Raw genomic sequence first — 72089 nt, 5'->3', positions numbered from 1 at the left:
GAAGAGGGAGAAAGAATACAGAACCCACTTATCAGAAACAGCTCGAACCACAAAAGGAATAGGTAAGAACGCAAAGAGTCGCGGAGGAGGCAGAGTCAGGAGAAGTAGCCGCTAGTACGAAAGGCGAGAACGCCGAAAGGTAATCCAACACAAGTGGAAACTAGAAACGGCAGATAGCCAGAAAGCAAAGAATAACGGGCACGAGAGGGGAAGCGGTCAAAGAGAAGACCAAGTTCACGAGAGAAGAGGAATCAGACTAAGAGGGCTAGAAGGCAGCTAAACGAGGTTAGCCGGAGAGTGCACATATCAGGAAAAGCAGATACAACGCACCGGGTGGTGGGCGGAGCTTGGTTATATACACATGACAGCCATGATGGGTGAGGACTAGACCGTGCAATGGTGATGCTACCTCACGTTACCCTTCCAGTAATGCCAAAGTTTCCATGGTCGAGTCCTGACAGGTGGTTGGAGAAAACAATGAGGAGTATCAGGAGGTAGTTGGAGACAGTAAGGGGGGTTGAGAATATCAAGAGGGTGATTGAGAAGTTAAGGTGCTGGGAGAATATCAGAAGGTAGTATGAGAAAGTCAGGCAGAGGTCGGCAAACATAAGGATGTGGTTGGAGGAAGAAAGGAGGAAGATTAAAGTTGCCAGGTGTTGAGGAACGAGAGAATCCAGAAAGACAGACAGATCAGGATGCCATGTGTGAGCCCAGTTGGCCAAAGGCAGCTAATAAAGATGGAAGGAGTAACAAGCGTGTGGCATGGCAACAACTAGTGAGATCAGTGGAGGAGTACACAGGCCTTGATGTGGGGGAGGCCTCAGGATCCCAGGTGGGGACATTGACTGCTCCCCATCCGGAGACCTTAGGGAGGAGAATATAACAGAAGGGATGTTGCTCCAGTTAGAACTTCTGAAGAAGCTGCCACTGCACCACTGGTTTGTCGAGGAAATTGAGAGATGCCACCAAAAGGCTCCTCAAGGGTGAACTGACACAGGGTTTGGAAACCCTTTAAAACCTGAAACAGGAAGTTGGGAATAATAAGAGAGGTGCAGGAAACCTTGATGGCTGGAACTGAGAATGGAAGGAGGGTTTAGGGATCCCAACAACACGCAACTAACCCAGACTGAGTCGAGAGGTAAGCCTTTACTAAGCCTGACCTACATAGACATTATTTGTGTGTTATGCCTTTCCCCTTTTCTTTTTTCTTTTCCTAGTGGTGACAAAGTTATTTTATACTAGTTCTTCAGTCTAACCTATATGACAAGGTCAAAGTAATTTTGCTGGCCTAACTGCCCCCTCCGAATCGAGAACAAGACACCATGGTGTTTAAAGTAGGAAAGAGGAGGCTAAGTAAGTGCTTTGCGAACAAAGAAAATGTCGTCCTGCATAAGATTAAAAGTATGTACCAGAACTCAAGTCACATACACATCTGCAGAGGATTATGTGGACGACTTCATGAGTTCACTGTTAAATTTAATTTCAAGATCAAACGGACACTATGATCTATGACATGTTGGTTGTACACATGAACAATTCCAAAATCCAGGAAAAGTACAAACATGCCAAAGACCTATTCTTAGACGACAAACCCATCATTGCCCGGGTAGTTAAAGAAACTAAAGCACGAGAGAAAGAAACTATGAGTGGAGCGTATGCTAATCAAATCAGTGCCATGTTCCACACGAAAATAGTCGAAGACAGACAATAGATGAACCGAGTGTTCTGATCAAAAGGTCCAAGTGAAAGGAATAATAACAGAAAAGCTTCTGTGGTGGCTGAAAACTACCAGCAGTCATGCATGTCCTACAAGAAACAGTAAGTTCACAGAGTGGGGCCACCTGGGTCACCTTGACAAAGCGTGCTGGCAACTACGCTGGAAGTGTGGTTGATGGAAGGAGCAACAGTTAATTAATAAGCAGGTGCAGCCTTGTTGCTAATAATAATTTTAATAATAATATTCTATTAGTCTATAGTGCTTCATACCAGACTTTCCTACCTTCTAAACACTGTAATACAGATATGTCAACTACCCCACTTTCAATGGTACTTTATTAATCGACCTCAGAAGGAAGTGCAGGCTACCCTCATATCACAGACCAACGCTTTACTCGTGTAGCTATCCAACCTGTTGAGGTGAAGAAAGTTGCACTTTTGTGGGCAGAGTTGATGGAAATTAATTTTGACTGATGGCAGAGTGTGGCTCAGCTATCACTGGGATCCTGTTGTGGACCTGCACAAGAGAATGGCATTGCAAGAAAAAGTGCAAACACAAAGAGTGAACGCCAAACCTAAAGTATCTGGTTGCGCTCCTGCTAATCTTCTGGGCTACAAACAGGGGCGTTGCTAGGGGCTGGCTAAGGGGGCTATAGCCCCTGATCTTTTGGTTGTAGCCCCGGATAGAATCTCAGGAGCTACAGCCAAAAGACTAGCTAGCCCCCAGTCCTAACAGTTCCGACATCAGCTTAGCCCCGGGTCTTTTCCAGACCTAGCAACTCCCCTGGCTACAAACACTACACATTGAAATCAAAGGGCACATAGCATATGGGAAGCTGTACTCAATATGTTTATCCTAGGATGGCACCAACACAAAGACATCTAAAGATTATGGGACACCCCAGCACGAAGAATCGATGATGAGCTTGAATAAAGGAATCTGTGAGGGCAATGTATGACAGCACAAGGAGATGCTCTCTAAATGTGTCAAGAAAGTTGACAACAAACTACATCTGCACAGTGGAACACTGCCTGCGTAACACAACGCCAGCCAGCACTCTAAGCAACCTCTCAGTGATCTGTCACATGATCGGGAGGCAGACAGAAGCAGAGAACCATTGAAGCCACAGAATGCATGAGTTCAGTGGTGCTGGTAAAGAAAGCCAATTCATATAAACTACGGCTGTGTGTAAAACGCTGTAGTTCATACAGAGAAACAGAGAAATCCTCATTGATAGCCATCCCTTTTCCAGTAACTTTGAGTTGTTACTCATATTGAATAATACCACTGTCTTAACCAAGCTCAATACGTGGAGCGCATATCATCAAATAAATCTACACAAATAATCCTAGTCATGGCCAGCCTATGCACCCTCTTTGTTGGATCCAGATATGCTTGCAGCCTCTCAGCTTCTTCTGGGTTTAGGAGAAGAATCACCATCTTGCAATGGGATCTAAGAAATGTCTCCTAATTCCAGCACGGTATCCTGATCACTGGGATTTATGAGCATAGCCACAGTTGGACACTGTATTGCACAATAGTTCCACGGGCTGATATGTGGTGCACATATAAGCCTGTGGAAAGAAAGGTGTACATTCATGACAGACACCATGGAAAACCTGGGCTACAACCTCTGTAGGGAATCGATTAGGCCCAAGCTAGATCTCCTCGAGGCGATTGTGATTTTCCCAGCTCCCAACTTCAAAGGAGAACTGAAATCGTTTTTTGGGACTCTCACTGTACTATGCGAAGTTTGTTCCAAACTTTTCTAGCAAAACAGAATCATGAGTCATGGTTCAGATGGGAACAAGGGCAAGGATATACCCGAGTAAAGGAGAAGTCTTACATTGCAAACACGCCATGTTTCTGACCATTTGACCCTGAGCAGGACTAGTTTAGCACATTCTATGTCTCTACTTAGAGACCCCTAACCCAGAGAAAGAACTGAAATGAAACTATAGTCACGGTTGCATTCAAACGGTGTCTGTCTCAGGAAGGAACCATTCTAAGACGGAAAGGGAGATTTTGGCATGGACATAGCCAGTCACAAAGCCTAGAACATATGTATCGGAGCAGAAATTCTGCCTCCTGACGGACCTCAAAATTCCTGGTGTATATTCACTGTGTGGGAGGCACTAAATAATCCGCATTGAGACCTGTAAGACTGGCTTCGTAGCTACACACTACCAACCAGCTCAACACATGACTGACTGGAAGAACAGCAAAGTTGGCTGCATGACGTCTCTACCCTGCAGAGTCCCAGCACCCACATTCCTGACAGATGGACATGTAGTAGGATCTCTGGATGAAGCCATTAGAGAAGAAGCAGAAAAGCGCAGTGAACGGGGCTGTTTGGTGGCCGCTGATGATGCGCTACATAGAGTTTGACGGCATCAGGTTGAAGATTGGCTCGATGAAAAAGGCCTTCTTTTAGCACTAAGGCTAAGCAGACAAATAACCCCTGAACTCTCTGTGATGGAACGTGCAGTGGTCAGAGGCACCAGAGCCCTACATCCCTGCAGTGTGAGGGCCTATCATCATTGCCACCAAATTATTCTGGAGACACGTACATCAGTGGCCAGGGACCTGCAAAATCCCACAGGTCTCACTCTTACCAGTACCTTTCAATATTTACTGCAAATCTCTCCACAATCTACTTCTTTCGTTAGACTCGGAGTTTCACTGCTGTGCAGACGACACACAACTTAATTTCAAACTCAACAACAGCCAGCTTCATAACAATATTAAACTGACAATAATGTTATCTATTATTAAACCCGGGTTATGCTAATTGGCTGTGCCTAAACAGTAAAAAAACGGGACTCGATATAGTGTGTGCTTCAGCCAATGCAAAGAAACCCTATAAACATACCCCAATTTTATCTATCGACTATTGCATTGCCGATTCTGTGCAAAGTGAAAACACCTGGAGTCTAGTTTGACTCACAACTTAATGTCACATGTGGATTATAGTATTAGCTCATCCACACATTTTATTTGTTTGTTGGAGAAGATTTGATATTTTGTTGCTGAACACCAAAAGGCCCATGTAGCCAGAACCTCTATCGGCTCCAGAATCGACTACCGTAACACCATGCATATGGGCTGTACAAAAGAACCTAAAATGGTTACTCCGGGTAACCCAAGACTGAATTAGGGGTATACAACCTTCGGCTTACCAGATGTCTTGTACTACAAATCCCATGACCCTCTCCCCATTGAACATTCACCATTCATTGATCAATGAACATCTAGAGAGCCAAAAGTTGCAGACCTCTGGCCCAAACAATAGTTAATGAACCAACCTATTCACATGTCACCCCAATACTTCAAAAATGTTAGCGGCTTCCATTACAGGCCAGCCAAATACCTCAAAAGCCACAAGCACTATGATCTAAGTGCTAAGAGCTTCTACGTTCGTCCTGAATTCCCGTAAGGAGTCATTGTAGGCTCCTCCCACTCTCGCAGTTAACTGGAAGAAAGACCTTTGCTGTACAAAGTCTCCTTGTGTGGAACGATCTTCCCATCACTCCAAGGTCCCAAGCGGACATAACAGGCTTACAAAACAGTTAAAGAAACATTTATTCACCGTTTATTTCAATCTGAGGTTTTGCTCTCTCTGTTGTTTCTATCAAAACTGCTCACATTGTCATTCTTTGTTCAACGGCGCCTTAACGCCCTCAGGCCCAGTGCACTTTAGAACATTTATAACCATAAACATATAAACATAAATATTGCCCAGGGGGATTAAGAACATTTGGGATTAACCATCATCAAAAATAGGACGACAGCTGTATATTTGTTGCCCTGAGGGGACAATGATGGAGAGAGAACTCCATCGACCGAATGGGCAGGCTCCTCTACAGAGTGTTGAGGCCACAGATCATGGACAGGCCCACTGGAACACCAGGAGTTTCCCTGGTAGGCCTCAGGGACACAGGGACTTTTTTCCTGGGGGGAAGGATACATAGATAAAAAAGAAGTCAATCATGTATGTTTTGCTTCACATAGTGCACTAGGGGCCAGGGAGAACATTACATGGCGTTTTCCAGGGTACAATATTTTCGAGCATACAGGTCCTCTTTTATGATACTGGGGGCGGGGTGGGGGGGCTTGTGGATAAGGGCCGGGAGCTAGAACAACAGACAAGTTCCACAGGAAGCTACCATGCTTTTACACACACTGGTTATGGGTGCTCAATGGTATAATTGTAAAAAACTGCTTTGCATTGCTCTGGCAGAATCACGTGGTCAGTACAGGTTATTACCGCATTTTATTCAGATACAAAGTTAAAATACTCAAATAAAACAAACACAAATTCAATATTGTATCCAGAAATACACATATGTCAACTGATTTCCAAAACACAATCTGATATTCTCAGTCTTCTCCTATTTGAAGACACTTTGTTGATTCAAGTGTAGGTTAGTAGCATACGTGAGAGGCCTATCACAAAAATGCATACTAATTACTCTCCATATATTCAGTGTCTACACTGTTTTGTGTTTCTAGATACAAAGGAGGCACATCTGTGGACCAATCTCGTTTAGGTTCTCTTTTGAATCCGTCTTCAAGCACGGGATATTAGTGTGAAATGTGGATATTACACGTTTCTTCTAGTGCACATTGTCGTGCACTTTGGACACTAAAGAAAAGTGACATAAAACAATGATTGAAAAAACTGATATTTGCTGTTTAAATTATACAGACATAAACTGAGCCCAATATTGACTGACCTACGATTTCTTAGCTGTGCATAAAGCTGATTATGCGAATGTGTCATTAGATGAGGCCATCCATTTTATCTGCCTGATTTTCGAACTATAATGGAAAGAAGAATTCATTTTATTCTTTCTATTTGGCATCAGAACTATTAGTGAGCCTTAAAGCCAAAGATCACTTTTAACTGAGAGATCTCCTGTATGGTGAAAGGGTGCACACTTAAATGTATGGATGGCTGTCTGGGTGTGCCTGTATGGTGAAAGAGTGCACACTTAAATGTATGGATGGCTGGGTGTGCGTGTACGTATAGGGTGAGTGGTGTGTGTGCTTGTGTTCAGTGGCACAACAAAACCTATATTTTGGGGGGCTAACCCTTCAAATGTTGTGAGAGGCGCTAACTTCACAGTTGGCGGGGAGGGGCAAACTTCTTTGTGTGGGGTCATCTAACTACTTTACGCATTTTAATGAGGCTATTCTAGTGCAGCTTCAATGTTACAAGAAGTTAACTCTCTTCTTTACGTCTAAAAGCACCTACTTATTGACTGCTGTGAGAATGAACAGTCTCCTGTTCCCTCTCTACCCTTCCAATTACTAACAGTGAAATGCTTTATGTTAGTAATTGCTGGGACCTTGTGAACAGCGAAACCCAGTTGCTCTTTGACAACTGTGTCCTGTTCTGTCCGGCAACTGCTCTAAAGGCCGGCCAGGTTGAGTCAACATAGCCCAAAATGTCAACGGGGAGTGGTGAAGCCCATTCAACTCAATGGTGTTGTGCCACTGCTCGTGTTTAATGTCTTGATTATTTATTGGCAATCATCATTACTCCTAGCCCTATTCTTCCTTGTCCCAGTACTTATATGTGAGGCAGTACTTGTGTATGAGGCACTGTGCCTCATACACAAGTACTGGGATGAGGTAGAGATACATGGAGGTAATGCCTGACTTAGCTACCTTTACTCTTCATTACTGCTAGTCCCACTTTTCCTCATCCCAGTACTTACCTATGAGACAAGGAGCCTCATACGTAAGTTCTGGGAAAAGGAAGAGGGACGTGGAGATAATTCTGGGCAAAGGATCTTATTTTGGAAATTTTGGTAGGAGGTGTGAGTTAGAGGGAATGTGTGGGGGGATTGTGCGATAAATCATAATGGATGTCCGTGTCCAGAGTAAGCAGGCATGATATGTGGTATTAGTGGCTAGAGAGGTATTTTGGTGCAGCCAGTCTAGTCATTCCTCAGTTTGGTATGACTTTCTTTTAACTGGGCATTTTTGATAAAGCAGTCCTGCTAAGTGTAATTACCTTGCTAGATTGGCATTTGGGTGCTGCAAGGCTAGCCATTTCTTACTGTGGGATTGTATATTTTTCTGGGCATCTGTGATAAAATATGATATGAGTAATTTATAAATGCACCTGTATGCAAGTGTTTCTAGGTGCGGCAAGACAAGGGAGGGAAGATAGAGGGAGGACAAGACAAACAATCTTACTAGGCCTTGTGTCATTCAGATTGTGCATGAACGAGAAGTGCAAGGGGCAGAGGCGTTTCTAGGTGGGGCTGACAGGGGCTATAGCCCCGGGTGTTTTGGTTGTAGCCCTCGATAGAAGCTCAGGGGCTACAACCAAAAGGCTATGGCTAGTCCCGAATCCCACCTGTTCCGACATTAGCTTAGCCCGTGATCTTTTCCAGACCTAGCAACACCCTTGGCAAGGGGAAAGGGGGGGGGGAAGTGCAAGGGAGAGGGGAGGGGAAAACAGGGCAGCAATGCTCTGAGTAAGAGCAGCCAGGGCAGCACAGCTCTGGATAGTGCAAGGAGAACAAGGGACTGTAGGGTTACATTTACAGCCCCTAAGTGCATGTTAGGCCCGGAGGTAGTGCAAGGGTGACCGATCAAGAAAGAGCCTGGACTCAGAGAGACTCTGAGCATAGCCACGCAACCAGTCGGCACAGAAGACAGGTAGGTCAGCAGAGGAGGGATGGAGAGAGATAAAAGCAGAGGAGAAGAGGAAGGTTTTGAGCTGCTTCCGAAACTTCAGGTAGTCCTGCTCAAGTTTGAGAGGGGCAGGGAGGACATTCCAGAGGGAGGCACCTGCAGAGGAGACAGATCTACTGCCCACTCTCTGCCTGGGGAAGTGTCTCACCCTTAGAGAGTTGGAGGTAGCTGAGAAAAGGATGTAGTGCGAGCCCCGGCCCCAGAAAGCCTTGTGGACAATGCAAAGGGTCTTGAACTTTATCCTTGCAGTCACCGGGAGCCAGTGGAGAAGTTTTCGGGTTGGAGTGATACGATCTCTGGGCTTGAGGCCAAGAACAAGTCTTGCAGTCCTGTTCTTGATTAGTTGCCGGTGGCGGAGAGTAGAAGAAGGCAGATTGAGAAAGAGGCTGTTGCAGTAGTCCAGCAGAGAGAGAACCAGGGCTCTGGAGACAGTGAGCTTCTGGTGGAAACTGAGAAAGGGAAGAGTCCCTTTGCGGAGGAGCAGCTGGTAGTGGGACTTCTTGATGATGTCTGAGATATGAGGAGAGAAAAAGAGAGTAGAGTTGAAGATGACACCAAGGTTTATTACCTCACAGGAAGGCGAAGGAAGGGGGCCAAAGGCGGGCAGCCAGAGTGAGAGAGTGAAAGCAGGGGCAGGGGTTCCAATGAGAAGGATCTCTGTCTTACTGGCATTAAGGCAGAGATCGTTGGAGGCGCACCAATCATGAATCACGGATAGACAGTCAGGAATGAGTGAAAGAGGAGAGGAGGCTGAGGGGACCCTGAAGCAAAACGGAGTCATCCGCATTAAAGTTAATGGAGAAGGTAGAGATCAGGTGGGCCAGAGGGGCCAAGTAGAGGTTGAAAAACCAGGGTGAGAGGATAGAGCCTTGGGGAACGCCACAGGTAGAGAGAGACTGAGGAGAGAAAGGGACCAAGTTGGACCTGGGATGGGAGGGGTGGTTCAAGAGGAAGGAGGTGAGTCACTGATCCGTGATACCCAGGTTCTTACAGAGTCGATTGATCAGGATGGCGTGGTTCACCGTGTCGAAAGCAGAGGAAAGAAGGAGGATGAGGACAGAAGGAATTCTGGAATTAAAGTTAGAGTGTAGATCTTCACTGGTGTTCAGGAGAGCAGTTTCCGTGCCTCTGGCCGCTATGAAGCCAGACTGATGGTCACGGAGACAACCAACAGATTCAGTGTGGAGGGTAAGCTGGGAGATGGCAAGCTTTTCCAAGAGTTTTTCCAGGAAAGGGGAGATGGAGATTGGGCGATAGTTTGCCCGAAAGGTAGGAAGGATCGGCAGAGAGCTTCTTGAGGAGTGGGTGCACAAGGGAGTGCTTAAGGGGAGAGGGGAACGTATCAGTGGTGAAAGACTGATTACAGAAATCGGCCAAGGCTGGAGCAAGGGTGTCAATATGGTCCTTGGTGGTTCTGGAGGAGCAGGGCAGCGCCTGTTTGGATGACACTTTCATAGATCGGACTTGTCTAGAAACTGGTTTCAGCCAAAATGACCGAATCCAGATGACCTACCCAACCAAAAGTCAGAAAGAAGGTTCCACCAAATGTTTGACCTTCTTTCATACTTTTGGTTGGGTAGGTCATATGGATTCGGTTTAGGGCTGCAGGGGTGTCGCCCCAACCCCTGCTTACTATAATGTGAGCTGGGGTGGCGGGGGTGTCCCGCGCAGCTGTCCTGCAGTCCAAAAAATGACACGACAAAAAAGGCTGCAGGGGCTACAGGGGTGTGCCTTGTAACACCCCTGTAGCCCCTGTATAGCCACTATACTGTATAGTATAGTGAGCAGGTTTGCGGGGGACACCCCTGCAGCTGACCCAAAGAAAAAAAAAGGAAAGGACCCTGCAGCGCCGGTTCCCGATCACAGAAGTGAAAGGGAATTGCCGTTGCAAAGACCGCGAGACGGAAGGGTGGGGTGTGTTGGCGGGGTGGGTAGCAGTGTGGGTTGTGGGATGGGTAGGGGTTTGGGCACTACAGGAATGTTCAGGGGAGAAACAACCGAAGATTATTTCAAACAAATAATCTTCGGTCGTTTCTCCGTCAAACATTTAATTCATGTTACAACAACCCCAAATCTAGAAACCTTGTCAGTTGTTGTCAGAGAGAAAGAGGAAAAAGGAGGAGGAGAGGTAGAGATGGCCAAACAGGGCCGAGAGAGGAAGAGGGAAAGGAAGAGGAGATAGAGGACAGGATGTCCTGAGATTTAACGGAGAAGGGAGAGGTCAGAGCCATACAGAGGGCCTGGGAGGGAACAGGAGAGGTAGAGACCGCAACAGGATTGACCAGTTCCTTGCAGATTTTAAAGAGTTTGGCCGTGTTGTTAGAGGTGGCGAAGACGCAGGCTTTAATGTGTGCTCTCTTCTTGATGAGTGCTATTGCTTCGACTGGCATTTTGGTGCAACCAGTATAGGTATGTCTAAATGCGGCATGGCATGCTTGACTGTAATGTTATTACGTGTCTAAACTGGTCTACATTGTGCAGCCAGTTATACATGTTTTCATTGTGGCATGGCATTTTTAATAGCAAAGCATTCACGTTCCTGTGCACTGTTGGTGACTTGCTTCTATCTATCTATGTTAATCTTTGTATAGCACCCTTAGGCCTCGAAACCCTCACATGGACAGAAAACAGAAACATGAACACAGAAAAGGAGATAAGCAGAGAGGTTGAAGAACCAGAAGCGGCAGGGCATGTATTGGATTGGTGTTACCCTACAAAACAATTGCAAACACTGTGGCTTTATAGCCAAGTGTTCTCTGAAAGTGTGCCGTATATTGCATTAATACACTTATTTATATCTTTCTCGTATTGCAGTGTGTGGCGTACCCCTTCAGCAGCACGTTCGTGCATATTGCGCAAGCGTGATAATATAGACCGGCCCGAGTGTGGCGCGACATGTAATTTGTTGCCGATTTGGGGGGGGGGCAATGCATGGCTTGCAGGGGGGCCCCCACATTTTGTGTTGCGCCACTGGTGCAAAGAGCTACCAAAGGACTTCCTGACAGCCCTGCAGAGATGAAAGAGCTAAGGAATAAAGGCCCAGACCCTGGTGAACGGAATAACAGGTCGCTCTATGACACTTCTGGTGTGAGTGAACAACATAGCCACGTGGCAGAGCAGCGTTCAGAGGACCTTAGTAGCCTTATTTTCACAAGAAAGCCTTTGGCAGTCCGAACATGAAATAAGAATGACAGGGGAATTTAATAAGTATTGAGCGTAAGAAAGGGACTCTCTTTGTGTGTTTTTGTTTAGTAAAAAGGAGGCATACCACCAGTCGTGTCGTACTCTGCTCCCGGCTTCTTGCTTCTACATTGCAGGTGAAATAGCACAGAATGGGGAGGATGCAACAAAGAACTGTGCCCACATTGCATAAGAGTTGGACACGGGTGAGATCAGATTAGGTGCAGAATGCAGCAATTCAGGGCACCCATGGCTCCAATGCTCCACCCGGGTGCATGCGATACGCCCTGTGTGTCAGACACTAAGGGCCTTATTCACAGAGCATTTACCTATGGGATTGCACCATTATAGAACACTTCTGGGAATCAGGCCTTAGGTTTGCTGCTGAAGCATGTTCAGTGAAACATTTATTGTTCACCATGACCCTTGAAGTTGTGCATACTAGAATCTTCTGCTGCTGCCAAGGATGCTGGGGATTTAGTGCTCTGCTTTGTTCTGAGTGTGCTCCCATGCACCATCTCTACTTCCCTGACCTGCCCACTTGAGAGCAAGTCTATAAACTTTCCTATTTTTTATCCCACCTGTTTGTTCCAGGTCACGTGACTTGGCAGCACCAGTAAGGAAGTAGGGGTAATGACTAAGCAGGGGGATTACTCTGCTCCAATCGTCTTTTTCCTTTGCAAGGGGTCTGGCCAGACGCTGCCTGCTTTTTAGCGAGGCGGAGCCAGCCCACGTGGCCTAGCAGAGTCAGCCAAGAAATGGACTCAGCTCAATGCTGACAAGCTATATTCTTTGGCAGAGGCTTTAGTCTGCAGGCATCACGTGAAGAGCGATCAGCAAGGCAGGTAGGGATGCTGCCATCTTGGTAGAGCCTTTAGTCTGCAGGCATCACGTGAAGAGCGATCAGCAAGGCAGGTAGGGATGCTGCCATCTTGGTAGAGGCTTTAGTCTGCAGGCATCACGTGAAGAGCGATCAGCAAGGCAGGTAGGGATGCTGCCATCTTGGTAGAGGTCTTTTACAGTGCACTCACTTTATTCATTCTTTGATTAATTAAGAGTAATTTTTCCAAACACATTTGAAGGTTTGCCTGTAAATAGTGTGCCTCTCGTTCTTCCACCCTTTAATCATATGTTATCTTTCATCCTCTGTGGAACCCTGCTGCATTTATTGATGGATTTAGAGGTTTTGTGAATTCTAACAATTTGGAATCGATTTCTTTGTTTTATTGTTGATGATTTTAACATCCATTATCGCAATAATTCATGTTCTCAATGTTTATCGCCCAAGCAGTTTCTAATTTCCGAGAATTTATTCCAAGGACTTCACTCTCCGGCCCACTCCAAAGGGAACATCGAGGGCCTTACCATTGACCCAGCTTGTTACCTGCTGCTGGTATCAACATCTCCAGGGGATTAGTATGACCACAGAAGAGTTTCTTTTTGATTTTCTGCAAATTTCAGTGTAAGACCATAGGGCAAGTTAAAAAGTAATTTACAAATGCGATCTCTTAACCAATGTTTCCTTGCATTCTGGCAGTAACACTTCTTGTAAATTCTGACACAAGTCTGTTGTCTGTTTTTGATATTAATTTATTTATTGGTCACTTGTTAGGCGCTTGTACAATTAGCAAACTGTTTCAAAACGCCCACAGGGCAACAGGGTGGGGACAGGGGAAGGTAGATGGTGATTTGCAACAAGGATAAATCATTGAATTAATAGTACAAACAAATCATGAGAATAAAAGGGAGGGGAGACAAACCTACTATGCCTTTTGAGTGTTCAGAAAGTACAAGTGAAGAGGGGAGGGGGGTAAGTGATAGCTGCTGTGGTGCTCATGGAGATGTGCTCGGGGTGAAGTGCTAAGAAGGGAAACTGTAAGTGCAACCTCCCTTGGGGAGGGTGAGCCTAAGCAAGTGCAGTAAATAGACAGCGGCTGGGATGTGAGATGTGGGGGGTCAGGCCCCTGAGGATACATAAGGTCCCTGCACATGAGTCACGCTACTGTATGATTAGCAGGGAAGAAAGGAGGAGAAGGAAGAGGTAAAGAGAAAGGTCTTGAGGCTTTTTCAGAATTTAAGGAGGTTCTTCTCAAGACATAGAGGGGGAGGGGAGTTATTCCACAGAAGGGAGCATGCCGAGGGAAGGGTTCGACCACCAGCTCTCTGTTTAGTATACCGCTTCACACGCAGGGAGTTGGTGCCAAAGGAACGCAGGAGTCTAGAAGTAGTATTTGGTCAGGAAGCATTGATGATAGACTGGTCCCTGGCCCCAGATAGACTTGTGGATGATACAGAGGGATTTGATTGTAATCAGTGCTGAGACCGGGGGCCAGTGAAGGCTTTGTAGGGCAGGAGAGATGCAGTCCCTGGACTTGAGGCCAAGGATAAGTGTTGCTGCCCTATTCTGGGTTAGCTGCAGGGGTCGGAGGGTGGACAAAGGAAGATTAAGGAGGAGCTGTTGGAATAGTCTAGCTTGGAGAGAACCAGAGCACAGGTAACATTGAGTCTCTGGGGGAAGGTGAGGACGGGTAGAGTTCCTTTGAGAAGGAAGAGCTGAAAGTGGGACTTCTTGACTATGTCCTGAATATGAGGGATGAATGAAAGGGAGAAGTCAAAAGATGACTCAGAGATTCCTGGCTTCAGAGGAGGAGCCAGGGGGAGAGCCCATGGAGGAAGGCCAGAGTGAAGGGAAGAAGTAAGGTGCAGGGGACCCAATAGGGACAATCTCTGTTTTGCTGGCATTGAGGCAGAGCTCATTAGCAGTGCCCCAGGCCTGGATGGCAGAGAGGCAGTCGGGGATGAAGGAAGGTGCAAGGGCGTCAGTAGGTAGCACTGGACGTTGTGGACAAGGAGGCAATGAGGCGTGCCGGCAGTAAAAGGTATATGGTAAAGAGCCAGGGTGAAAGAATGGAGCCCTGGGGGATGCCACAGGTAGAGGAGGAAGTAGGGAAGGAGAAAGGACCCAGAACGGTTTGGAGGAACGGTCAGTTAGGAAGGAGGTAAGCCAATCCAGTGCCCGCTCCAAGATACCCAGGATATCATGGAGCCTTTTTATGAGGATGGAATGGTTCACTGTGTCAAATGCAGAAGAGAGATCAAGGACGATGAGGACAGCAGGGGAGTTGGAATCAAGGGATGTGAGCAGTTCTTCACGGGTGTTCAGAAGAGCAGTTTCTGTGCCTCTGGATGTTTGGAATCCAGACTAGTGGTTGTGTAGGCCGTGAACAAGTCTGGTATGAGAGATGAGTTGGGGTAGGGCCAATTTCCTGAGCACTTTCCCTAGGAAGGGGATGATGTAAATGGGGCGGTAGTTGACTAGGCAGGAAGAGTCTGCAGACTTTTTAAGGAGGGGGCGCACAGGGTAGTGCTTGAGGGAGGATGGAAAAGAACCAGTAGCAAAGCACTGGTTGTGGAGATCAGCAAGAGCAGGGTGAGAGAGGAGCAATTGTCCTTGGTGGTTCTGGAAGAGCATGGGGCAACCTGTTTGGACGAGGCCTTCATGGAGTTGACCACACTTGTGACTTCTTCAGGGGAGACACTAGCAAAGGAGGAAGGAGGAAAGTGAGTGGTAGGCAGGGGCAGAGGGGGGAGGGTTGGGTTGTAAGAGTGCGTGGCAAGGCTGTTCAGTATGCCCTGAGTTTTGGAAATGAAGTGAGAGGTGAGTGCATTGCAAAGGGCCTGGCAAGGAGTAGGGGCATGAGATACTGCGGATGGGTTGGCAAGTTCTCTGCAGATTTTGAAGAGTTCAGCCGTGTTGTTGGATGCATTGGACACTCTTGCCTGAATGTGGGATCTTCCGTTCAGCAGCCCTGCACTTCGTTTTTGGTCTGCAAGTTTGGAGTCATACCAGGTGTTACGCTTGGAGGCAGGTTTCAGGCAGATCCTCATGACTGGGTCAAGGATGTCAAGGGTTTTGGTACTGGACAGATATCAGTGATAGAATCTGTGTTGGGTAGGCAAGGGGAAATGAAGTTGGAAGAGAAGGCTGCAGCTGACACTTGTTTCATCAGACGGATGTTCGTGAACAAGGTTGGCAGAACTTTATGAGGAGTTGTCACAGGGCCATAGGGACAGAGGTGAGAGATGAGGATAGAGTGGTCAGACCAGGAGAGAGGGTTGGCCAGGGGATAGAGAGAGAGAGGTTGGAAAGGATGATGGCGTCTATCGTGTGTCCAGCAGAATGGGTAGGGCCAGGGGGAAGAATGGAGAGGGATAGGGAGGAGCAGAGCTCAGTGAAGAGGGTGGTTGCTGTGCAAGGGGAGTCTAGGTGGATTTTGAAGTCACCTACTATTAACTGCATCCTCTTGGTTTACTGCCTCTTGAAAATTGAAGTGGCAAGCTGTTAAGACAGAGACTCTGGACAATCTACCATGTTGGGGTTGCAGATATTAAAAATATGTTTGATTCAAAATGGCAATATTGCACTTGACACACGTTGCCTCAACAAATCAAAGGCATTGGTTTCATCTTTAAAGTGTTTGGGAAACAACAGCAGTGTTACACAAGGAGCAATCCTTACTTCATGGACACAACTCATACAAGTCTCCCGAACATTCGTACAATTTTATTTATTTATTGAGCATTTGTATGGCATCTATACAGCAAAAAGTGTTTCCAGGCGCCACAGGACAAAAGAAAGAGGGGGTAGGGCTTGTGACATTTAGATTGTGCAAGTGCAGTAACAAGAAGTGCAGGGGGAGGGGCAGACAGGGGGCAGGGATGGGATAGGGAAAAGAGGAAGAAGTGCAGGTGGAGGGGGAGCCCAGGATGGCAAGTGCCATGGGAACATGGGTAGGTGTCAACTTGTGAGAGGATGGGTTGAACCAGACTCAGTAAGCTAGTCAGGGAAGGGTGCCCAAGGGCAAGTGCTGGTAGTGGTGCAGGGGAAGACCTGTTGAAGGAGGGCGGGCCTGGCTGCAGTCAGACTTGTAACGGACACATGCAATCAGTCACAGTAGCAGGTGGAGATTAGCAAGGGAGGGGGAGAGGAAAGGAGGAGGAGAAAAGGAAGACCTTGAGTAGCTTCCAGAACTTAAGGTGATCCGGCTCAAGTCGAAGAGGAGCAGGGAGACCGTTCCAGAGGGGAGGCTCCTGCCAAAGAAAGAGATCTACCCCCACTCTCTGCTTGGGGAAACATTTGATCTGCAGGGAGTTGGAGCTAGAGGACCAAAGGACTCTAGCCCATAGGTATTTAGGGAGAGAATGTTGGATGTAGCGAGGTCTCATGCCAACAAAAGATTTGTGGATGATGCAGAGGGTCTTGAATCTGTTCCTTGCAACCTATAGGAGCCAGTGGAGAGCTTTTAGGGCTGGAGGGATGCAGTCCCTGGGCTTGAGGCCAAGGATAGGTCCGGCAGTCCTATTCTGCATTAGTTGAAGAGGGTGGAGAGAGGAAAGAGGCAGAATAAGGAAGAGGCTGTTGCAGTAATCCAGCATGGAGAGAACCAGAGCTATGGAGACATTAAGTTTCTCGGGGAAGGTGAGGAAAGGGAGAATGCCTCTGAGGAGGTGTAGCTGAAAGTAGGCCTTTTTGGAAAGGTCTGCGATATAGTGAGAGAAGGAGAGAGAGGAGTCAAAGATGACACCCAAGTTTTTTGCCTCACACAAGGGTGAGGAGAGGGGGCCCAAGGAGGGTGGCCAGAGAGTGGGAGGGAAGGATGGTGCAAGAGTCCCAATGAGAAGGCTCTCATTGGTTTTAAATTGGCTAATGTGTCAAAGGAAGATTTGCAAACCTGGGGAAAATATGAAGTTTTCAAACTTCTTAAATTACAAGCGTGCAAGAAGACTACCTTCTATTCCAATGACTTATGCTTTATCACTGAATTAAGAGATTTTTGCTCCGTATGATCCTTCATGGCTTCAGATTACAAATCTTTCCCTTGGTTCAGTGAGGTTTGTCCAGAGCATTAAAGTTAGACCGTGTAATCCTGTTTAAGACCTGGACTCTTCATCTCTGCTGTATGTTAGAAAAAAGCTTTCTGGCCTCCATCAGTCTAGCCTCTGCCATATTTCAAGCAACTAGACAGCTAGTCTGCAGGTTCTGCCATGTGCTGATGTGGGTAAAGACTGTCTTCTTTTGCTGATGGGTCTCAAAGTGGCTTTTGACAAGATCGATCATGGAGTGCTCATCAATATCCTCTTTTATCAGATGGACGTAAAAGGTCAGGTTCTCGACGATCTCACCAACCAATCACTTTTCACCCTATGCTTTATGGGGTACCCCAGGGATCAATCATATTACCCACATTGTTTAACCCCTTAGGATATACATAAATTGTACACACACCCTATATAAGTGGTCTTGTTGTGCCGATTAGGTGTTGTGAAAAACCAGAGGGTGTTTCACTGCCTAAATGCAGGGGATCCCTTACTCTGGTGGCCAGGGCACAGCCATCGACTTTGGATCCAGACCCTTGGGGTGGACAAGTACGGGAGGATCACCTGGGTGCGTGGTCCTGAGGGAGTGGTGGAGGAACGCCTGATGGCGAGATATGGTATCCCCCCTTTCCAAAGACCCCTGTCCCATCCTATTTTATATATTCCAAATTCCCAGACTACACCCTTTCCTACACAAACACTGAGCCGAGGAAGAGGAGGTCTGAGGCTAAAAGGAGTACTACCCATACAATTCATTGGACATGTCCCGCTAATTAGATCAGGCAGGGTCAGGCACGTGATCTTAATTACATACACCTGGTACCTATTAGCACTCTCCACATGTTTAAAAGGTGGAACACAGACACACTCTGAGAAAGGTGATGCACAAGAAGAAGCAGTTCTTCCAGGGCAACAGTGAACCAGGAGGAGCAGAGCGACAGGCTGAGGGACGGAACCAAGCCTTGGACACCCAGCAAGAGATCGTTACCTCTGAAGGGCCATGAAAGTTGCGCAACGAAGCCCAGCTAGAGAGAACAGACACAACTCTTTTGTGTTTAGAGGATACCAGCCACCGTCCCGGGTGAACAGCAGAGTTGGGGAGGTGCAACGGCAGTTGTGGTATCAGCTTTGACTTCAGGATAAAAGCTGCGAAAGACAAAAATGAATAAATACAGCCAGTGAGTTGATGAAAGCAATGAAAGTCTGATCTATGTTAAATGAAAATTGACTGCAACAGTATGCGACAAATGAAGGTTGCACATGTGCCGATAAGACGCGAGAGAAAGCAAAGCATTGCAAAGAACTGTAAATTAAAGATACAAAGTAACATAGTGGTCTGGCTAAAGCAAATTGCCCAATCGAAAATCTCTGTGAAATGTCTGATGCTGTACAAGCGTTGGGAAGAGAAAGAAACTGAGATACAAGATTTGAACCGTTGTTAGGTTTGATCTGGCAGAGGGAAACCTGGATGTGAGAACTATCTTTGAACTGTTAGGTTTGATCCCGGCACAGGGAACCTTAGATGTGAGAGCTGTCTTTGAACTGTTAGGTTTAATCCCGACAGAGAAACCTGGATGTGAGAGATATCTTTGAACTTTGAAATAAGTACTGTGCTTGAAACTACATTTACCAAGAGGCTTTGGTGTAGGAGAGAAAATGTGACATTTGAGGAAAGATGGTTGAAGTGGTCATGCCGAGGTAAGGGCAAAAGCTTCACAATTTCAAAAGGCTTTGACAGCAGAAGCAAAGTGAAAGGAGACTTGAGCCTGATGGAGGGGAGGCTATGAAGGTGTGATTGAAGCTTGGGGAAGGGAACCCCCACAAATTGTGATTGAAAGGTTTGAGCCCGGCGGAGGAAAACCTGTACTGATTTTTGGTAACCCGAAGGAAACAAACATTTGTTGAACTGTATTATAAGAGTTTTCATGGAAGGCCAAGTGAGCCCTGGTCCACGAAACAAACGGCATCCTTGTGTCCAAAACCAGAGTGTGTCGCAAGGTTCAAGTGTTCCACCTTACCCCATGCTTCAAATCGTGGGAAAGGGAGTTTACCCAGCCATACTGACATTTTCTTTGAACACTGATTTATATATTTATATATATATCCTTTTTGGGAGGGCATATAGTCCCCTGCCCGTCACTCTGTAAGTCCTGGGGACTACCAAACCAAACTTATTTTTTTTCGTTTGGTGCTCTCTGCTTGCTCTCGAAGGGCCGGCTGATGGGGCCACTGGGTCCGAGTATTCAAATAACACCCCTTTGTATCTTCTGGAGTCATCAAGTAGCAATATCCATCATCTCAAGGGATGCTTCCACAGGTGCAGCGGGTGGAGTTCCACACAAGGAACTCAAATGCTATAATATTGAGAGGTCTGGCACTTCATGCTTCTGTTAACTTTTTGGGAGAGGAAGTCATACATTTCCAAGCTTAACAACGTCAAAGCTCTTCCAGGGTTTTTGAAGGCGAAATACTTTTGGAAATATGTGACAAACACGACAAACAAATAGAGGTCAACTATTAGTGAAAAAAGACAAAAACACTTCTGAAAAAATAGAATTTGGATATGTAAAATGCACAATCTGATAGCGGGGAGTTTGGAGGAATTTCAGGAACATAAAAATATCATCATATTGTTTAAGAATACTTTTGCAGTTTTAGAACTAGTATTCACATTCGGAATACTGTGCAACTGTAATAGTCTGTCACTTCCGGGTTCCTATTATTTGCAGGTGTTACTTTTTCTGGGCATCAACCCTTTCAGAACAACTTAACTGAAGAATTATCACTGGAAGGAATTACTGGAAGAAAACTGACAGTAAGATCAGTGTGGGGTCTGGAACAGCTTGATGGAGCAAGCGGAACACTGTGGAGATGTGGGAGTCTTGGTGGAGCGAGTGGACAAGGATTCAGCAGCATATATAATGTAGTGTAGCAAAAAGGTGAATGGCAGAAAGACGATTTGTCAGATATTTGTCGCCATCTAGACGAAGGACAGTTGTGAAGCAAGGTCTGTGAAGATAGTACTTCATTTATATTTGGTGTGGTCTTTTGGCAGGAGTTAGCGGTTGGCAGTCCCGGGTCTGCGCTTGTTCCCACCTACACATGATGATCGATGCACATGTACAGAAAGCCTTCTGGCCTTTGGCCTCGGTGGCTGTTGCAACAGTGGCTGGATATGCCATGATCATGGTTAATGGTGTGCACCAACTGGAACTACTGATTCCAGGATGGTAAGAATCGACATTTTGCTGGCCCCTCCCCACCCAATGCGAGTAGGGTGTCATGCATCACACACATGGCAACCTGAAGGCATGGCATCACTCCACTCTCCTTGAGAGAAAAAAGAGGAAGCAAATCTGAGTTAAAAAGGAAACTTCTCAACAACGTTGATTCCAATAACCGCTGGTTATCATACCTCAGTGTTTATGAATGTTGCAGCTTATTGTAGTTGGAATGTGCACAAATGGTGTGCTGGGCTCCTTCCGGAAGATGCCTCTATCCACACAAGGCCATCTTTTTTGCAGGTATTTTGCTTTCTACAGTGGTATTGTTGGTTTCTTTAGGCTAAAGGTGCCTGGACAGATATGACCTGGGGTGTTTCTGCAGCATTAACCCGTAAAAGCACAGCATTGAAGGTCACTGTAGCTCTACGTCACGGTCTGGGTGTAATAAAAGTGGTGTGATAATAAGGGCGTGTGCAAAATTCACAAGACATGTTCAGTTTAGTGTTCCAAACCAATGGACAATCATTTTGGATCAAGGAGGTACGGTACTGCTCCAGAGTGAAAAACTGAGGAACAGAAAATATGTAAAAAGTGGAAAAAACAGGAAACAATATCCGCTCTTAACTTGTGTGATGAATCTGATGATGTCATCACTTCTTTCCCAGGGAAGGCTTCACCCCATGGGGCCAGGGGACGGCAGCCGCTACCTGATCCTAATACCTGACCCTGGGAGTGGATATATGAGGGAGGACCACATGGGAGAGGCGACACTCAGGGGAATAGCATGACATCATTGGAAGAGGTCACATACCCCCATTCCCTTTTAGGGATGTTCCCTCCATTCCTCATGCCCTGATGGCATATTGTAACACTTCCCCTCAACCCCAGGCCAAACCTACTTGAAGTATTCCCCAACATCACACAAGGAACAGTATGCCAACAACTGGGATAAGAAAGAGGCAGAGAGCAGTAATGATTACTCCCAATGGGGTCCAACATCAGCTTCCTCAACATCATACAAGGAACAACATGACAATAAAGGAGACGAGAAAGAGGCACAGAGGAATGAAGATGTCTAGGACTGGTAAACTAACACAGTGGTCTAGACTCTGGAAGCTCTCCAATCATGCCGGGAAGTTTAAGTCTGGTACAGCTGACTGACGCGAGAGAGAGAGTTGCAGATGCTGCGTTGTACCGTGCGCTGTGTTGACACAGGCCGGAACGTGGAGGGAAATCACACCGTGGGAAGCAGTGTGAAAGTGAACGCAGACAAAGAAGAGGTAAACCGGAGTGCAGGAAGCCCACCGCCTGAGACTGCAAGGCAGCGGGAACCGCGCACGATAAAGACGGACACAGTGAAGGCACAGCGGCTAATGGGACGCATGTCCAGCCAGAAGATTGAGAAAAACTGAAGCGGAGAGACGCAGGGGACACTTAAAGTACCCAGTAAGCCCGGGGAAGACGGATGGGTTACTGTGTTGTTTAAAAGTGTTTGCTGTTCTGTAAAGGTAACACAAGAGATGTAAAGTGAATCCCGTGAAGAGGTTAATAGATGTGTGAACTATACCACGAATGGGTCGCTGAACTCATATCTAAAAGTGGAAAACAAACTAAATGCTAATGGTCTGGGAAAAGAGACAGAGACCCAATATATGAAAGAAGAAGCTAATATAGAAACAACCTGTGTTAAACAAGGGCTAATAAGCCAGCATTGCACAAACATAATTTTGCGGATAAAGATGAAGCTAACTGCTTGCAAGTCCTGGCAGGGGAGTATACCAGGCAAAACCAAGTGTGTGGAAGAAAGTGAAAGAGATTGTATCCAAGACCAAGCAGGAGAGTATACCAGGCAAAGTAAAGTGTGTGTGAAAAAAGAATCTCAAGGAAGATCCAGGACCTTCAGATTGTCAATATTTGTAAACGTAGAAAAGAGCCTGAAAGGGGGCTATACCAGGTGATCTGCGAGTCTGTGATCAGCACCCAAATTATAATAAAGTGAAAAGAGAATCCCAAGGAAGTCATATGTCCTTAGGATTTTGAACTTTCTTGAATGTGAAGAGAAACCTGGGGAAGGGAGCCATTTCCCTGGTAACTGTGAACACACCAAGAGAAGAACATTTTCTTCCTGGGGTAGGTTATTCTTTACTTGAACTTTTGGTTTTGGTAAAAGGGATATGGGGAAGGGAGCCATTCCGTGGAGCCATGACCATTGTCCACTTGGACATTTTCGGTTGGATTTATCCCTTTGTGTGCGATTCAAACATTTGTGCACTTTGAGAATCAAAGACAATATCCTTTGCACCTTAGAGTTAGTTTTGAAGTGTGAGGGTTAGAATAAGGATTTCGGACACAGGACATATATTTGCTTTGGATATCTTGACAAAAGACTGTCCCATTAGTTTTGGTTAAGGTAGGGAAACACATCTTGGATTAGGAATAGCTAGGCATTGTCCAACCTCTTTTACATTAAATAAAAGTTTATGACTACAGACCTAAGCGCTCTGTGTCTGTTTCTCATTCCTGACTCCTCATACTCGGTTGGGGTTCATAAGTCTAGTGCAAGTTGCCTTTTTGGAGGGGACACACATTTCTCGGCAGCAAAGATGCTATGGGCCAAAAAATGGAAAACTGTTTGAGGAACTGAACATTTTTCTAGTTTGACAGCCAGTTTATGTTGTTGCATAATCGCTATACTATGTCAAGCATATCTGTCATGATCAGCCTTTTTTGAAAACCTATCGGGAAGGTCTAGAGTACTTTGTTGATCAACCTTTGAAATGATGTAGGGGGGCATAACATAGCCAGAAAGGTATATCGGTCTACTCTAAGTGAACAAACTGAGACGGGAATGCAGTCGTCCATTCATTCCAATGTGTCATTTTCAATAGAGCATATACCACTCACAAGTCTAGTTTTATGCATGGTGGAACATTTGAGCTTTCAAGCAGGAACAGAATCCAAGATAAAGAAGATCGTGTTTTTAGAGTGGTGGTGTGGACTTTCTGAAATCTATCTAGTGGGTGAAGCAGTCTGATGAAGCCACCATTTTCTGACAAACCTTCCATGTATTTCTTGAGAGTATCTTTTAATAGGTGGATGTTGCCAGGAGGAATCAATGAAATAGGACAGTCGTATGGTCTTACCACGGGTAACTAAAGCTTCTTGGCCTTAAAAACATGGTATTTGCTTCTTCATTTGTAGGGTCCGACAGAATGCCTACTGTTCAGCATGGTGATCTACTAGGCATTAGTTTTGGAAGAAAGAGGTGCTAATTTCAGAGTGAGTGCAGCCCAAGCAATCAGCAGATCGTGTTTCTGCAGCAACAGAATGCTGCGAGTCAAATTAAAGGGGATATTCAACAACATTAAATTGTAGGTCCTTGGGATGTTGACAACAAGTCGTCTGAAATAATAACATTTGCTTGCTTGATCATTCCAGATATCAACAGAGTGGTATGCACTGTATATATGAACTCAGTAGTCACTTTCTCTTTGATATGAATACGATTTTCTTCGAAGAAGGTACAATCAATGTTAGCCCCAAGAGACCTGAAATACATAAGAGCTCCCAGACGTGATGTGACTGCGATTCAGAGGAACCAGAAAGCACGAGACTCAAAGTGGGTAACAGGATTGAACGAAATTCCCAGTCTTGATACAGTAGTGACGTACATGCTCTTTCTGACATCTATTCTTCTCAGATTCTGTTATGGGAGACTGTATAATGCTACCCAACTGCAGGGGTTGCATTGGAAATTCACAGGCCAATTCAGAGCAAAGGGGCACATAGAAACACAGACCTGCAAGACCACTCCCGTTCTCTCCCTTTTTAGTTGCGGCATTCATGTAGGCACTGAAATGCTTATACTAAGAGACCTGTCATTTCAGAGAAGATGCCGAGTAGCACGTCATCGCCCAGTTCATCTTTCATCCCATAGGCCTTTGCAAAAAGGGCTTCCCAGAGCAGCCTCAATCCAATTAGATTCAGGGGTAAGATGCATGACATTCGAAATGTATCTCGCTATGTCTCAAAACTCCTGCCAGAGTTCAAATATGTCATATTCAGTGGTATGACGAGTGGCACTCTCCTGAAAGGTGAGCTGCAGTCCTTTTATTAGGTCTGCAAAAGTCCTGGTTGGAATCTGGTAGGTGCCAATGCTGGTACCAATTCTGGAGCGGTCCATGATACAGGATCCCCTATCATCTTCCATTAAATGTAGGCAATCTTGACTGGGTCCGATGAGAAATAGAAACTAAATCTACCAGTAGATAATGAAAATGCAACTCTTCTGCAGGTCTCCATCAAACTTGTCAGGTTCGACAGTGGAACCATCAAAGCATGCCTCCTGTGTCATGACTGTGCTGCACTGCTTGGAACTAAATAAAGAGGGCATCACTGGACATCTCAAGTGCATATAGCTTGCCTTGCATGGCTAGCTAAGCCTGGGGTACCTCTGAGGGGTTCATATTCACTTTGATGCATTATAATGGAGCCATCTGTTGCTGGTACGATGCCCTAGGTGAGAGAATTCATTTTAAAGAAAGACAAGTAGAGCAAGGGAGCAACAAGGTTGAATTCTGAACATGGACCTCCAGTGCAATGGCACCAGTAGGAATCGTTGAATGAAACTGACGAAAAGATCATCCGGGAACCTGGGGCAGCTTGGTGGAGCAGGCCAAGCAGTTTGGAGACTCGGGTAACTTGGTTGAGCAGATGGAGCAGGCGTGGAGTCAATAGACGTATTGAAGCGCAACTGGAAAAGACAAAAGTACACGGCAGAAGAATCTGTCTGAACTTCTTGGCCATCACTAGGAAGCAGAGTTTTGAAGGAAGGGTCATGAACATAGTGCTCTTATATATTTGAGTTTCTGGAAGGTGTGAGGGATCAGAGGTCCAGTGGTTGTGCATTTTCCCCTCAGAAATGTGCAGACAAGACATTCCTGACATCTTCATCAAAGGTCGTAGCCCAGTGCAGTGGCACATTTAAGGCAAAGGGCCCCGTGGGCAGCACCTGACTCAGGGCCCTAGGTGGGTGGGTCAAGGAGGTGGAACTTAGGATGGGCGTAGTTAATTGTGGTCACAAATGCACAATGGCGAACGTTAGGGACAAAAGCTATGTTTTATAAAGTTGTCTTTATTACAGTTACCTTTGTCTAGGGGTCTGATTAACTGGAAACACCTGGCCCTCCTCAGCAGGCTTTGCTATCAATGCTAATATTGGAGGATCAAGCCTGAAACTAATTTTGGAAATGAACATGTTTGAAGGCTAAGGGTGAAAGGGAATTACAGCTTATGAAGACCACACAATTTCCTAGAAAAATTGCTCTAAGAAAACGAGTTGGATCCAATGTTTGTAATTACAACTGTGGAAATGTTTCACAAAAGTATATCACCTTGTCGAAATATGCCTTTAATATGTACACATGTCTCAGTACAATAAATTCAGTATTGTGCAAAAAAGAAGAACAGTTCCTTTTTAGACATTCTTGTGCAATAAGTGAAGTAAAAACATAATTGCCAGCCAAGCTTCATAAAATAATGCAATGAGAAGATGTCAATAATAAAGTGTCCATTCATATATTGCACACCACAACATGCTCTTGGTTTACACAGGAAAACCTGGCATCAAGGATGGGGAAAACAAACGTGGAACCACATTCTTTTGCTTGACCTGTTTCTATAATGTATATATATTGTCAGGTGAATTTATTATTTGATTTGTGCACTTATCAAGGCATCACTAGACAATTATTTACCCTTTTGATCACCAAGCCTTAAAAATCCTGATATGAAGTATACCTGGGAAGATATGTGGTCAAGTTCTTACATCTCCACCTGGAACAGAATCCTGGTTTTGCTACTTAAATAAAGTGTTTAATCATGGGTATATCATCCAATCTCATTGTGCCTGATCTACCAACATTGGAAGTCCATAAAAGCACTTCAGTTTTCAACTTTTGTTATGCACTCTCACAAGTCACTAAATTCGACTTAATGATAATTTTTGGTTATGTAAATAGTGCTTCACCAAGCCACTTTACATACAACATATTCAAATACAATAATCACACAACTAAAGTTGGCACTGATTTATCGACCTTGGAAGGATGATAGGCCGAGTTGGCCTTGCCAATATTAGAATCTTCGACCTCCAGATATCTCACACACACACACGCACCCTCCCCCCACAGAAACAAGTGCTCAACCCACTGAGCTACCTTGATATAAAATAATATACTGTCCATTCATATAGCACACAACATAAACTTCGCTTGGCATATACGTGAAAACCTTGATTCAGGATGAGCAAAATAAACATCTCACATTCTTTTTGCTTGACCCATTTCCATAATGTACATACATTGGGAGCCCATAAAAGCAATTCAGTTTGCAACGTTTCTGATTGGCCCCACCAGGTGCCACCCCATTATCCTAAACTATGATCATTATGTGTGTGTGCTAATACTTCATGCCTCCCCTGCATAAGTCAGTGCCCCACTTTGGGACACCCCAGCCAAAAGAGCCTGGACAGCCACTGCAAAGCACACTTTAAGCATTTGTGCAGCACATTTTTTTTGGGGGGACCAAACTGGGAGGAAAGTCTACTGTCAAGACTGGCAACAAGTGGTCTGTGGACCAAGTGAAGCGACACTTCTGTTTTTGCCCCTCGATGTGCCTCAATGATCCTAATAGTCGCCACTCTTTTACCATTCTATCACCGCCTGTGGCCTGATGCTGTGGGTTTTAAGTAAATGATGTAGCGCCATGCAGCGCCAACTTGTTACTATTCTCCCCCAATCAAGCTGTTTTGTTAACGGATTGCGTTTGAAACCCTGAAGAACAGTTTCAAAACAGCTAGAAAGTTTCCCAACACAAAAGCAATAGCCCCACTGCAAAATGTGTTAAGATTATCTATCCCTGTACAGGTATGTGTCACAGGCGGGATCCGAACACGGCCCACGGGCCTCCCATGACCTGATGAATGCACTTAACCACTAAACCAACGCAGTTCTTTTAACACAGTGAATGCTACGGCTGAATGTGTCCCTTGTCTACCTTCCTCACTCACATTTATTTTATGGGAATGGAGGCCACTGGCTGGAGTCACAGCAGAAAGGGCCTTTTGGCCTGTGTCTCAGAGAGAGACTGGGAAGGAAAGGGGCGGGGCAGGGCACAGGGACCGGCTCGCCGTTTGTCCGCCTGGCGACTGTTAAATCCACCACTGGCCCAGTGGTCGAAGTGTACAAAAAACAGTGGAACGATGTTCCTCGCCACACCCCCTTTTATGCCCCGCCCCTTGTATGCTCCATTCAATCCCCATACAGCGATTCCCACCCCACCCTCAATTCAAACACTTACCTATGTCCTTTCAGTCCATCCCTCCACCCCAAAAAGCTGATTTACAAAAGTTCTCGCAAAACTAAAGAAAACGCAGTGAAAGAATACACATTTTAATGATCACCATTAGTGTGTCATTGCCCCCTCAGCATGCAGCTTTATGCAGCCTCCCTTTCCCTTCACCCAACATTCACACCTCTTAAGGGGCATGTACATGACAATAGTCACTGATAGGCCCGCCCCTCCCATTACCTGCAAACACCTCTGTACCTAAACAAGCCCCTTGTGCCTACACTTAGCCAGCACTTGTGTAATAGCACAATGTCGTTTACTGTTATTCTCTTTTTTGCTGTTGTTTAAAGTGACCTTTCCTCCGTCCTGGAGCGGTACTCAAGGTCACATAAAGTAAGGGAACTATGACCGATTTCCCCCGAGCACTAAGGGAACGTCCTACCCTTTAGTTCCCTCCCACTTTGACCTCTGCTGTCGCCATCTGGATATTCTGTGATGGTGGTGTGCACCTGCTGGACTCATGATTGCCAAAAGTGTGGGTAACAAGGGAGCTATGCAATCGACGCACATGATTGGCCTAAAACCATGACTTGCCAGGCATCGAAGATGATCACTTTGGGTGGATTTCAAGGACCGAATGTGGGGAGGGATTTTCTCTACATTGTAAAGCCTCCCAGTTTCATGAGTCCTGGCGTGGCTGTGTAGGTCTGGAACTGTCTCTCGGTTCCACTGTAAAATCTTAGCATTATTTTGTACTTCGTAAGGTCTCCATTTCTTTGGTATTCACCTTTCGTTTTACATGCCATCTATGTCTCCTGCTATTATTCTAATCGATTTTCATGTATTTATTTGTCTGTGGTTGCTTAGTTTTGGAGTCAGCCATTTGCTTTTTTGTTGTTATCTCTTGCTCATGCTTACATTGTACAGGCAGAAGATGCACAGTCCTCTTTAGCGCTTCAGTGCGTGGCTTGCGCCATATATGCTTTGTTGATAAGGTTGTATATGAATTGTTCGAATAACAATTGTTCGGATAACAATTGACCTTCTGCACAATTGAGCGAATTTAAACGGTCAATTAGGATATATATGCGGGGGAAACCCCCCGCACCACTGACCCAATCCAAACCCCACCCCACCCCAACCCCCCTCCCAATCCCCTTATATTATTATTACACCAACCCAACCCATAATATATATTAAAATGACCATACGGTCAATTGTGCAGAAGGTCAATTAGGACCCCTATTATTCGAACAATTGTGTCATTCAAACAATTGTAAACGAACAATTCGGGTAATACTGTTGATAAGAATAATACAATGAAATATGACAGCACTTCTTGCTGTCAGCCCTTGAATTCAAGCATGCCAGGCTTGTATTGTAGACTCTCTGAACTGTAGATGCCAGATCACCAAAAGCAAAACATGCAATCCTGAAGCCGGCGACTCAGTGGTAGAAGTGTACCAAAAAAAGTAGTGGAACTGTAGTCTCGGCAGGGGAGGGGGTAGGCGGAAGCATAGTGCAACATGTGACGAGGTGTTGCAGCCGGGGATTGCAATAGTCCGAGTGACTACTAATTAAGGCTCCTATTACAACTTTGCACTTGCAAAGGGGTACATCCTCTATACAGAATGGTGTACATGGTTATAAAAAGTAGAGGAATGGTAAACTGAGAAGTAGTGGAACAACGCTCCCGACCGTTCCCGCTCACTTCGATCACCGCAGCGACTTGGTTTAGTGTGAAGATCACTTTAACCTTGTAGTTTTGATTTCATTTCAGAAACTTCAAAACATGTCCATGCTGGAGGGGCCAATTGTGACACCCGGAACCCCTTGTCAGTTGCATGACCTTCACATCTTGCATGCAACTCATGTGACAGCGCTACTTCTCCTTCAGTCTCTGGGTGAAGTTATCAGGGTTTGCAATCCCACGCCATTTACTGGAGCAAGGAGGCACTGCCCAAAGCGATAGCCTTGATAGCTGAGCGGAAGGCTCCAGAGCCAACATCATTCAGGGCTTATGGCATGTCTGCGCTACCCGGGAAGTTAATGGACCAGAGGATCCTGCTCTATGGAAAGTTAATCATAAAACAGAGATGATGTTGGTTGCTGGGCCCTCTTAAATGTAACAACTGTTCCATCGATTTATCAACTTCCTTAATCTCCTGGGGCCCATAAATCCTTCAATCATATTAGCGTGGGCACAATTAAGATAAGAGTCCCTATTTAATGGTGCCCGTTTGTTTTTCCCATCCTTCTCCCTTCATTGCGTGACATGCACACGGCAGGTTGTACATTCAAGTTATATTTCCGTTCGCTATCTGGCCAACCACTGATCGAGTACACATTTCTTCGTATATTAAGATTTTATTAAATATTTCAATTACCGTAAAATTCCTTTTTCTGTTTTCTTTTTTGACATATTACTAGTTTGGTACCTTGATTTTATGTAAACTATTGTATTTTTATGTATAAGTAAGCATACATTGGTATATGTAACACTTAAGGTTTGAATTAACCATATGCAAAAACATTTTTACAAAAAAGATGTAATGCTACTGCTCTTAATGTGCCTTAACCGTGGGCCCTAATTTGCAGTGAATGGGGCTTGTTGGATCAGATTACAGACATGACATTTCTAAATGCTGGGGGAAGATCTTGAGGATGTGGACAAGGGAATCCGGGCTCTTTTTGATTACCAATTAGATGTGTGGATATTGGGGATAATGCATTACAACAGATTCCCATTATTTATTAAATGCACCGGAGTGAAATTATTCAACAAACTGGTGTTGAAAAACGTTTGATAGTGTTGATTCTAAAATGACTGATAAGTGAAATGCAGGTAGCCCAATTATTATTTCTGCCTGTGGATTATTCAGTTTGTTGGGTGTGCATAAGCACGCCTCTTGTTGTTATTCTGTGTGTGTGTGTGAGAAGGTGTCTCTGGTTGAGGGTGCCCACCCTGTGAAACAGATGTGCGCGCATGGCAGGTGCCCAGGACATCTGCATCGGTAACCTACCCCTTCGAAGGTGATCTCGGCTGTTAGATGACTAGAGCGAAGCAAATGGTCCTATTCTTTGTTGAGGGCAAATCATGAAACTGAAGCAAATCGAAATGCTTGTGAAATGCCGTGCTGCAAATCAGGGAAAGGGTTTCTAAAACATTGGCAACCACTTCTTTTTGCACGAATCACTTGGCTTTTCTTAAATAGAATGCTTTTTGTAATCAGTAGTTTCGGTTGTTTGCATGAAATCCTTTGCTCGTGTCACAAATTAGTTGTCTGTTTCATTTAACAATAGATATGTTTTTAGGAACGTATCATTAGATGCCGCAAATTGATGCACATTTGTCATGAATCGATTCAGATACATATCTGCTCCCCCAGCCAGAAACTTACATGCACTATGAGAAAGCGCGATCATCAAGTTAACTCGTGATGTAAATGGCAGATATGTCCAGCTGAGAAATCTTCGTGGTAGACCATGACAGGTGAGGGGATCCATCCCAGCCATTCGTTAGTGCTCACCTCCACACCATTTCTCATCACCTCTGCTTCATTAGTTTCTCAATTATTTGGAACTCTGGAACAAAGAGTGAACATGTTTTCAATCCATTTGTATTCACAGAGACCTTTTTGTTTACAGCTATTTTTAACTTTGGCACTAGCTAACTCCTTTGGGGAAATTTCTATCTCTAGCCGTCAGAAGGACCAGCCTAACATTGCAATGATTCTCCCCAAGAGCCCAAGTCATATTGGTTTATAAAAGACTCCCCTGGCATGTGACTGACTCTTTCCCTGCCCAAATACCCTCAGGATTTCGTCATTGGTGTGATTACTGCTCGGGCAATCCCAGGACCACCAGCAGAATGCAGTAGCTTTCGTGTCAGGTTTGTGTTATGTTGCTGTGGTAGTCACAGCAACTCCCTGGCGACTTGCGTACATTGCTGCAATGGTATGCAATGATTACGTGGAATCACAAAATAACGAATCCAATTACAACAAATCCAAAATAACGAATTCCAAAATAATGGATTTGGGATAAACTAAAAGTGGGGTTGGCAGTGGGAATAGTGGTTTTGGGGTTGGGGAAAAGTATTAGGAACAAAAGAAAGGGGTGGGGGTTGGAAGGGACACCCCCCAAAAACAGCAAAAAAGGAATTCATTATTTTGGAATAAGTTATTTTGGTATTAGTTGTAATTGGATTAGGTATTTTGTGGTTCCACATAATCCCATGTACCCCATTGCAATCTGATTGATTCACTTGGTGAGCAAGACACGATTTATGTGAAGAGCTCTGTATATTCACTTTAACAGCATTTCTTTCATTTTAATTTTAGGTTGGATACCTGGGGATGACGGGGTACTTAAAGGAGTCTGACAGACAATACGTACATGCCAACATTAGCCAGTCGGGAGAACCTACTCCAGTCCTGGGTTTAACTTTGCATTCTGGGACTTGTAGTCCAGGGTCTATTTGTATTTTGTTTGATTTATAGATTGCTTTGACAAAGCAAAGCACATCATATTATGACAGTACACCTTTAATGAAGCTGACAAAAGAAAATTAAAGGTCAGAGTTAAGAAAGTTTTCCAGATGACAGTGAAAAATATAGATAGTGAGGAGAATCTAATATCAAGAGGGAGCAAGTTTCAGTGCTTTGGGGAAAAGAGTGAAAAAGAGCAGGAGAGATTTAGGGACAGATAGATGGAACTATGATTCAGAATGTATAGAGCGAGGATGAACATAGAATGAGAGGATAGAGGAGAGATAGGGAGGGGCCAGACCGTAAGTACATTGACAAGCAATGAAGATACAATGAAATAGTAAACAATGTTCAAAGCGTAGCCGGGAAAGAGAGTGTAAAGATGTAGAAATGGGTGTGAGGGTGTGAGATAAGACAGAGGGTGTGAATGGTCGACTTGAAGAGAACTTTACGAAAGGGAAGAGTCAAAAATAACACCTAAGTAACGTGCTGTAGTAGAAAGGGGTAGAGAGGCTGGGGGAAATGGGATAGAAGGGGAGGAACAGAAGTAGATGGAAAAAATAGGATTTCTTTATAATAGGAGCAGCAGAATATAAATTAAAACCAGGACTGGATTAGTATCTCTGACATGCAATGGATAAAGTTGAAATGTATGATAATATCCTCCTACAGAGTGCTCAATACCTATTCTGGCCCTTTGTAAGGCGTTTGCATCCTTTCACATGCGCAATATCTGTCAACCAGAAATGAGAAATGTTAACAGGTAGCAATTAGTGCCCCAAGCATTGATGGCAGCACTTAAGGCACTTCTCTATTGAAAAGTAAAACTGCAATCATGTATGTAACTTATGTGTTCCTCCTGCTCTGGTTCTACCCCATTTAAAGGACCTGCTTGTGCTTTGCTTACATTATGGGCAGTTTCAACCTGTTTTATGTTCATATGGGCGGATACCAGCCTACAAAGGTGCAGCCAGTATGGACATGTTTTCTTACAGCATGGCATTTTTACTGGCACCATGGGGAAAGACAAAATGATGAATGTCCGTGCATGAGGATACTACCCACACGGGTGTACCTATAATGCCTAAAATCATTGCACCATAGATGACTGCCAGGCTGATGGAATGATTGTGCAATGGTTATTTTGTTACAAAAATCCAGCAATGGTTTGTCATTCTTAGGATTTTTCTCACAAGGTCAGTCATCTATTATCACTCAAAGGGAAAGTCTACCTGCAGAAGGGGACAATTAGGCAGTGGTGACCAGTCAATTTTAGTAATTGGATGGGTTGTAACCATGTCCCATACATGTGTGCAAGCAACCAAGTGTAGCGGCAGAGCCACAACCAACCAACATGGGTGCAGGGGGTCTCCAGAAAAATCTTTTAAAATAATGGGTGAAAATGATACATTTCCAACTCACTTTCTTCAGAACAATGGGCAAAAAGTCACACAGTTTGCAATCCGTTGTGAAGGATAACACAAAACTGGGTAAAAGGCCACACAATTTGCAATTGGTAGTCTTAGATAACATATGGAAAAACTAAAAAGATGCCAGCCACCCACAGGTTACAGGAGCACTTTCCAACACGTTTTCAGGATTCCTTTGCCCCCAAAATAATTAAGCATTTTGCCAGTGTAAACAACATTGACATGCTGGCTGTTTGCAAACTTGCCCATGATGGCTACACCCATGTGGGGCGTTATCCTCATGCAAGGACATTCATCATTTTGTCTTTGCCCATGGTGCCAGTAAAAATGCCATGCAACTGTAAGAAAACATGTCCATACTGGCTGCACCTCTGTAGGCTGGAACCCCCTCTTGCCCCCATAAGAACACAAAACAGGCTGAATCTGTGCATAATTTAAGCAAATAATACCATTGTACAAAAACATGCACATACTGGTTGCACAATGTAGAACAGTAGCCCCAAGTAAGAGCACTCGTGTTGAATTTGCTTGTAAAAGCAGTAAAAATGCAATATCGCTGTAAGAATGGATGCCCATACTGGCTGCCCCAATGTAGGTATCACAATACTGCAGTGAAGCGTGCTCTGACCTGATCTCCTGAAGAGTAAGATCAATGTTTATGCAGTCAGTCCAAAAGCCACCCAAACTCCTAAATAGTTACAGGGTTCTGTGTGGCCACTGGGATGAAGGAAAGGGAAATCCTCTGGGGAATAAACCTCTTAGCAGATGCAGATAGTTGACTGGCGTCCTGCCTGGAGGTGAAGGAAATAAGTCAGCAGCCAGGATCGAAGATGTACGGCTACCACGGTTTTTAGCAGCAGAAAGTAAAAGAAAAAGGGAGGTGAGAGAGGCTGGAACCAGGAAGGAGGCGAGCATGAAGGCAGAACAAGAATAAAGGGAGCGTCTGTGCTTACAGAAAGAAACGATGCAACGTCCTTACCGTGAAACCAGCTTATATCTTGTTCCCGGCGCTGTTCTGTATGCAGCGCTGACAGGATACATAACACCACCTTGGAAACAACTAGAGCGTGGAAAGGTAGGCAAAAGCACAGACAAGTGTGGCTGCCTTCTTAGGTATGAAAAAGGTGAACTGGGTGCCTCTTTTTCAAGTGGTGACAAAAAGACCATGAGTTAACTTGTTTCCTGACAGTAGTTCTGTACTCCTACATACAGCAGTCATCATGTAGGTTTTGCATATAGGGCCAATAAAAATGCTATGCCTCTATCAGGAAACATACCATGCTGATTATGCCAGTGTAGGCCAGTATCCTCATGTACGACTATTCATCATATTGGCTTTGTACATATTGACATTAAAATGCCATAATCCTGTAACAAAATATGTACATACTGGCTTCAGCAATTTAGGTAATTATCCTTGTGTTACACCATGGTGGCTTTGCCCATAATGAGAATAACAATGCCATGCGACAGTAAGAAAACATATCCAAACTGTCTTCACCAATGTACAGATCCCACACGATATTGCTGCATAGTATGTAATATTTTGCGGCACAAAAAGTAACATTTTGCGGAACACTGTTGCACTTTTTGCAGCATTATTGCAGTGTTTTTTTAATAGAAAAAGTAGTAATTTTTCAATGTTCCTATGTCAGCAAATATGAACGTTCACATTGTGGGTGACTGTACATTGAAACAAGTGTGTTTCAAATTAAAATAGAATACGTTTTGAAACTTTTACAAAGCATGTGATAAAGACAGAGCTTGAAGTGCTATACAAACGCCAAATTAGAAAACTAATTACAGTGATTAGAGGCTGAGGAAATATACATGATGTGCCCTACATGATGCAGAATCTGGAAGGACCAACAATACATGATCTGGGGTGTGGGAAGCACTCAATATAGAGACAGGGAAGGTGCGGGGGGTGGGGGGCATCACTGTCCGGGAGATATGGGAGTAAAGAATACAGGGCCAGCAGTTGGGGTGCACAAAACAGAGTCTGGAAGGGTGGGTGCCTCAATACAGTGTCTGAGGGGGATGCAGTGCAGGTCGTGGGGTGGTTGGTTGTGTACGTAATACAGGACTAACGGGTTTGGGGCTGCAACACATGGCTAGGGGGTGACCAGAACAATTTCTAGGGTGGCGGGAGACACAGTACAAGGCTTGAGGGGGGCAGGCCCACAATGCAAGGCCTGTGGGTCGAAATGCTGGGCCTGAAAGGGTAGGGTCGCAGTGCAGGGTCTAGGGATACACAATGCAAGGCCAGGTAGGGTGGGGGCCACAGTACCAGTGCCTGGGCATCGGAGGCTGTGATGCAGGGCCTGGTGAGTGATGGGGCTGCAAAGCAGGGCCTGGGAGTGGTGGGGTAGCAATGCAGGGTGTGGCAAATGAAATACAGGGCCCTGGATGCGTGGGGTATAATAATAGTTGGCCAGCGGGTGTGGATGCCAGAAAACAGGGCCCAGCGGTGGAGGTTGAGCACAGGGCTGTCTGGAGTGGTGGCACACAATACATGGCCTTGACAGACACACACGGGGTGCAGAGGCGTAGCCAGGAATGTCTAACAGGTGGGGCCTGAAGAGAATGTAGTTGGGCCCACTGCAGTGCCATTACCTTCTGTAAATGCCAACACGGCGCTGCTGAGTGAGCATGTGCAGAGTTTGGGTAGGCCTTGCACGCGAGGGTGGGAGAGTGCAAGTGATTGTGGTTGCCTGTGGGAGAGTGCGTTAGTATGTGAGGTGCATGCCATGAAAGATGGTGAGAGACAATTGTCATGGGCTGTAAGAAAATAGCTAGCCGGTAGGATCAGTGGGAAAACTGAGCAACTGAAAGGGATTTACATTTTTTTATTTATTTGGATTTGTAAAGCACACTAGCAGCTCAAGGGCATCAAGGCGCTGTTGCATGAAGTTTCTTAGTTACAGGAAGGTTACTTAGCTGGAATCAGGAAGGTACAATGTCAAGGCGGATTGACGAAGCAAGAGCATGTACAATGGTTGGCGGAAAGAGGCACATCATGGGGCAGCTGAGAGAGGGGTTGGGGTTTGCAAAAGGGAGTGATGGCGTAATAGAAGGCACATGGAGTTTGAGAGGAAAGGCCACTACACGTGTGGGTGTAAACAAGCCTAGAAAATGCTTGGGCCTGGGTTCTGGTCCTGCTCTTGGCAGCAGCAGGTCCCTTCCTGTAAGGGCAGCAGACAGCCAGAGTAGGTATCAGCCATGAGATCAAAGGGTCGGGAGGAGAGAGGGGGCAAAGTATGTGCACAGTGAATGGGCACTTTGTGTATGTTTATTGGGGGCTCCAGGCTCACTGCATCAACACGAACACGCGGACAGTCAGGAAAGGAGGTAAAGAGAGGGGGTTTTAATTCTTTAACCTTTTTCGTTCGCAGGCTTTAAAGTGCATTTTGCATCGATGGCGGCATACAGATAATGTTTCAGTTTTAAAGCAAATCACATAATCACTCTAAGCTGGAGGGTCTGAATGTAGGTCACCTGCCCCACGCAAGAACACTCATCATGTTGGCCGTGACTAATGTGTTTTAGTATAAAACTTTACACATAAAATTAAGTACAACACATATATATTAATAATGAATTAAAAAATACAAGCGAGATAAAAATAAATAAAAATAGAGATGAGCACATACATACATATACCTAAGCATCACATCCCTATTACACCTCCTTACGGGGCGCACAAGTATTGCATATCTTAAGGAAAGAAATTATCAGGCTCCTCGTTCTAACTGACAACTAAAATCTGTTTCATTGTTGTCCTCAAACCTTCATCCTAAATATCTTCCTTCTGGAGCCCTTCGCTCATCCGCTTCCAACTCCCTCAGGGTCAGTCGCTTCTCCAAGCAACGAGTTGGTGGTAGATCTCTTTCTTCGGCTGGGGCCTCCCTCTGGAACAGCCTCCCTGCCTCCCTTAAACTTGAGGAGAACCACCTACGGTTCTGGAAGCACCTCAAGACCTTCTTCTTTCTCTCCTCCTCTCCCCTGCTGAATTCCTGGCTGAACTGTACTGGTTACCTGGCCACCCTCTGATCTCGGGCCCAGCTCCCCTCTGCGTCAGTTACACACCTGCACTGCCTCCCTGGCAACCCCCCGCACTTGGGGACTGTTTTCTGTATCCCTATAGCCCCCCACCAGCATTTGACACCTGATATCTGCACTTACCCTTGCACTTGCCATCAGCTGGCCCTACTTCTCATATTGTTATTTATTCTTTTTCCCATGTAGTGCACTGTCCTCAACCCCCTCCCACTATGCAACTTTCCTCTTCCCCTTCCCCTGCACTTGCCCAATTTGAATGACCCTTGGCCTAGTATGATCGTTGTCTGTCTTCCCTCTGTTCCCCCTCCCATGCCGTGTCGCGCCTTGAAACACTTGTATATAGGCGCGTTATAAATGCCATATCATATCATGTCATCTTCACATTAACCAATTAATTAATAAATCAATTAATTTCCCTCTTCTAGCCATGTCCTATACAAAGCCAACTGGAGGGATTTGCTAGAGGTATTGCGGCAGCGCCTCCAAAACAAATTAGACTTTATTGTGTCAGCCCTATGGACAAATTCAGATATAAGAAAGGGGGACAAATTTAAAGTACGGCTGCGACAATTCTCACGGACATTCCAGGCTAATGCCGAGGGGAAGACAGCGGGAGTATTATTAGAGACACGTGCTCTCTACAGATTGCAGAAGTGCAGATTAACCAGGAGTGGAGATATTTGTACAAAGGCAGTGGGGACAATAAAAGGTTACGATGGTTACGGTTTACGCTCCAAATAATGGTCAGGATGGGTTCCTGCGGGAGGTGATTACTAAACTTGAAGGCTTTGCAGTGGGGGAGGTGGTTTTGACCGGTGATGTTAATTTGACGTGGTACTCGACTGCAGATGGTAGCCCAGGAATGTGGCAGGGGGCTACGGGCCCATCTCACTCTCTCAAGGAGGCCTTTGATAATTTGACTTTGCAGGACTGCTGGAGGGCTCTGAAGGGGAGCAAGAAGGGGTCTTTGTGTTTTTTGCATGTCCACCAATCCTTGTGTAGGATATATTATGTATGGGTCCCCGCTGGGATGATGGGGGAGGTGGGGGAAATGACGGTGGGGGCGATTGCATTGTCGGATCATGCTCCACTTATGATAACGGTCAAGGAGTATAGGGAACAGAGTAGGTTGTGTGGTGGACGTTTCCGGGGGAACTCCTGAATGATGAGATAATCCCAGGGACCATAGGTGATAAGATAGATGAGAGTTTTTCCCACAATGACACCCCAGACGTCATGAAGGAGGGGCTTTGGGAGTCTTTCAAGGCTATAATGCGAGGGGAACTGATAGCTCTTAAAACCCAAAGGGAAAAGCAATGGAGGCAGTTAGAGGAGGAACTGGAATCCCACGTGCAGGAGGTTATTGGTGCTATTGCGGAAAAACAGACCAGGGCATTACAAAATACACTGAAACATGTACGGGGCCAATTAGAGCTGCTACATACCCTTAGGGCTGAATGGGCATTGCTGAGGGCTAAACAAGGGTTTTATTTGAGCACCAATATAGTGGATAGACTACTGGCGAGACAGTTGAGTGCGGTTACAGCGGCCCAGACCATCATAAAGATAATAGAACCAGGAGGGGGCTGGAAACAGAGTCAAAGAAATTGCAGGGGCATTTGCCAAATTTTAGGAATATCTATATACTTCAGGGAATCCAACACAGGGGGCGGCGGATGTGTATGATGAATCAGTATCAGTGCCGAAGGTCACACCAATCGAAAAGGAAGTATTGAAGGGGGATATTGGTGAGGAAGAGGTGAGGGCGGTAATTAAATCATTGTCTATAAATAAGGCCCCGGGGCCTGATGGCTACCCAACATCTTTTTATAAGCGGTATAGTGGGAAACTGATACAAAGATTTACAAAACTTTTTAATGCAATGGCAGCTGAGGGAAGAGTGACATAGTCCATGGAAGAAGATAAGGTAGTGGTGTTTAAGAAGCCGGACAAGGATGGAAAGCAAAGCAGGTCATATAGACCTATCGCTCTAATGAACCTCAATGCTAAGATCTGTATGGGAGTGCTAGCGGCCAGACTATCTCTTTTGCTTCCTATGCTTATCAACCCAGACCATTCGGGATTCATTAGAGGACGACAAATGTGTGATAATATAAGAAGGATTGTACATCTAGTTGCGAAAGCTACTGAGCATCGGGTTCTGTCAGTGTTGATATCGCTAGACGTAGAAAATACATTTGACTGTGTCGAATTGCCATTTCTATTTGCAGCCCTGGAACGCATGGCACTAGGGCCCAAGTTTGTGCAAATGATTCAGGCGAATTATAAGAACTTGGTGATGCGATTGGCGATTAACGGTGGTCTCTCCCAAAATATTGCCATTAAGCGAGGTACAGGCAAGGGTGCCCCCACTCTCCATTATTGTATGCAATTTATCTGGAGCCCCTACTAGAGAGGCACAGGCGCAATGAGGAAATGAAGGGCATACCATTTGGAGGAGAGGAGCATGAGGTTATCGCTTTCACAGATGATATGTTGGTAGCGCTGACAGAGCCAGAGACGTCATTATCGACATTGGTGGCGGAGGTGGGTATAGTGGAAAAGATTTCAGGTATTAAGGTTAACATGCAGACGTCAGAACATTTTCAGGGTAATTCATAGAATTTCGCACAAAAATCGATTTCCGCACACAGCGTATTCATGGATTTAAGCCTCCAAAACCAGCCGTGGCGCAGAGTGGCGCAGCGACCCTGCAGCAGCGACAGTTACGCCCCCAAGAACGCCCACGCGCAAGGAAAAGCCATCAAAATTCCCAATTCAGCGCAAAGGGCTGTGCTAACCCTGGACCAGTTTACAGGGCTGCCAAACAGCAAACGCCAAGCGAGGAACGTGTATTACTGGGGTTCGTGGGAAGTTTCGCATGCGATTTCAGCAGGGTACGTGTATTACGGGGTTCGTGGGAACTTTCACACGCGAAAGGGCCTGTGCGAGTGGGGTACGTGTATTACGGGGGTGCGCGGGAAGTTTCACATGCGATTGGGCTGGGTGCGTGTATTTCAGGGGTGCGCGGGAAGTTTCACACACGAATGGCCTGGGTACGTGTATTTCAGGGGTGTGCGGGAAGTTTCACACGCGATTGGCCTGTGTACGTGTATTTCAGGGGTGCGTGGGAAGTTTCACACGCGATTGGGCCTGGGTACTTGTATTTCAGGGGTGCGCGGGAAGTTTCACACGCGATTGGGCTTGGTACGTGTATTTCAGGGGTGCGCAGGAAGTTTCACATGAGATTGGCCTGGGTACGTGTATTTCAGGGGTGCGCGGGAAGTTTCACACGCGATTGGCCTGGGTATGTGTATTTCAGGGGTGCACGGGAAGTTTCACACGCGATTGGCCTGGGCACTTGTATTTCAGGGGTGCGCGGGAAGTTTCACACGCGATTGGCCTGGCTACGTGTATTTCAGGGGTGCGTGGGAAGTTTCACACGCGATTGGAGTAGGATACGTGTATTACCGGGCTGCGCATGAGGTTTCACACGTGATTTTGCTGTGAGAGCGGGAACGCGTATTTCAGGGGTGCGCGGGGAGTCCTACACGTGAATTGGCAGTGTGGGTCCTCCCAGGTTGTCCCCTCTACCCCCTCCACGGCCCCTGCAGGCAGCCCACACCACAGGGGACTACCCCGCACCCCTGGTCATGTCCCGCAGGCAGCACATCCACCATGGGCATGCCCCCCAGCCAAGCCACATGTCACGTTGCAATATGATCACCAACTCATGTCTCCCAGCACCCCCACCCCCCAGCAGTGCAGGGCACCTGCCAGCAGGCCCCCACACATGTCCCCCAGCACCCCCAGCCCCCAGCAGTCAGGGGCACCTGCCAGCAGGCCCCCACACATGTCCCCCAGCACCCCCACCCCCCTCACCCCCCTCACCCCCAAGCAGTCAGGGGCACCTGCCAGCAGGCCCCCACACATGTCCCCCTGTACCCCTACCCCCCAGCAGTCAGGGGCACCTGCCAGCAGGCCCCCACATATGTCCCCCTGAACCCCCACTCCCCAGCAGTCAGGGACACCTGCCAGCAGGCACCCACACATGTCCCCCAGCACCCCCAACCCCCAGCAGTCAGGGGCACCTGCCAGTAGGCCCCCACACATATCCCCCTGCACCCCCACCACCCGGCAGTCAGGGGCACCTGCCAGCAGGCCCCCACTCATGTCCCGCACATGTCCCCCTGCACCCCCACCCCCCAGCAGTCAGGGGCACCTGCCAGCAGGCCCCCACACATGTCCCCCAGCATCCCCACCCCCCAGCATTCAGGGGCACCTGCCAGCAGGCCCCCACACATGTCCCCCTGCACCCCCACCCCCCAGCAGTCAGGGGCACCTGCCAGCAGGCCCACACACATGTCCCCCAGCACCCCAACCCCTTAGCAGTCAGGGGCACCTTCCAGCAGGCCCGCACACATGTCCCCCTGCACCCCCACCCCCCAGCAGTCAGGGGCACCTGCCAGAAGGCCCCCACACATGTCCCCCAGCACCGCCACCCCCCAGCAGTGCAGGGCACCTGCCAGCAGGCCCCCACTCATGTCCCACTCATGTCCCCCAGCACCACCACCCCCCAGCAGTCAGGGGCACCTGCCAGCAGGCCCCCACACATGTCCCACTCATGTCCCCTTGCACCCCCACCAGCCAGCAGTGCAGGGCACCTGCCAGCAGGCCCCCACTCATGCCCCACTCATGTCCCCTTGCACCCCCACCCACCAGCAGTGCAGGGCACCTGCCAGCAGGCCCCCACTCATGTCCCCTTGCACCCTCACCCCCCAGCAGTGCAGGGCACCTGTCAGCAGGCCCCGACTGATGTCCCACTCATGTCCCCTTGCACCACCACCCCAAGCAGTGCAGGGCACCTGCCAGCAGGCCCCCACACATGTCCCCCAGCTCCCCCACCCCCCAGCAGTGCAGGGCACCTGGCAGCAGGCCCCCACACATGTCCCACTCATGTCCCCTTGGACCCCCACCCCCCAGCAGTGCAGGGCACCTGCCAGCAGGCCCCCACTCATGTCCCACTCATGTCCCCTTGCACCCTCACCCCCGAGCAGTGCAGGGCACCTGCCAGCAGGCCCCCACACATGTCCCCCAACACCCTCACCCCCCAGCAGTGCAGGGCACCTGCCAGCAGGCCTCCACTCATGTCCCACTCATGTCCCCCAGCACCCCCAACCCCCAGCAGTCAGGGGCACCTGCCAGCAGGCCCCCACACATGACCCCCAGCACCCCCACCTCCCAGCAGTCAGGGGCACCTGCCAGCAGGCCCCCACACATGTCCCACACATGTCCCCTGCACCCCCACCCCCCCATCATTGACAGGCACCTGCCAGCAGGCCTTGACACATGTCCCCCAGCCAACACGTCATCACAATCCAGATCCTTGGCTCTTATGGCCACACAAATCCCACCCCACAGCACCCCAGTCCAAACAACCAACCAACCAAGCTTTACATCCACTCCAAATAGAAATCCCCATTACATGATAGATCACAAATAAGCAGTATGCGCATGAGTACAAGTCTGTCCGACCCACACAATGGCAACACGTGACTGAGAAAACCCACATTGTGACATGCATGAAACCAATGAGAGAAGACCACACATTGAAGTAAGAAACAAAAATGTAATCAAGTCAAAATGAAGGGAATGAATTAAAAACACACAATAATGCCAATAATAATGAAAATGCAGCATGTCCCAAAAAATGATAAATAAATAAAAGAGAATCCAAATTTTTCCAAATGAAAATGTGTCCAAAGTCACCGACCAACAAAGCAAATCCAAAGGGAAAGAAAAGTGTAATATCCATTGCTCCATGGTGAAGAAAAATAAAGATGAAGGAGAAAAATCCACTGTAGAACTATGTACAAATAGCAAATCCAGGGTCCATGAGCCCAACGACATAAATGAAACCTACAATGAAACCTACCAAATTACTAACTATATACAAAAATGTGGGGCATAGTCCATGCGCCCCAAATGAAAGAAAAAAGAAATGAAACTTAACACTAATGAACTATATACAATGGCGGCGGGCAAGTCCAACGGCTCACTTGTTGATGTCATGGGCCAGGGCATCATCGAACTCCTGTTCAATGTCTTGGAGGCTTGCCTGTTCTCTGGCCCGAGGTCTCGCAGGGATAACGCCATGTCCACCTCCAACTCCCTGCGAATTCCCTCGAGGCACTCAGCCCGCCTCAGCGCCTTGCGCATGGAGTTCTCCGCCCTGACCATCGTGAGCCGTGCCGCCTCCGCCCGCCGCCACTCCGCACCTATCTGCTGGCCCAACCGCTGCCACACGGAAGACACTCCCATTCCAGGGTCCTCCTGCCCTCCGGCCGATGCCTGCCCCTCTGATGTAGATTGCCCCGAGCCATGATGCCTCCCACGTTGAGCCTGCCGCTGCCTCCGACGCAACTGCCTCTGCCAGCACGACGGCATCCAGGCTGATGGAATCCACCAACGCCATCGTGCACGTGCCCTGCTCGATGATGCCGGCACATCCTCCATCTGCTGGGGTCCAGTTGCTCTGGTGTCCACCCCTGCTGGACCTCCGACTCCCGACTGTGGCAGGGATGGGATCCCCACCGAGCTGGCTGCGTTGGTCAGGGCAGGTCCACAGGGGGCCCTGGTGGCATCTGGGCCGGAAGACGGCATGGAGAACGACTGGCGCATAGTCTCCACAGAGGAGGAGAGGGCCACCAGAGTGGCTGGCACATGTACAAAACACCCGACCATGGACACTCCCAACTGGGCCACGTTGGCACGCTGCTCTTCGTGATGACGTGCGTGCTCCCCCCGGGAAGCACGCACGTCATCACGAATGTCACGCGTGCGCAACGCGACACCAATCAGGACCTTCTCCATACGGCCAGGGGTCCCCTCGTCTGCAGGTAGAGGAGTGTCAGATGATATGGACATCCCCCCTACCTGCGGACGGGCCTGGAATGGGGCATCCCTGCTGGTGCATGGTGGTGCAGTCACAGGGTCAGGGACAGCGACATGCACAGGCCCCTCCGCGGTGACCTGTGCTGCCTCCTGCCCCTGGCCCTGGACTGCACCACTTGCACCAGTGGTACCAACCCCACCAGGCCCCATGTGCGGCTCAGTAGCAGCCTCCTCCTCCTCTGTGGAAACCACCAACCTGGATGGCTCCACACCGTCTTCCACCGTTGCAAGCCCCTGTGGGGGCTCACCCACCCCTTCCGCTGCAGCCGTAGTGGCAGACGCAGCACCAGTGCCCTCACTCCCGGACGATGGTAAATTCTGGGAGGGTGACTGGGCCTTGTGTCGCCGGCCAGTGGGGGCATCCCCGCCGCTTTGCTCCACAGCGCCGTCTCCGCCGTCTTCATCACTTGCCGCTGTGTAGAGGGAGACATAGAACACAAGCATCAGGGTACTGTACAATGGTCCCCTAGACAGGAAGCAATAGCAGATGAGTGGCACTGCCAAACATCACTTCCATCATGTCCCTCCACAACACATGGGTCAGTGCAGGCAAAACACATGCAGTAACAGGCATGGCGCATGCTATGAACATTAGCATACATGTCCAAGGGACTCTTCAAACATACAATGCTGGTTTGAAACTCACATGCATCATGGGTCATGCCCATCACATGCACATACTTTACCCTAGTTTCATCCATCTGGCCTCGTACACCCCAGACACAGTGGATACAAGGATGAGTAGGCTGCATCAGTGAATCTGAACATTGTCACAGACATGTGTCAATCATCCATGGCATTTCCAAGTCACAGACACGCAAGTCAGACACACAGACATGGACACCATACATGTCCATGACAGCAGCACCCATCTCTCACACCCCATCCATGTCCAATAACAGAGACAGGCATGCATTAATGTGTGCATTCCCCATGCTGCTCCGCATGTTGCATTGTAACACATGCATCAACCATGTGGTTCACACATTACTGGTCTCACATGCATGACCATGATGTCCCTGCACACACACATACGTACATGGCCTATGTCACACATACAGGCAAGTATCAGACAACCAGCACCCTGCAACATGCCCTGTCTCACACAGCAATGCTTGGCCACTTACCGCCCAACTCCGGATGGGTCTGCCTCCGAAGGACCTGGGCGTGGAGCGCTGGGCCTACGCATTCCAGGACCCTCATCTGGATGGTACTCATGCTGCCCCAGCCCCCCTCCACGAGGCGCCGGGCCTTGTTGAGGGTCCTGGACCTCAAGTCCTCCCAGCGCTTCTTGACATGTTGGTAGTTGCGGGTTGCCACCCCCTCCGCGTTGATGGCAACCACTGTGTCATCCTAGATCCTCTCCCGTCCTTCCTTGTAGGCGCGTCTTGTTCCGAAGAGGGCATCATAATGCCCCAGGACATGCTCCACCAGGACACCAACTTTGGTGGCAGTGAAGCTGGTGGCCCTCTGCCTCTCTGGCTGGGGGTTGCCAGTGGTGCCAGATGGAGATGTGTCCGATATGGCAACCTCAGAGGCAGGAGTGGGTGGGCAACTGGGTCCTGGGGCTGGGCTGTGGAGCGATGGAATCCCAGTCGGGAGTCTTCTGTTCCAGCAGGGGTGGAAACAGCAACTGCACCCCTGCAGATGGCTGACGTGCAGGCACCGAATAGCAGGGCACGTGGGCAGCAGGCAGGCAGGCAGCAGCAGATGGCTGGTGGGAGCGTGCTCGGGGCTCTTGGGGGCAGAAAAATGGCCTTCAGGGCAGGAGCGCGGTCTTCCGTGTGTCTACGCGTGGCCAGCTTGATACGGAGTGATTTGGCACGTGAAACTCTTGCACGTCAGCGTGTAATTCGAGGAAAGGCCCTTAGCGCGTAAGCGCGTCAGCACATGTACACATTGGACCAAAGGCCCTTAGCGCGTAAGCGCGTCTGTGACGTATTGTGCACGGGCGTTGCCCTTTCGCATGTAAAACTTGCCGCGCACCCCTGAAATACACGCACTGCGCTCGAACAGGGCCCTTTCGCGTGTGAAACTTCACGCGAACTCCAGGAATACACGTTCCCTGTTGAAATCGCGGGTGGAACTTCCCGCGAACCCCAGGAATACACGTAGCCTTCTGAAATCGCGGGTGAAACTTCCCGCGACCCCCAGGAATACACGTACTCCGCTCAACAGGGCCCTTTCGCGTGTAAAACTTCACGCTGTACCCCAGAACTACACGTACCCCGCTCGCTCGCACAGGGCCAATATTTCTGGGCTTCGCGGGAAGTTTCACACGCGATTCCAGCAGGGTATGTGTATTTCTGGGGTTCGCGGGAAGTTTCACACGCGATAGGCCCTGTGCGAGTGGGGTACGTGTATTTCTGGGCTTCGTGGGAAGTTTCACATGCGATTCCAGCAGGGTACATGTATTTCTGGGGTTCGTGGGAAGTTTCACACGCGATAGGCCCTGTGCGAGTGGGGTACGTGTATTTCTGGGCTCCGCGGGAAGTTTCACACGCGATTCCAGCAGGGTACGTGTATTTCTGGGGTTCGCGGGAAGTTTCACACGCGATAGGCCCTGTGCAAGTGGGGTACGTGTATTTCGGGGGTGCAGGGGAGTCCTACACATGAATTGGCAATGTGGGTCCTTCCAGGTGTTCCCTCTACACACTCCACGGCCCCTGCAGGCAGCCCACACCACAGGGGACTACCCTGCACCCCTGGTCATGTCCCGCAGGCAGCCCATCCACCATGGGCATGCCCCCAAGCCAAGCCAAATGTCACCTTGCACTAGTGATCACCAACGCATTACCCCCTTGCACCCCCACCCCCCAGCAGTGCAGGGCACCTGCCAGCAGGCCCCCATTCATGTCCCACTCATGTCCCCTTGCACCCCCAACCCCCAGCAGTGCAGGGCACCTGCCAGCAGGCCCCCACTCATGTCCCACTCATGTCCCCTTGCACCCCCACCCCCTTAGCTGTGCAGGGCACCTGCCAGCAGGCCCCCACTCATGTCCCACGCATGTCCCCTTGCACCCCCACACCGCAGCAGTGCAGGGCACCTGCCAGCAGGCCCCCACTCATGTCCCCTTGCACCCCCAGCAGTGCAGGGCACCTGCCAGCAGGCCCCCACTCATGTCCCCTTGCACCCCCACCCCCCAGCAGTCAGGGGCACCTGCCAGCAGGCCCCCACTCATGTCCCCCAGCACCCCCACCCCCCAGCACTGAGGGGCACCTGCCAGCAGGCCACCACTCATGTCCCACTCATGTCCCCTTGCACCCCCACCCCCCAGCAGTGCAGGGCACCTGCCAGCAGGCCCCCACTCATATCCACCTGCTCCCAGGTCATGACGATCCTCAATCATGGCCCTTATGGCCAGCCTCCCCAGCCCAAAGACCCAACCAAGTATTGCATCCACCCACAAGTATGTAAATGAACACATGTCCGTCACACACACACACAATGGTTGCAAGTGAATGTGAAAACCCATATCATGAAATGCATGAAACCAATGAGATAATACCACACATCGAAGTATGAAGAAAAAAATGTATTAAACGCAACATGAATGGAATTAAAATCAAACAAACAAAAATGGGAATAAAAAAGAAAAGCTGCATGTCCATAAAATAATGAAAAACAAGAAATCAGAATCCAAAGGAAAGGTGTCCAAAGTCACAGTCCAACAAAGCAAATCCAAGGGAAAAACAAAAGTGAAAACCATTGCTCCATGGGGAAATCCCAAAAAAAGAGATGAATCCAATAGTGAACTATATACAGATGAACAATCCAGGGTCCATGATCCCAACTGAAGAAATGAAACCTATCAAAAATACTACCTAATGAAAAAATATATTCAGAAACGTGGTGCATTGTCCAAGCGCAACCAAAATAAAGAAAAAACCAAAGGAAACCTAACACTATCTAACTATTTACAAGGGCAGCGGGCTAGTCCGACGGCTCACTTTTGGATGTCCCGGGCCAGGGCATCATCAAACTCCTGCTCAATGTCCCGGAGGCGGTCCTCTTCCATGGCCCTGAGGGTTCGCAGGGACGACGACATGTTCTCCTCCAACTCCCTGCGAATTGCCTCGAGGCACTCGGCCCGCCTCAGGGCCCTCCGCATGGAGTTCTCCGCCCTGACTATCGTGAGCCGTGCCTCTTCTGCCCGCTGCCGCTCCGCATCTATGGCATGGCCTAACCGCTGCCACACTGAAGACACTTCCCGTCCTGGGTCCTCCTGCCCGCTGGCCGATGCCTGCCCCTCCGATGACGAAGGCCCCGAGCCATCATGGCTCCCACCTTGTTGCTGCTGCTGCTGTGCCTCTGCCCGTGCCTTGGCTCTTGTTGCCTGCACATTCTCCTCCGGCTGGGGTGCAGTTGTTGAGGTGGCCACCCCTGCTGGACATCCGACTCCCGACTGTGGCAGGAATGTGTCCTTCACCAGCCTGGCTGCAGGGTCAGAGGCAGCTCCACAGGGCACCCAGGTGACACATGGGTGGGAAGATGGCACGGAGTATGACTGGCGCATAGGGGGTTCATTTGGGGAGGGGGTCGGAACAAGGCCCAGCAAACGGAGGAATCCAGCCCTGGTGACCTGTCCCAGTAGGTCGACGTGGTCAACGAGCCATTCAAGACGACATGCAGTCTCCCCATGAAAAGACTGCATTTCGCCTCGCATGGCCCGTTGACGCAATGCCACACCACCTAGGACAGGCTCAACCCGGTCCCGGATAGCCACGTCCGCAGGCAGAGGAAGGCCAGTTGTCGTAAGCTCATCCCCTGCCTGAAAACGGGTCTGGACGTAGGTATCCCTGCTGTTGCAGGATGATGCAGTCACAGGATCTGGGACAGGATTACACACAGGCACCTCCGCAGCGGCCTGTGCTGCCTCCTGTCCCTGCCCCTGCACTGCACCACTAGCACCAGTGGAATCCCCACCTCCAGACCCCGTCTCTGTCCCTTGCACAGCCTCCTCCTCCACCAAAACCCCCACCAACTTGGATGACTCCGTGCCATCTTCCTCGTCGGGCCCTGTGGGGTCTCAGCTGCCCCTTCTGCTGCCGAGGAATCCAACTCCGACCTCCGCCTCTTGGACCTCCCCGCGGCACCAGACTCCTCACTCCCCGACGAGATGACAACCTGGGAGGGGAGCCGGGCCCTGCGTCTCCGGCTGGTGGTGCGATCCCTGCCGCTGTGCTCCACAGCACCCTCTCCACCCTCTTCATCAGTCAACGCTGCAGACAGTGAGAGATAGGACACAGGCATCAGGGCGGCACTGTACAATGGACTCATACACACATGACAGTTGCACACGAGTGTCATTGTCAAACTTCAGACATGGCATCACAATCCCCAACACACATGTCATTTCAAATCACACACATGAGCTATTCCAGAGCCATATCGCAACAGCCAGCACCATCCATACACATACAACAGCATGAGCAGGCAAAGGTGAGCCAGACATCACATGAGACACAGGGAGTGCACTAGACATGCTCACACGCCATCACACTTACATGCATGTGTACACCTCCACCAAGTGTCGCAGTGATGAGATCGGCATCCATGTCACATCTGGCAATCAGTCTTCTACATATCAGTCTCACATGCATCCATGTTGCATGACAGTTGCATACTTGTCAGATACACATACATGCATATGTACACAGTGCAGTACATGCAGCTGGAACCAACATCCATGTGTGATACCACAACCTTGACAACTGACATACACAGTCATTCAAACATGTGTGCTCACACATCTGCATTTGGCCTGCATGCTTACCCACAAATACACCATCCATGTGTCTCACACATGAAAGGACTCGCATGTGTCAGCCTCACGTCCCTGTACATACACATCCATACATGGCCCTGCAAAACCACATGTGCAACCTGCACACTACTGGCACACCACCACATGCACAGCTTCCAATCAGTGGACCTGGACGTGGAGCGCTGGGCATACGCGTTCCAGGACCCTCATTTGGTCTTCCGACAGGTGGCCCCAGTGCCCCTTAGCATCCGCTGCCTTCAAGAGGCGCCGGGCCTTGTTGAGGGTCCTGGACCTGAAGTCCTCCCAGCGCTTCTTGACATGATGGAATTTGCGGACTGCCACCCCCTCCGCGTTGATGGCAGTCACGATGTCCGTCCAGATCCTGGTCCGTCCTTCCTTGTCGGCGCGCGACCTTCCGAAGAGGGCATCATACTGCCCCAGGACTTGCTCCACCAGGACACCAACTTCCGCTCCACCAGGAGCGTGGTCTTCCGTGTGTGAACGCGTGGCCAGCTTGATACGGAGTGATTTGGCATGTGAAAATCTTGCACGTCAGCGTGTAATTCGAGGAAAGGCCCTTAGCGCTTAAGCGCGTCAGCGCACGTACGCGATTTCATTGGACCAAAGGCCCTTTAGCGCGTAAGCACGTCTGTGACGTAACGCGCGCGGGTGTTTCCCTCATAGCACGTGATGACAGAGCACACGTGGAAAAGCTGCACGTCCGAGTGTCAGCGCGTGTAATTGGAGGAAAGGGCGCATACACGCGTAAGTGACGTGTACGTGTGGGCCGGTTTAAAAGGTACGTGTATGACGCCATTTCCTTGTACGTGTTTTTGTGGAGAGCGAGTGGGTAGATTCTGTACTTCTTGTCAGTTCACACGCGATTACTTCACAGCGTTTCAAGTTCGTACTCCCTGTTACCTCTGACAGCTTTCATTTTTCTACTTTTTTTGGGCCTGTTTCCTCAAACAGTGTTCCCTTCTCCTTTTGACCTGTCTCCTCACACAGCGTATAATTCTTCTTTTGGCGGGGGTGTTGCCAATGCGCACATGTGCGTATTTTTAACGTTCTTTTTCCAGGCAGACGGTGAGTTCCGCACGTACTTAGCAACTGTGCTTGCCCCGTGTGTCGCGTACCCCTTCAGAGGTCATTGTAGGCTGCGTGTATCACGCGTACGCTTATTTTTGTGTTTCTGGGTGCCACAGCGTAGTGCGGGTTCATTTTTCCACGCACGTGGTCTACGAGGGGTTGCGTGCACGTTTATTTTTGTTTTTGGGCTGCCAGTGCGTTGCGTGACCCGTCATCTTCTCCCAGGGGTCACAGCCTTGTTAGAGCACTAGGGTACGAATTCCATCTAGTATCCTACCCCTTTGACCCCTAATTGCCCAGGACAATAGTTTACTGCTCCTCCCATACGCACAACAACATCAGTGCCATGGTTGGGAGGCGACCAAGCAGTAAGGGAGGCAAAGGTGGCCGACCTTCAAAAGGTGGACGTGGTGGGCGCGGTAGGGGACGTGGCCGGGATTTGCAGGTTGCCCCTATACCCCCATGTGTGGAGGACCAATCAGGGACACCCATGACCCCCCCCCCATGGTTGAGGGAAACGTGGCTGAGACCCTCCCAGCTCAGCCATTGTTGGACCAGCCCATTGTGGCACCTGGGCTGGCACAGGATGACTCCCTGGCTGACTTCCAGGTCTGCAAGTCTAAGCCACGTGTGGCGGTGCAAGTTGTCACCAAGCCACGTGGATCTGGGGCAGCTATGTCATCTGCTGCCCCAAGTATGCAGGGTGGTGAGGCTGCAGGGGCAGCTGCAGCTCCATCCGCCCCAGCTCTGACTCTCCCAGCCAGGACAGTGTCGGTCCTGGTCCATCATACTGATGTTCCCCCTGCCAACATCACACTTCAGACAATGCCTGCACCAAGTCCTATGGTCAATGTGCATTCGCACACTCCAACAACCCAGTCCACCGGTGATTCTGCCCCTACTGACCAGAGCGGCGTTAGCCACTCTGGCTCCGCTCCACCTTCTAAAAAGAGGAAGAAGGGTGCTCTGGCAGGACAGGCTGAGATCCCAGGCATGGCTACACACTCCGGTACCTCAAGGAAGCCATGCTTCAATGATTCGGAACTTGATGCACTTGTGAGCTATGTGTTGCAACATAGCCACGAAATGGTGGTGACTGCAGGGTCCAAGACCACACCTGGTCAACGTAAGGCACACTGGCAGACCATCGCCAACCACATAAGTGCCCTTGGATTTGTGAGGCGCTCAGCTGATGATTGCTACAAGCGGTGGAACGACCTGAAACGCAGAGCAAAGAACAAGCTGGCCTCAAGTCATGCCGCTACTCTGGTGACTGGCGGTGGGTCTCCACAAGAGGACAACGAACTCACTGAACATGAGTCTGTTGCTGGGACTTTCGTCACAGAGGAACAGATCCGAGGTGTCGGAGAACTACCCGATTATGACACATTGTCCGGTGAGTGCCCATGCGTGTGTGTGTAATGCATGTGTATGTTGTTTGGGTGACGGGTTCTGATTGAGTGGCAGGTGAGGGTGTGTGTGACTGAGTAGTATGGGTCACCCATGTGCTTCATCCAAAACATTTTGCGGCCTTGTATTTGGGTGTGACACTATCCCTTCTGCCCACAGTAGTAATTTAGCGCAACATTACGGCAGCTGCCCTTGAGGTGGCATCATGCAACAACATTGTTTGTATTTTTCAGTGTTCTTTCAGGCTGATTGTTTCAATTCTCCCACTTTTGCAACACATTCCTCAGCCCTATTGTGACATATGTGACATGCTTCTGTCATTGAAGAACCCCACATTGGCCCACATGTGTCACCTTGGTAGTTGAATGATTTGACCATTCAGGCTGAATGAGTATTGTCCTGATCACATGATGTTTTTGGGCCTGTTTGAAACTTGCAACATGCTAGTTGTTTCCTGTCATGTTGAAGTGCATAACCATTGATTTGTACATGGCCCTGCAATCACTGTATTTTTGTACACTGGATGTGTTGCAGTGTGTGGCACATCGCGTATCTTTTCACACTATGTGGCATTTTTCATCTCTTCATGTCCATCTCACATGGATGGGTGATGGTACTCATTCACTGACATATGTATGTACTTGTTGAATGTACCATGGCTATGGTACATGCCATCTGTGTGATGGCATGTGTCATTTATGTGTATAGGACATGCCACTCACAGGCCAATGTGTGATGGCAGTGCTACCCAGCATGCAGCAAATGTGTTGCTCTTCCATCTTGGTGTCATCAGTGTCTGACTTTTGCCTCCCCTTCCAACTCTGTGACAGTGCATGCATGGGAGGATTATAGTCATGTGGGACATGTGTAAATCATGTACTGGTTCTGTAGCTTGTCAGGCCTATTTGTGTGCTATGGTGCTAATGCCTGTTTCCATTTGTTGTCTTTCATGTTTTTGCAGGGGATGACGCACTTGATGCTGTTGAGGTTGAGGAGATGGTGCAGACCCAGGAGGAACCTGAGGCACAACCGGCCACCAGTGGGGGACGTGGTGTGGTGGTGGGTGAGAACCCACTCTTGCTGCAGACGATTCTGTCCAGGGGTGTCTCTGGGTGCACCTCCCCAGACCTCTATTCAGGTGTTGATGCGGATGATGAGACCTATGTGGCGTCGCAGGTAAGTGTTTCTGGAAGGGGTTCTGTTCTGTACAACCCACCTGCACCAGGGGTAGAACCCTCTATGGGGATGTCAGTGTTGGTTAGTCAGCCTTTGGTGGTTACGGGTGCAGGGTCACACTCCACAACATCTGATCCTGTTCCTGGGCAAGCAGTTCAGAGGGGGAATGCAGTCCTGCAGCCTCAGGCAGTGCCGGCACAGCAAGGCGCAGATCGCCTTGCACCAAACAGGTGTGGTGCCCGCCAACGTGGTGGCCGTACGCCACCAGGCAATACCGCATGGGAACAATCCATGTACGGTATGGCAACCCAACAGGCAGCATCAGTTGAGATGATGGCTCAAGCAATGGAGAGGGTAGCCACTTCCATTGTCCCCCCTGAAAGGCAGATGGAGCAACTACAGCAGGCAATAGACTCCATTTGCCAATCACACAGGGAGGACATGTTGGTGTCCAACAGGGACAGACGGGCGGCACTGGAGACTCTACGCCAATCAATATCAATAGAGTCCCAGGGCCACAGGGAAGCCCTGAGGATAGAACTCCATCACCTCAGCGAGACTCTTGTTGACCTTGAGACTTCCACTAACTTGAGAACAGAACAGCAGCTGGAGTGGCTCACACGTTCACTCTCAGCTGAGATGCAGGCAACTCGGGAGGAGATCCGGGCATCATGTCAGGTGCTGCATGGGGATCTCCGCACTATAATCCTCCAGAACGAGACCTTCCACACCCGCATGCTTGCTGCCATAGAGGACCATACCAGGGCTTTGCTTGGGCTGCCTCCCATAGCACCACCACCTCCTGTGGCAGCAGCAGAGGGTAATGAGAGTGACAGCAGCAGTTCTCCCACATTGGCATAGTCGTGCAGGCCATGAGCCCATGGAGGTGTTTTTATTTCCCAACATCCACACAGGTTGTTGGTGCACACCCTGTCCTCGGACCTCCTGGGTGGCCTCCCCTCCCGGCCCCCACATGGCCATTTTTTATTTTTTATTTTTTAATTTTGTATTTTTTATTTTTTATTATTTTTTGACAGTGTGTTGCCTTGTGTGGCTCCCGTGGGCATCCACTGTATTCCGGCTGGGCACATGCAGGCTTGTCCTGAGTTTGGGTTCGATGCTTGGGTTCGTGAGACACACACCCCTCCTGCTTCCCGTTTCCATGGGCTTGCAAAGGGTGTGACCAAGTGACAGTGATGTACACAGTGATGTTGGGCTCCCATGAGCTGTGTGGGCAGTCTGTAGTGAATACTGTGTAGACATTCCTTGTGTATATTGTTGTTGTATTGTACACTGCATGTTGGAATTATGTATGCTTCTGCTTCCATGTCTCCCTCTGAATTTGCAGGTTCATTCCTCATGTCTTCACAAGGCTGTCTACTTTGGAGATGGAGTTCATGTTGTATGCAGTACACAGACAAGTTTTGAAGCCTGCAAGACTACAGTTGGAAGGGGGCGATGTGGTGGCATATTCAGGTTGTAAGACTACGACTACTTTAACTTAGTACTGTCATGTTTTAGTTATGTTTGAGCTTGTGTAGCTGCATTGTATTGTTGGTAAGTATTTGGTCATGTGTGTTGTTAGTTCAACATTACTGGGAGCATATTGTGTGTGGCCAGTTTCCATTAGGGACACTGTACTTTGTGACACTTGTGTCAGGTTTTCGGGATTGCTTTTTTTGCTCTCACATAGCATGACATACCATGGTGTGTTGGGTGGCGGTGGTGGGGCGGGTTGGGTGACATGGCACTGTTCTCATGTTGTATTTTGCAAGGGGGTAATGCATTTGGCAGCATATGTGTCTTTTGATGACACAGCATTGGTGGTGTTTCTGTAGGTAGGGATGCACACATTGTGACACTTCCAGGTGACCAATCTCAGGCAGGCATGGTTGTGACAGTTGACTGTCCCTTATGTCATCATCATTGATTGTCAGCTGGTATGTGGCGGGGCTGTGTGCACTCCACAGGGGTGTGATTCTAAGGGAAGTAATTAGCCACCAGCTGCGTTCGGGCTGCCTCACCCTGTGCCCTTTCCCCTCCCATGCGCAGCGGGCTTGCATGTGGTTGGGGATGTGGGGGCACCACCATGTCCACCGGCAGGCCCCGGCGTGTTGCAACATTGTGCAGGACACATGCTGCCACTATGATCCTGCACACTACTGGGGGAGCGTATAACAGCTGCCCGACAGAACGGTCAAGGGAGCGAAAGCGTGACTTGAGCACTCCGAATGTGCGTTCCACTATGCCCCGGGTTGCAATATGGGCTGTGTTGTATCTTACCTCAGGTGGCGTGGTGGGGTTCCGAATTGGCGTCATCATGTGGGTGCTCAGAGGGTAGGCACTGTCCCCTGGGGAGGTGGTGATGGGTATCATTAGTAGGGTTGTGACATTACTCAGTATCTGTCATGCATGCATGTTCTCTGGCATTTATACTCACCAAGCAGCCATGTATCGCCATGCCGCCCAACTTCTAGGTCCCGGTTTAGGGTTGACATTCTGTAAATTAAACTGTCGTGGGTGGACCCTGGATAGTTGGCATATACTGAGGTGATGATTCCCTTGGCATCACATACTACCTGCACGTTGATGGAATGCCTGTGCTTGCGGTTTCTATAGATGTGCTCTGATGCCCTGGGGGGACGTAGAGCCACATGGGTGCAATCAATGGCACCTAGGACTTTGGGGAATTGTGCCACCCCATAGAAATCCTGGACGGCAGCCTGCCTTTCTGCAGGTGTTCTGGGCAGGCATATGTGCCTGCGGACTGATGGGCGTGCAGTCATGATGGCCAAGACCTGGTGTAGGCAGCTTGACTGCGTGGCCTGTGACACCCCCCCACTATGGCACTTGTCCGCTGAAATGATCCGGTGGCCAAAAAGTGCAGTACATTGAGGACCTTCTCCAGGGGGCTGAGTGCTTGGGAGCAGAGGGTGGGTGATGTGAGGTCATCCTCCCACTCACTGACCAGGTCGAGTATTATGTGAGGTGGACACCTGTACCTCCATACACCTGGTCATCAGGCATGCCAAAAAGGCTGGTTCTGGGTGTAAAATTCTGGGCCTGACTATCCTCTTCCTCCTCCTGCGGTATCCCACGACCACTGCTGCTAGGAACGGTATGTTCATCCTGGCGTCTGAGCTCGCTTGTTGTTTGCGCACACTTTTATGCTGCGCGGGTCCACGTACGCCTTCTTCCTGCTGGCGTACGTGTTTCCGGATTAGCAGGTCTTTTTTGGCGCGTGCGTGTGGGCGTTCTGCGCATTTGCCTCCTGTACTTCCCCGCCCACCCCAGTAATACACGTACCCCGCTCGCCCAGGCCCAATCGCGTGTAAAACTTCCCGCGAGCCCCTGAAGTACACGTACCCCGCTCGCCCATGCACAATCGCGTGTAAAACTTCCCGCGAGCCCCTGAAGTACATGTACTCCGCTCGCCCAGGCACAATCGCGTGTGAAACTTCCCGCGCACCTCCGAAATACACACTATTTTTGACACAGCGAGTGTCCGTGTTTGTCGCGTACCCCTTTGCACGTCATTTGTCATAGAGGGCCACAGTATGGGACATTAATCAGAACTGTATATACAGGCTTTTTGTTAGCGCACATTTTTTTAATGTGCAGGGATGCTACTGCCTGCCTTTGTGTGGCGGACATGTGTTGATGTACATAGTTGACTTTTGGTTTGTGTCATGAGATCACCATTTCACTGCTGGGGGGTGGGGGTGCAAGGGGACATGAGTGGGGGCCTTCTGGCAGGTGCCCCTCAGTGCTGGGGGGTGGGTATGCAAGGGGACATCAGTGGGAGCCTGCTGGCAGGTGCCCTGCACTGCTGGGGGTTGGGGGTGCAAGGGGACATGAGTGGAGGCCTGCTGGCAGGTACCCTGCACTGCTGGGGCGTGGGGGTACAAGGGGACATGAGTGGGACATGAGTGGGGCCTGCTGGCAGGTGCCCTGCACTGCTGGGGGGTGGGGGTGCAAGAGGACATGAGTGGGGGCCTGCTGGCAGGTGCCCCTCAGTGCTGGGGGCTAGGGGGTGCAAGGGGACATGAGTGGGGGCCTGCTGGCAGGTGCCCCTCAGTGCTGGTTGGTGGTGGGTGCAAGGGGACATGAGTGGGGGCCTGCTGGCAGGTGCCCTGCACTGCTGGGGGGTGGGGGTGCAAGGGGACATGAGTGGGGGCCTGCTGGCAGGTGCCCCTCAGTGCTGGGGGGTGGGGGTGCAAGGGGACATGAGTGGGGGCCTGCTGGCAGGTGCCCTGCACTGCTGGGGTGTGGGGGTGCAAGGGGACATGCGTGGGACATGAGTGGGGGCCTGCTGGCAGGTGCCCCTCAGTGCTGGGGGGTGGGGGTGCAAGGGGACATGAGTGGGGGCCTGCTGGCAGGTGCCCTGCACTGCTGGGGGGTGGGGGTGCAAGGGGACATGAGTGGGGCCTGCTGGCAGGTGCCCTGCACTGCTGGGGGGTGGGGGTGCAAGGGGACATGAGTGGGGGCCTGCTGGCAGGTGCCCTGCACTGCTGAGGGGTGGGGGTGCAAGGGGACATGAGTGGGGGCCTGCTGGCAGGTGCCCCTCAGTGCTGGGGGATGGGGGGTGCAAGGGGACATGAGTGGGGGCCTGCTGGCAGGTGCCCCTCAGTGCTGGGGGGTGGGGGTGCAAGGGGACATGAGTGGGGGCCTGCTGGCAGGTGCCCTGCACTGCTGGGGGGTGGGGGTGCAAGGGGACATGAGTGGGGGCCTGCTGGCAGGTGCCCTGCACTGCTGAGGTGTGGGGGTGCAAGGGGACATGAGTGGGACATGAGTGGGGGCCTGCTGGCAGGTGCCCCTCAGTGCTGGGGGGTGGGGGTGCAAGGGGACATGAGTGGGGGCCTGCTGGCAGGTGCCATGCACTGCTGGGGGGTGGGGGTGCAAGGGGACATGAGTGGGGGCCTGCTGGCAGGTGCCCTGCACTGCTGGGGGGTGGGGGTGCAAGGGGACATGAGTGGGGGCCTGCTGGCAGGTGCCCTGCACTGCTGAGGGGTGGGGGTGGAGGGGGTCATGCGTTGGTGATCAGTAGTGCAAGCTGACATGTGGCTTGCCTGGGGGGCATGCCCATGGTGGATGGGCTGCCTGCGGGACATGATCAGGGTGCAGGGTAGTCCCCTGCGGTGTGGGCTGCCTGCAGGGGCAGTGGAGGGTGTAGAGGGAACACCTGGGAGGACCCACACTGCCAATTCACGTGTAGGACTCCCTTGCACCCCAGATATACACATACCCCACTCGCACAGGGCCTGTCGCGTGTGAAACTTCCTGCGCACCCCGAAATACACGTACCCCACTCGCACAGGGCCTATCGCGTGTGAAACTTCCCGCGAACCCCAGAAATACACATACCCTGCTGGAATCGCGTGTGAAACTTCCCGCGCACCCCAGAAATACACGTACCCCGCTCGCCCAAGGCCAATCGCGTGTGAAACTTCCCGCGCACCCCAGGATACATGTACCCAGGCCAATCGCGTGTGAAACTTCACACGAACCCCAGGAATACACGCACCCCACTCGCACAGGGCCTATCGTGTGTGAGACTTCCCGTGAACCCCAGATTTACATGTACCCAGGCCAATCGCATGTGCAACTTCATGCGAACCCCAGGAATACACGCACCCACTCGCACAGGGCCTATCGCGTGTGAAACTTCCCGTGAACCCCCGAAATACACGCACACGCTATTTTTGACACAGCGGGTGCACGTGTTTGTCGCGTACCCCTTTGCACGTCATTTGTCCTAGAGGGCCACAGTATGGGACAATCATCAGAGCTGTATATACGTGCTTTTTGTTAGCGCACATTTTGGTGCACATTTTTTTCATGCGCAGGGACGCTACCGCCTGCCTTCGTGTGGCGGACGTGTTTAGGCCTGTGCGCGTCTTTGCCCGTGCGCTGGTTTGCCCTATTCGATTGCATGAATACGTGTTGTAGGTGAGCGTGTGGCCGTTCCGCGCACTTGCCTCCTGTACTTCCCCCGTGACGCCCACATTTTCACGCGTTGTTCCCCATTCCGCGTATCACGCCCCGCATTACGCCTACTTTTGTTATGTGCGCCGCGCTATGTGCACTTTCGCTGTGGCCGTAGCACACGCCGTTAGATGACCTGTGCGCCGGCGTGTGCCACGCAGATTTTCAGCGCACATTCCAGATTTTACTCGCGCACAGACTTCCATGAATCGATGTGTGCGGGTTTTGCTGCGATTTTCGCACTTGCACTGCGATTTTCGCACTTGCACTGCGATTCGCAGGGTTTTGCACGCTTGCGCGGGAATTTTCAGCGCACATTAATTCCATGAATCGGCCTCTTGGGCTTGGCGATCACCCCAGAACGGCATAGGGAAATAGTGCAGCACTCCCCTTTTAGAGTTGCTGATAAAGGTATACAATATTTAGTTGTGAATATTGCAGATACCATTCCAAGTATATATGATAGAAACTATCCGGAAGTGTTACACAAATCCAGTTAGACCTAAATAAAAATGGAATCCTCTGAGAATATCATGGCTAGGTTGCATCGCAACAGTGAAAATGGTAACAGTGCCCAGACTTCTATATTATTTTCAGGCGCTACCTGTGTCGTTTCCGCATACATTTTTTGCAATGTTAAATAAGCAAATCTCGAGATTTATTTGGCAAAATAAGCTTCCACGTCTAGCGTTGCGCACCTTGATGGCGCCAAAGGAATGAGGGAGCCTGGGCCTACCGAATTTTGTGAAATATTATGAGGCAGCACAGTTAAGAGAGATACAGGAATGGTTCTCTGGGGACACCAGTAAGCCATGGGTATGAATGGATAGGGGGTGATACCTTTGGACGAGATTTTATGGTTGAATGGGCAAGACTGGCACACAAATACGCAATCAAGCCAGGTTATAGCGGTGGTATGTGACATATTGGACAGGTTGTTGGAGAAGGGGGCATTGTCAACAAAACTCTCTCCTTTTACCCTGCTATTGGGAAACCCACAGTTTACACCTGGGATGGAGCAGGGGTAATTTCAGCAGTGGCGATCTGAGGGCTACAGGAAACTGAGAGACATGATGGTAGGGACGACGATACGGTTGTTTGAGGGATGTAAGCAGCAGTTTGGGCTCACGGAGGGGGACCGGATGAGATATTATCAGATGAGACATTGGATAATGAGCCCAGGAGTTATGCAGGCAGCGGGGAGGGAGGTTACTATGTTTGAAAAATTAATTACAACCCACTCAGGAACCAAACGGATGATATCCTTGCAATACACAATATTAATGGAAGAGGACACGGTAACGCAATGGCGATATATGACACGGTGGAAGGGCACATTAGGAGAGACCATCCCCATAGAACATTGGGAATATTTATGGAGGAATATTCCCAAACTGACACGCTCTATACAAGTGAGAGAGACCTGGTACAAGGTAATGACACAGTGGCATTACGCCCCACATAGATCACATACAATGTATGCAAGCAGTCCGCAAGAATGTTGGAGAGGGTGTTTGAGTGAGGGGAGCTGGAGACATATGTGGTGGGATTGTCCTGTTTTAGGTACATATTGGGCTGATATATCTGCCCAAGTGAAAGCAATGGCACTGCATGCTCTAGTACTGACTCATAAGGAATGGATTTGTGGGCTCCTAGACCCAGGAGTTGGCAGCTTGACAAATCCCATAAAAAGGTGCTTACAATGATGATTATAGCAGTCTGGCAGGTTTTTGCGAAACATTGGAAGCAGTGGCAACCCCAAACAAGTAGGGAATGGCTGCAGAAACTATGGAGGCTACTAGCCATGGAATGGGTCACCTATTGGGTTCAAGGAGATGGGGGTCGTTTTGGCTGGACTGGGAGGGAGTAATAGAATATTTCCAAGGAGACTATGTGAAACAATGCCCACACCACTTGAGAATATTGGACTTTATGTGACAATGTTAAGCTCTTTGGGCAAGAGTGGGGGGGGGGTTGATGGGTGGAGAGGTATCTGGAAGTTGATGCCAGGGAATGGGGAGGGAGGGGGGATGTTATTTTAACTACAAAGAAAAAACCCTCTTTGCGTGGTCACCTTCTTGTTCTTAATCCTTCAAAAACTGAAGTTCTTTTTTTCCCAGTTAACACAATTCGTTCACCTGTTTCTCCTTCCTTTGTTCTATTTTCACCCTCTCGTCTTCCTATTTCTTTTACTGCTCGTAATATCGGCCTTCACCTTGACACAGATCTTTCTTTTGCCTATAAGATCTCTATCACATCGTGCTCCTGTCGATTCCATCTTTTTAACATTCAGAAAGTTAGGGCTCTCCTAACCTTTAGCACCACAAAGCTTTTAATCCCTTCTCTGGTTTTCTGACAACTATTCTATTGCTCTGCGCTTCTCTTTGGTCTCCCTGTTTCTCGTTTAGCTCATTTAAAGTCTGTCTTTAATTCCTCTATCCATCTCTTATACTCTTTATCTATTTGTGATTCTGTCTCTACCTCTCTGGCCTCTCTTAGCTACCTTTTCATTCTCAACTGATATTCAATTCTCTTTGGCCCTCATTAGGACCCTGGCGGAGAGGGGTTTACGCCAGCGTAATGCATGGCGTACCTCTCCGCCAGACTACGACATTCCGTAGCGCCATGGAGATTTTTACGCCTGCTTTTTGCAGGCGGAAAAATCCATGGCGCTACGGGACTTGTTGTTAATTACGCCACCGTAATTTACGGTGGCGTAATTAACGCCTTCCCCACTCCCATTATACCCTATGGGGCAAAAATGGGAATGGGGAAGGGTAAATGGGGATTGGGGACTTACCGCCCCGCCAACATCGGAATGGGGCGGTAAGTCCGCCAACCCCCATGGCGGTATTGGCAGCTCTGCGCCATGGTCCATGGTGCAAATTGCACCATGGACCTCCGCCAGGGTCGTAATGAGGGCCTTTGTATTATATTCAAGTCCCTTTATGGTCTTGTTCCTATCAGTCTTACATCTCTTATGTCCTTCTATGTTCCCTCCCGTGTTTTTTGCTACAAGTCTAATTTCTTCGAACTGTACCTCGTCCTCCATGTGCATCGTCATGTTTTTGTTCTTTCTCTTTGCTTTCTCCTTTCCATTGGAAGGCTCTCCCTCTTTCTCTATGGCCTATTCATTCTTATCCTACTTTTCGGGTTGCTCTGGAAACTTTTTTACTTCAATCATAATTGTATTTAAGGCTGTCACTGTAGTTTTTGAACTGTTGTGTATTCTATCATAATTACCTCTTTATTGTACCGTAAATTGTTTTTTGTACAGCGCCTTGCCGTCAGGCGTTATATAAATGACAAATAAATACAAATACAAATACAAACCCTAAACCACCAACAGCACCCGACCACATGCCTGACCTGTGGGCTGCTTACTGTAGTTTAGCCAACCCAACTAAGTCCTAACCTGGCAAAATGTAAACACGCATTTTTATAAATGAACTCCTAGAATCTCCCACACATGGACTACGGTACCTGAGGGAGGGCATTCCAACCACAAAGCGCATTGACGCCATACAAATGGGGAAAGGGAGCTATATAATCGACGAATACAATACAATACAATACGTTCATGAAGTTAAAAATCTGTCTACAACAAAGAGGAGTAACATAGGCTGTGCACAGGCCGATAGGAACTTAACCATTCTACCCCAAGCAGTTCTGGAGGATACCTTTGGCCTATCCAATTTGGCTTTTAGCCAGAGAAATAATCAGAACCTGACTGCAGTGTATGACCATGGTTGCTTGAAGAATAAGGAGTGGAGCAGAAGTGATCATTCTTTTTTTATTTTTACAAAAAAAAGGTCTCGTCTATCCAGAATATGTAGGGCAGGATGGAACAAGAAAGAGACAACTGTTATTCCCCCAGAGTCACCGTAAAATTGCAATGGAATTGGCCCACTCTCATCTAACAGCTGGGCATTAGGGTATAGGGAAAAAAACAGAGTTCAGGTCCTTGGCAAGTTTTATTGGTCTGGAATTTACAGAGACATCAAAATATATGTGGCGTTGTGTGAAATTTACCAAAAGAACTTGAATACCCCGGTGCCCTGAGTCTTCTTGCTGCCCTCCCTGTTGTAGAAGTTCCCTTTTCAAGGATTGCAATGGACATTCTGGGACTGTTTGAACATTTCAAATTCGGTCATAAATGCATTCTAGTAATCCTCGATTACGCCTCCCTGTACCCCTAAGCTTTCTCCATGCAGGACAACACTACCCAGCATATCCTAAAACATCTGATTCCCTTTCTGTCTAGGATGAGATTTCCTGAAGATATTCTTACAGATCAAGGAACAACTTTCATGTCCTGCCTTATGCAGGAAGTGAACGGAATGCTTAAATTGATAAATTAACTCTTAGAATCTCCCACACATGGACAATGGTCCCTGAGGGTGTTCCAACCACAAGGCGCACTGAGGCCATACAAATGGGGAAAGGGTGCTATATAATACAATACAATACAATACCTACATGAAGTAAAAAGTCTGTGTACCACAGAGAGAGGAGTAACTTCAGCTTCGCACAGGCTGATAGGAACTTAACCATTCTACCCCAAGCAGTTCTGGAGGATACCTTTAGCCTACCCAATTTGGCCTTCATCCAGAGAAAGTGTTTGAACATGTTATACTGAAAAAATAAGGGGCCTCTTTTATCCAGGATATATATGGCAGGATGGGACAAAAAAGAGACAATTGTTGATCCCACAGAGTCACTGTTAAATTGCAATGGGATTGGCCCACTCTCATCTAACAGCTGTGCACTAGGGTATAGGGAAAACCCCGAGATCAGGTCTTTGGCAAGTTTTATTGGTCTGGAGTTTAGGGAGACATCAAAACACTTGTGGTGTTGTGTGAATTTTGCCAAAATAACTTTAATACCCTGGTACCCTGAGTCCTCTTGCAGACCTCTCTGTTATAGAAGTTCCTTTTTCAAGGATTGCGATGGACATTCTGGGACCGTTTGAACCTTTCAAATTGGGTCACAAATGCATTCTAGTAATCCTCGATTACGCCTCCCTGTACCCCAAAGCTTTCTCCATGAGAAAAAACATTACACAGCATATCCTAAAACATCTGATTCCCTTTCTGCCTAGGAGGAGATTTCCTGAAGATATTCTTACAGATCAAGGAACAACTTTCATGTCCTGCCTTTTGCAGGAAGTGAACGGAATGCTTAAATTGATAAATTAACTCTTAGAATCTCCCACACATTGACAATGGTCCCTTAGGGTGTTCCAACCACAAGGCGCACTGAGGCCATACAAATGGGGAAAGGGTGCTATATAATACAATACAATACAATACAATACCTACATGAAGTAAAAAATCTGTCTACCACAGAGAGAGGAGTAACTTCAGCTTCGCACAGGCTGTTAGGAACTTAACCATTCTACCCCAAGCAGTTCTGGAGGATACCTTTAGCCTACCCAATTTGGCCTTCATCCAGAGAAAGTGTTTGACCATGTTATACTTATAAAATAAGGGGCCTCTTTTATCCAGGATATATATGGCAGGATGGGACAAAAAAGAGACAATTGTTGATCCCACGGAGTCACTGTTAAATTGCAATGGGAATGGCCCACTCTCATCTAACAGCTGGGCACTAGGGTATAGGGAAAACCCTGAGATCAGGTCTTTGGCAAGTTTTATTGGTCTGGAGTTTAGGGAGACATCAAAACACTTGTGGTGTTGTGTGAATTTTTCCAAAATAACTTAAATACCCTGGTACCCTGAGTCCTCCTGCAGCCCTCTCTGTTATAGAAGTTCCTTTTTCAAGGATTGCGATGGACATTCTGGGACCGTTTGAACCTTTCAAATTGGGTCACAAATGCATTCTAGTAATCCTCGATTACACATCCCTACACCCTGAAGCTTTCCCCATGAGAAACAACACTACCCAGCATATCCTAAAACATCTGATTACCTTTCTGCCTAGGAGGAGATTTCCTGAAGATATTCTTACAGATCAAGGAACACCTTTCATGTCCTGCCTTATGCAGGAAGTGAACGAAATGCTTAATATTAAATCCTTAAGGACCTCGGTATAGCTTCCACAAATGGGTGGTCTAGTGTAGTGCTTTAATCAGACCCTAAAACGAATCCTTAGGAAACTGGTAGAGATGAATGGGAAGATCTGGGACCTAATGATTCTGTGGGCCCTGTTTGCTGTAAGGAAAACTACTCAGTCCTCACTAGGTCACTCTCCCTTTTAGTTATTGTACGATAGAGAACCTTTGGACATGCTAGATATGCTGTGGGGAAACTTGGGAAGAGAGAGAGAAGACACTCCTTTGCCAATATCTCAGACTGCTGCCCCACCATCCCACATGAAAGCAGTGAGACATATTGTCAGTACTCACCTGTCCAAGGCCCAGGAACAACAAAATGGACACTTTGACAAAAAGGTAGTTGTTCACTCTTTCTGTGAGTGACCAGGATTTAGTAGTATTACCCACCTCTGAAAATAAGATGGGCTCTAGGTGGTACTGACCTTATAAGATTCTAAAATGTAAGGGTCCCTTAATTTCTTAAACTCACAACCTTACAGAAGACAGAAAGTACTGAATTATCATGACACGATGTTGAAACACCGGAAAACTGATCCAGAAGAGAAGAACACTCTAACCATGGCTACGCTCCTGAAGGGACAAATCATTGCTTAATACCTAATAACCTAGCATGGAACGATAACCTAGCAGGGAACAACAGGTTGACCTCCAGGCCTCTCTGATACAATTCCCTGAGGTCTTTTCAGAGGAATCAGGAAGAGTTAGGAAGGTCTTCCATTAAATTAGAACACCTCCTGGGCAAGGGGTCAAGCTGAAGTCCCATTGAATACCGGAGAGTAGGAGAGACAAACCATGATAGAGGAGATAGAAAAGATGCTAGAACTCAGGGTGATAGAATCATCGTAAAATCCTTTGTTTTCCCCAATTGTTCTAGTGGTGAAACCAGATAACTCATGGACATTCTGCATGGATTTTCGAAAACTAAATTCTGTCTTGGTTTTCGATAATTATCTTATGCCAAGAATCAATTAATTGATAGAGTGCCTCAGGAATGCCCATTTTATCATCACCTTGGTTTATTGGCATGTTCCCCTGAACCCAGCAGACAGGGAAAATACAGCCTTTAGCACCCCTCATGGTTTGTACCAATTAACAGTTCTCCCATTTGGGCTGTTTGGAGCCCCTGCCAAATTCCAAAGGCTAATGGGTGGAGTCTTAAGACTCTACTCTTTTTTGCCCAGGCCTACTTAGACAATATAGTTATCCATAGTTCGAATTGGCAGGAACACCTATACCACTTATCTGAGGCTATGAGGGCTTCCAAAAGGGCAGAACTCATGTTTAACCCTGGAAAATGGCATTTGGCCCAAAAGACTGTGAAATATCTAAGGAATTTGTTGGTAATGGGTTAGTGCAACCCCAAAGTGAAAAGGTAAAAGCTATTGCCCTAACAACCACTCTAATCAACTTAAATCTTAGATCCTTCCTAGAGCTAGCCGGCTATTACCAATGGGCTATCCTGCACTTTTCCACCCTTACTGACAAGCTTAAAAACTTGCAGCCAAAATAAACTTGTCTGTACTCAGGAGAACTTGAATAGCCTGGGTGCTCTAAAGAGTGGTGAACCCATTTTCAAAACGGTGGACTTGAATACGAAGTTTATACTCCAGACAGTCACCTCCCAGGTAGGGCTCGGGCTGCCTAGCCTAGTTGCCTGAGAATCACGAACATCCTGTATTGTACACCAGTCGGAAATATTCTCCCAGGGAATAAAATTATGCAACTGTGGAGTTGGAGGACCTGCCCATCAAATAGGCCATAACCAATTTAAGATACTGTTAGAATGGTAGGAAGTTCAGGCTCATTACAGGCCACTCACCCCTTAACTGGATGTCCGTACACAAATACACCAATGCCTGTGTAATGAGTTGGTTTCTAGACCTCCAGCCTTTTTGTTTTATGGTCGAGAATTGGAAAGGCAATGACCAACAAAATGTTACCCTACGTTACCTCTGCCCCTACCCTACTGACCGGCTAGAGGAGAGCCTAAATCCAACAGTGCGGGCATGTGACGATTCCAAGGGGGAGCCATCCACTTTGGTACTAGGGAGGTGAGTCTGCTACACTTAACACCCCCTAGTGGATAGGGTAAACAGCATCTCTATGGTGAAGAGTCCCCTTTAGAGGATAGATACTCCAACAAGGGTATAAGTCACTATCCCCCATAGGCAGTAATACCTTTGTAGGGTATGTAGGGGTTGGATTTTACAATGACCACGTATACCCTTTACTAATGGCTGACTTGGCTTCTGACCCTATGTATGCCCAATCTCCTGTGAAGACGAAGGAGAGATGAGTGAACCAACCCACTAGAGGAGTATCCCTGGAAAAGCCAATCAAGGAGGCTAAGCAGGCCCTGTAGACCTTAACTGCGCAAAAGGCACCAAAGCATGTGTGGCCGAAGAGACAGAATGAGAGAACAAGAGTATCCAGTTGAAAAGCTGTGTAAGTGACTCCACACTAACTGAGCTATGAGAGTGAAGCGGAAGAGTCCCAGAAGGCCGATGGAGAGTCCAACTGAAAAGTCACAGAAGCGACGTTGCAGAGCAGACCAGACTCAACGCCCCTCCTAAGGAGTATTCCTTGAGGCAGTCAGGTATGCGGTGGCTCAAATGGAGAGGGAAGCAGGTGAACGAGAGAGGAAAAAGGAAAAGAACTCGGAGTACAAAAAGAGGAAGCATACCCCTGAGGAGAGGAGGGAGAAGGAGGAGAGCCCCAGAGTGGAGAGAGACTGAGAACACCCCAGAGTGGGAGGTACGAAGGAGAAGACCCCCAGAGTGTGGAGAGACTGAGAACACCCCAGAGTGGGCAGTGAAAAGGAGTAGAGCCCCAGAGTGAACACTGAGAGTACCTCAGGTGGGGAGCTTGAAAGACTTTAAAAAACACAGATGGGGAAGAGACAGAGAGGCCTGGGCTGGAACACCTTGATAGCATTCCAGCTCACCAAGAATTGTCTAAAAAGGGACAGGGTTGGGGTTAGAAGCCAGTGGCAATCTCTCCAAAGCTAATAGGGCCACAACGTCTTTTGTTGTTTTTTTTGGAAGATAGGGCAAGAGGTTACGTTAGAGTAGCATTCCAGATGGAGATCTTTTATTTCTTAGACATCCTATCTAGCACCCTTTTGACTTCATTTCGTTATAGAAAATGGCTTGTGCTGTTACATTTAGGGAAAGATTATTTGGAGTTGACAAAAAACAAAACCCTTGATACAATGGGCCTCATTACGAGGTTGGAGGTAGCCTTGTCGGTTTTACCAGCAAGGCTACCCCCAAACTTGCATCCGCCTCCACGAAAGGGGACTCAGCGGGCCATTCCGTCCTCGGCAGACCCGGTAATTCCCCTTGCTCGGGTGCCGGAGCCGTTTTTTCCCCATTCTCATTTGAGCCCCCGTAGGGCTCAATGGGAATTTGGGAGGATGGTAGCAGCGGTACTGTTTATAACGTTGCTACCATCATGTTCTGTTCACGGGTGACGGTACGGCCACCTGATCAGACCAGGTGGCTGCAAGGGCACCCGCGAGCAGAAGTCCTAGTATGGCGGTATGGTAGCAATGGTGCCGGTAGCGATACCAATGCCGTTGTTGCATTATCGCCATACTCCCAATGAGGCCCAATGTCTGGTAAACTGAGTCCTGATTCTGACGTACCACAATTTGCATGCATGAATTCATCAGGGATGTCATTATAAATGAATACATGAATAAGTAGATGAATAAAGAAACACGTCTGAATTGTATGCAGCAGTGTTTGGTTGAGAGGGGAATTTTGTGGTGTGTCCTGTAGAATTGTGGGAGGTTCAAGTAATTTTAAGTGTTGGCTGGAGGAAGATGCAGGAGAAACCTGCCGGAATGTTGTGGGTAGGGCTGTAGGAATGAGTGAGTGGATCACAATGGTGCACAGACATGCATTGCAGCATTCTCGAGTATTTATTGGTGTATGTCCTTTCTAATCTCGCTGCCCCCCACCGCCCCTGTGAACTTTGCATGGACAGAGAACAAAAACATGGCCCTCAAATTAAAATGCAGGGATGCCTTACTGTCTGACCCATCAAAATTACATTTTTAAGCCCTTTGTTATCAGGCATCTTGCTTTGCAACAGATTCAAACTGCAAATTATGGAACAGAATGTAAACCATCTCACAGAGATTGAGTTTGCAGATGCTAAGAATAACCTGTTGATCACTTCATGCTCTGCAGTGATGGCTCGCACTGGGTAGTCCAGCAGCGGGGTACCTTTTCTCACCTTTGTGGCATTCCTGGGGCTGGGTAGAGGGATTTGTGCTACCACAGGTTGAAATTGGTTCAGTCTGTTGTAGGGACTGGGGCTGCCAGGGTGCCAATGTCCACTTGCAGGGGGTTGGTGTGCCAGGGTGCCAATGTCCACTTGCAGGGGGTTGGTGTGGGGGAAGCAGACATGGGCAATGGTAACAAGGGATTGAAGTCATGCAGGAATCATCTATCATATTTTGTAGGCAGGGTGTTGTAAGAAACTCATGGTGGCAACAGTAAAGACAGACACAAGTGATCACAGTTCAAGAGTGTTTATTGCATAAATGGGTGAAAAAAACGCCCAATGTAAACCTAACTCTAAGATGGGAGCAAGCTACGACCATCAAATCATAATAATACAGTCCTAGTGGTGTCTTGTTAGATAAAAGAGCCTACACTAATAAACCTATTGCCATACCTTACTCTAATGAACAAAAAGGTGTGGGATAATGTTCACAAGAAAAGAAAGAAGTGTTCACAAATGATAAGTCATGATGTAATAGCCCGGGTCTCCCTTCCCCACGTTTTTAGCATGGGACAAGGTGGGACTCTTGAGCACAGAACACTCCTGGGTTTCTCCAGCACAAGGTTACAGTACCTTTCAGCTATATCAGGACCTTCAGTGGTTAGGTCTCTTTCTGCAAAAGTCTCTTGCTTCAGAGGGCCCAATATATCTACAAATAACAAAACATAGTTCCTTTCCGTATGAACGTTGGCTGATGACACTTCACCCTGGGATCCCCCTCTTCCGGGCTCAGATCCTTCTTCAATGTAGCCTCCCTCCGTTGGGTTCACTATGGTCTTTTCCTCAGATTATTTCACTTGTTGAATTCACGAGTCTCAATGTCTTTTTAAACAATGTTTCATTGCGGAAATCTGTCTACCGGGTTCACTCTTGTCACCACAATGTTTATGGGGTTATCGTACTTCACCCCGCTCAGCAGGCATCCCTAAGCCGGGTTCAAATTTGCCACAAATACAGTTCTCATTGAAACTCTGGCCCTTGCTAATACTAATCACCTCTCAGATCCACTGATGCCCGCCCCCATTTCTTACCAGCTTACACTACTCCCACTGCTCACATCTCTAATTCTATAACAGCTGCTTCCATGACAGATTGACACACACACAAAAACACACATTTGTCAGGGTAGGGTCGCGACAGTCAAGTCCTAGTTACTTATAAGGGTTTAGTGTCAAGGGGCGTCACATTGAATCAATCGGGAAGCGTTGGGGAGTCCTAGAGTTTCGATCAGTGAAAATAGACTGTAAATGCATATCTATGCCCTTTACCTTGGCGTTGCATAGAGTAATTGATCGGA

General features: G+C 48.4%; 1 long non-coding RNA gene across 1 annotated transcript; it reads right to left on the bottom strand.

The window, feature by feature from the left end:
* Window positions 1–13216: 13216 nt before the first annotated feature.
* LOC138491412 (uncharacterized) lies at window positions 13217–35005 on the bottom strand. Its single transcript, XR_011276002.1, has 3 exons — window positions 34959–35005; window positions 31461–31644; window positions 13217–18631 (listed from the first exon to the last, which is right to left on the bottom strand). It is a non-coding gene; the product is annotated as an uncharacterized lncRNA (long non-coding RNA).
* Window positions 35006–72089: the final 37084 nt, after the last annotated feature.

Source organism: Ambystoma mexicanum, chromosome 10 (assembly GCF_040938575.1).
Source record: "Ambystoma mexicanum isolate Mex_15411 chromosome 10, UKY_AmexF1_1, whole genome shotgun sequence".
Taxonomy (NCBI): domain Eukaryota; kingdom Metazoa; phylum Chordata; class Amphibia; order Caudata; family Ambystomatidae; genus Ambystoma; species Ambystoma mexicanum.
Note: the sequence above shows the minus strand (reverse complement) of the source record. Positions and strands in the feature narration are given on the sequence as shown.